The sequence below is a fragment of the Pyrus communis genome, chromosome 12 (assembly GCF_963583255.1).
Source record: "Pyrus communis chromosome 12, drPyrComm1.1, whole genome shotgun sequence".
Classification (NCBI taxonomy): domain Eukaryota; kingdom Viridiplantae; phylum Streptophyta; class Magnoliopsida; order Rosales; family Rosaceae; genus Pyrus; species Pyrus communis.
Genome location: NC_084814.1, coordinates 4,227,076 through 4,299,164, shown reverse-complemented (window position 1 = coordinate 4,299,164; position 72,089 = coordinate 4,227,076). Strand labels below are relative to the sequence as shown.

Sequence of the window (72,089 nt, the reverse complement as noted above, 5' to 3'; positions counted from 1 at the left end):
ATCTATGGAGAGTTCCATTTTTGAGAGGGTGTAATTAGTATTTCTCTGCTAGAGAATGATTGGAATGAACTAGGGGTGGGTTTGGTTTCATTCAATTTGGTTTTTTTGCCAAAACCAAAACTTTGGTTCGGTTTCGATTTTTTTTTATTCTATAAAACTTGATTTTTTTTTTTTTTTAATATGAAATTCAGAAAAGAGGCTTGCATTGATAGACTACTAATAAAAAAATGTGGAAAGTAGAAAGTGGGAAGGTAGTTATACTTATACAAAGATCATATAAACCAATCTTGTTTTATCAACACCCCCAATTGCAAAGAAAAATTATTACCGTATCTATTCAAAAAACAAACAAATTGAGAAGTTTTTCCAAGTTCCAAAGCCTTCCAAAACTTTCTTCTATAACCAATAAAATATCATCCCTAACCGTAGGTTTGCCTTTCAGAGTATGAGAACGGGCAGACTTGCGTGAGGAAACCATGATGAACAGATGTTGGAGACAACGTGCAATGAGCAATTGAAAACACATCAATAAATAGGGGAAAAACAAGTAGGGAGTCCAATTTCAAAGCAATAAAAAAACTAAAAAGACAATCAATGAAAAAAAAATAAAAAAACACATAACATTATCTAGAATGGGAAAGGATAAAGCAAAGATAAGGAAAATAACGATTTTTTTATTTTTATTTTTATTTTTAAATTTTATTTAATGTCCACAGAAACATAATACAAACGAAAGAAAGGCAAAATAGTCAGGACTATAGAGATGCAATATGATTAAACAAGCCAACTCAAGAGCAACCCCTAAACTCACAAGGAATATTCTCAAATTTCACTTAAGGTGTTTGGGGTGAAGTGTTTACACTAAAAAAGGATCATTATGTGAATACCCTACCATAGGCTTGCAGAGCAATCTCATCTCCACACATCAACAAATTACCCTCAAGAGATCAAAATAGGTTCTTACGAAGGTTGATAGCAGGGTGTAGGTACGGGATTAAGAAAAAAAAAATAGGGAGGAGATAAGTCCAAGAAGCTATAAAATCCTGTTGTAATAAAACGGAAGAGAGGTGGAGACAGAGAGAACCACTAGAGCAAGAGAGAGTGCTTTGCACATTTAATATATTTGTGGTTTTCAAGTACAAGTATACCATTGGGTGGCTTCAGAGATAAACAATTGCCATGTGTGTTATACACACGAATCTTGATTTTTCCTCTTTTTTTTTTTTTTTTTTTTTTTTTTTTTTTGAGATAGCTTTTCTTGACTTGGAAAGATTCTGTCGGCACAAGTTTTGCTTTGCAATGGGAAACAGTCTTGGACTCTTGCCTAAAAAATTTATTCAACTGGCTTAGATTGTGGGGAGAACCAGGGTATAAGAAGTGAAGCAGGGAACATAAACTGAAGGAGAGGTTCAATAATGCGGAAAAATAATAAAGCACTGGGGTATAAGAAAAAAAAATCGTAATTCTTAATTTCATCTCAAAAGAAGAGTAAAGAGCGATACAAAGCCTCGAGAGATCGCAAAGCAAGTTCTAGAGAGTTAAAAATCACATAAGATAGAGCACACAGAAACGATTAAAAGTGTATGAAAAATGCATACACTAACTGGAGGCTCAAAAGCTCACAGGGTGCAGAGGTGCAAGTAAGAAGTCAAGTTTAATCAGAAAACATACATATAGTATCAACCACCAAGGCAAAAACATATTATGTGTAGCACGAAGTAGAGAATGCAGTGGACAAAAGTTTTGCAGACTAACAAGAATCGGACTTCTTTTGCGTTAAAGTTTAAAAAAAAATTAATAACTAAGGAAGAAAAAGAAAAAAAATGAAAAGATGAAGTTTAAAGAACACGACATGTTCCTAATGCCTTTCAAAGAGTTTCGAAACGATGAGTGTCGAGAGGCTTAGTAAACAAGTCTGCAAGTTGATGTTCAGTGGCAATAAACTCCAATATTAAAACCTTCTCTTCAACCAGAACACGAATAAAATGGTGACGAATGTCAATATGTTTGGTACGAGAATATTGAACTGGATTCTTGGAAATGTTTATAGCACTAGTGTTGTTATAGAAAATAGAGAAGGTGCCTTGATTAATGCCATAATCACGAATCATTTGCTTCGTCCAAAGCAGTTGGGTACAACAGCTACCAGCAGCGATGTATTCAGCTTCGGCAGTGGATAAGGAAACGCAATTTTGTTTCTTACTATGCCAAGCGACAACATTGTTTCCAACATAGAAACATCATCCAGAAGTACTTTTCCGATCATCAGCATTTCCAGCCCAATCGGCGTCTGAAAATCCAACAATTTCATAATTGGTTTCAAAAGAATAATGTAAACCAAAATCAACCGTGCCACGTACATACCAGATGATTTTTTTGACAGCTTCCAAATGTGATTCTTTTGGATCAGCTTGATATCGTGCACATGCACCAACACTATAAGAGATATCAGGCCTACTAGCAGTAAGATACAACAAACTTCCAATCATACTCCTATAGAGGGTTTGATCAACACTTTTTCCATTTGGATCCTTGTGAAGTTTTGTGGTTGTTGCCATGGGATTGGAGACTGGTTTTGCTGAATCCAAACCAAACTTCTTAACCAGCTCACTTGCATATTTTGTCTGAAAGACAAGAATACCGTTTTCAACTTGTTTGACCTGTAATCCTAAGAAAAAAATTCAATTCCCCACACATACTCATTTCGAATTCGCTCTGCATAACTTCAGTGAATTCTTTAACAAGTATGTCAGATGTTGAGCCAAATACTATGTCATCCACATACACTTGAGCTATCATCACATCCTTGTTTATTCTTTTAACGAACAAGGTTTTGTCAACATCTCCTCGTGTATATCCTTTCTTTAACAAATGGGTTGAGAGTTTTTCATACCATGCTCTAGGAGCTTGTTTCAAACCGTACAAAGCTTTCTTCAACCGATACACATGATCAGGATGTTTTGGATCAACAAACCCCTTTGGTTGCTCCACGTATACTTCTTCTTGAAGTACTCCATTTAAAAAAGCACTCTTGACATCCATTTGATATAATTTAAAACACAGATGACATGCAAAAGCAAGTAACAACCTAATGGACTCCAATCTCGCAACAGGAGCAAATGTCTCGTCAAAATCCAAACCTTCTACCTGAGTGTATCCTTGAGCAACTAGACGAGCTTTATTTCTCGTTATGATACCATGTTCATCAGTTTTGTTCCGAAAAACCCATTTTGTTCCTCTAACACTTGTTTCTTTGGGTCTGGAAACAAGACACCATACATCATTTCTAACAAATTGATTGAGTTCCTCCTGCATGGCCATATTCCAATCATCATCTAAAAGAGCTTCCTTGGCATTTTTTGGCTCAATCTTTGATATGTAGCACGTGAAGTTTACTACAGCAGTAGTTTTGCTTCTTGTTAGTATGGTATCTTCCACGTTGCCAATAATGTCGGACTTGGAGTGATCTTTTTACACTTGCTTGTGTCCTTTTCTCAAAGCTTTTGTTGAGTCAACATTTTGGTGCACTTCAACCTGAGTAGTGGATGACTCATCGATTAATTTACTTTGAAGGAATTCTTCATCTGAAGCAGGTTGTTCAATACTTAAGGAGGAGTCATTCACAACAACATTAATGGACTCCATGACATTTTTAGTTCTCTTGTTGAACACTCTATATGCTCTACTAGTGAGAGAGTATCCTAGAAAAATTCCAATATCACTTCGTGAATCGAATTTTGCTAACATTTCCCTATCTCTATAAATGTAGCATATACTTCCAAACACTCTCAAATGTTTCACGTTTGGTTTATTTCCTTTCCAAATCTCATATGGTGTGCACTTTGTACCAGGTTGAAGATAGACTCTATTTGCAGTATAGCAAGCGGTGCTGACTGCTTCAGCCCAAAAATGACTTGTCAAACGAGCGCTAGTCAGCATGACACAACTCATGTCAAGCAACACACGATTTTTCCATTCAACAACTCCGTTTTGTTGAGGAGTGATTGGAGCAGAAAAATTATGAGCAATTCCTTTTTCATCACAAAACTCAGAAAATGATGTGTTTTCAAATTCAGTTCCGTGATCGGTTCTGAGTTTTATCACACGATCATTTGAAGCAACTCTATCATTTTGAATTCTATTCAACAAGCCACAAAATGCTTTGAACGCATCAGATTTCTCACGCAAGAATGCAACCCAAGTAAAACGTGAGAAATCATCCACCAAGACAAGAATATATTTCTTTCCCCCAATACTTTCGGTATGTACTGGTCCAACCAAGTCCATGTGCATCAGCTCCAAAGGTCGTGAGGTTGAGATGTAGTTTGTTGACTTGTGTGAACTCTTTGTTTGCTTTCCCACTTGACATTCTCCACAAATTCCAAGTTCTCCAGCCAACATTGGTAAACCTCTCACATATTCCTTCTTGGAAAGCTTGATCATATCCTTACAATTCATATGGCCTAATCTTTTATGCCATAAATCCAAAACATCATCAGTTGCTTTGTTGCATATATTTGGCACATGTGATTCATTTGCATTCACACAATAACAATTGTCTTTAGACCTTTTTCCTTCAAAAATGTCTATCCCACTAGCAACTTTCACACAACATTTCAACTTATTGAACAATACTTCAGCATCATCATCATCACAAATTTGACTGATGCTAATTAAGTTAGCTTTAAGTCCATCAACTAACATGACATCTTTTAAGCATGGAATTCCTAGAGTTTTGATTTCTCCTTTTCCAATAATCCTTGCTCTTTTTCCATCTCCGAAAGTGACTGCTCCATTTTTACAATCCTCGGTGAAGGTTGTGAACCATCTTTTGTCTCTAGTCATATGCCTCGAGCAACCACTGTCGAGATACCAAGTATCAGATTGACAAGTTGAGAGGGTAGTAAAAGCCACCAAACATGTAAGATTGTCTTCATCAAATGATGATGACATCTTATCCAATAAGCAAACTTGAGTCTCCTTTCTTCTCCATACTTGTTTTAAGTTTGGAGTGATGGAATTGAGCATTATTTTTGAAATTCTATTCATTCGCTTCGGATGAGCAACAAATCTCATTTTGAGATTTGATTTTCTAGACATCCAATGGGTGGTGTGCTTAGTTCGATCTTCCTTTCGAAGTTTGTTACATCTAGGTCTGATATGTCCTATTTTTCCACAGAAGTGGCAAGTAGGAATAAAGGTTTTTGACCTAATGAAATTTCTTGGATCAACAAAAGTGCTCACAGAATTTGGCTTATTTGTAGTGGTACACGAATTTCCAAAGGGTTCATCACTACTTTCTTTCCTGCTTGGTTCTTGTAAAGCTTTGACAAATTTAGTAACAGAAGAGGAAGAACTTCCAATCACATTAAAATCAAAACCTAAACCACTTCTATCACCTGAATTTTTTCCATAGCTTAACATTTTGTCAATTTTTCTTGATCCAATACTAAACTCTTCAACCTTCTTTTTCATGCCTCTTAATTCATTTTCAAGGATTTCGTTGTCTGATGCTAGCATATGTAGTTTTTCCAACATTGACTCTCGTAGCTTCTCTGCATGTTCCATTTGAGATTGATGCTCAATCTCTACTTCCTTCTTCTCGCTTTCAAGCTGCACAAGTTTATTTTTCAGTTCATCATTTTCTTTCGTCACTTTCATGGTGATATCATAAAGTGCAGTATACTTTTGTAGGACTTCTACGGAATCAGGTTCTTCAACTACCGAGTCATCAGTCTCATATCCATCCAAGATTCCAACAAACGCAACCACTTCATCATCATCTTCAGATGTCGTGTCCTTCTCTGAATCACTGTCACTCCAAGTGGAGGTTAACGCCTTGTTCTTTTCATCCTTCAGCTTTTTAAGAGTATTGGCACATTCATGAGCATGATGTCCATACCCTTGACATTCAAAACACTTGTCTCTGTCATTTGAACTTTTCTTTTCACCAAGTTTGACAAACTTAGAAGAATTTCCATGAGAGACATCTCGAGAACGAGGAACTTTGGAGTTTGAATCAAAGTTGTTTCGATTTTCACGTCCCCTGGAACTTCTGAGTTTCAAAAATTTCCTAGCATGTTTGGTGAGAAGAGCAAATTCATCTTGAGTCAGGTTTTCAAATGAATCCTAATTCACTTTTTCATTATTGACTTTGAAGGCAACATTTTTTCCTTTCTTGACTTCGGTAAAGTCAGACTCATATGTTTGTAATGATCCAATCAATTGTTCCAACTTGTAAGTCCTTAAATCTTTCGATTCTTCTATAGCTGTCCTTTTCGCATGAAACCTTGAAGGGAGAGATCTTAGAATTTTCTTAACAACTCTATGTTCAGGAATGCTGTCACCAAGATTATGACAACCATTTACAATTACACTAAGCTTAGCATAAAAGTCAGAAAAACTCTCATCATCTAGCATTTTGATATTTTCAAATTGCGTGATGAGATTTTGAAGCTTGGATTCTTTGACAGTGGAGTTACCTTCATGAGTAACTTCAAGAATATCCCAAGCTTCTTTCGCCGTTGTGCATTTACTAATGTAGTTAAATTGCTCAGGCGAAACGGCAGTGAATAACGCATTCAATGCTCTTTGATTGAATGTGCTAATGCTGCGTTCATCTTCACTCCATTGTCTTCTAGGCTTAAGCATAGAAATAGTTCCAGAAGATTGTCCTTCGCCTTTTGTTTCACTAACTGTTGGAGGTTCCCAGCCTTCTTCAACCGCAAGCCACACTTTGTCGTCAAGCGCCTAGAGAAATGATTTCATCTTTGCCTTCCATGCAGCATAGTTGTCTCCATCAAAATATAGTGGATGAGAAACTGAACCCATAGCCCGATTCATCCTAGACTACCCACGAATCTCACTAGGTATTTTTAGTGACCTGCTCTGGTGCCAATTGAAAGTCCTAGGATGGGTACTAATTTAACCTAGAAATGTAACTAAATTTCAACTTAAAACTAAAGCAATTTAAGGTTTAAGTTAATCAGTTATGTAAACTAATCCCTACACAAATAGTCAAAATAAATATAAAGAGTACGCACATGATGTAGGATTTAACGAGGCAAAACCCACCACTGGGAAAATCCTCGAGCTACCAAGCCAGGAAGCACTAAGAAAGAAAGAATACATAGACTTACAAGAACTCATCAACTAGACAACCATACTAGTTGGCAGCTTTGTCTTCGCGCTTTGCTACTCGATCTTTCATCAGTCTTCGAGTTGAAGTGGCACAATACTAACACGATCGTTAATCACCTTTTCCTCGAACTTTGCAAGACACTAACTCGATCATGCAAAGTGTTTATATGATGAAGTGTTTGTTTGGAAAACAATCAAGTACGAAAATCACACGGCACATTTTCATAATTGACATTCAATAAAACAAATGAAACTAGCATGAAAATAATATTTTCTCTTTCAAAAACAATTGCTATAGAAACCACAATATGGCAGCCACTTAAAAGTTAATTTTTTTTCTTTTAAAAACGCAAAGCTGCTGCCAATCTATAATCAAAGAAAAACATGCATATGCGGCTTCACTTTTTCCAAGAGTTTAACAACTCTTATAAAAGCTTAATGCACTAACCGACTCAAACCGATAAGAATGCAATCCATGTAATCAGATGACTCCTACCAACATCCAAACAGATAAGTCCCAATGTAAACCGATAAGTCCCAATGCAAACCGATAAGTTCCAATGCAATCAGATTAGTCTCAATGCAATCAGATTAGTCTCAATTCAATCAAATTGTTTCTTTGAAAGTGTGTTTTAATAATTAATATAGAAAGGATAAGTCATTTAAAAGAGATAAAACACACAATGGTCAAGAGTCCTATTCTAACTACAATAACATGAGATAACAAATGAATGTAGTTGAATGCATGCGTGCAAACGTACCTGAATAAGTATCTTGTTTACGTAACATCTTTGCATTGAAGTGTGAGAGACATCCTTAGACTTAAACAATTACAATTGAAAATATGTAACAAGTCTAAGCTATTACAGACTCAGACATTTTGTCAAGAATTGCCAATTTTGCACTAACAGAAAGTATAAAAAAATAGAAATCCAATTCAATAATCATAAGGCTTGTCATACGAAATGCCTGATGCAAGATATGTGTTTTGAAGCTGCAAATACGAAGAAGCTACAAGATGTGTGTTGCAGGCTTGTCAGTCAAATTCGAAGAAGCTGCAATGCGTGTTGAAGCTGCAATTCGATACATCTGCAAGGTCATTGGCCATTTAAACTAATATAAATTCCCAGTCTAAATAAAAGCAGACATAACACTATTCCCCTTCCCATTAATTAATCAATAAATGCATTTAATGATTAGTTAAAACAGTTTCAAGTTGCTGTTAATTTTGGTAGCAAGGGTGAGATATATTAATCTATATCATGTCATATCAGATTTGGCTTATCAGATGAAAAATATTATTGTTGCTTTTTTTTAACTGTTAATGTTGATTTGAACATTTCCTTTAAAAATAATCTTAGAATGTTACCTTTCAAAATCCACTCAAGTTCGGAACTGTTTGTCAATATTCAATCATCATATCATCAAATTTTAATCAATATATCAAATATGCTTAAATGATACGTCAACGTGATTTATTTTTATTAATTTTATATTCAAATATAAAAGAAGAACAAAATCGTCTTTTCAGGTCTGACAAACTTGAAAGTGTTTTTATTTTTTATTTTTAACATTTGATATTATATACATTAAGAAGTATGAGAGTGAGCTAAGTTTCATAATGAGTTAGCAATAATATGGTTCAAATTCGATTTTCGCGAGAATCGACTCTAAAACTCACTTACAAGTGAAGAAGAACGCTAATCGACGGTTAATACTAAGTCGCACAAACTTGAAAGTTTTAGTTTTGTAGGGATACAAATTAGGTATAAAAGAAAAACACATTTCAAGATTTCTAATATTGTGCATTTCCTAATTTATTGGGCAACGTAGTTTTAGGATTATCTTTTGTTGTTTGAGATAAGTAGGGTCGCGCTTTCGAAGAAAAAAGAAGGAGAAAACAAAGCCGTCGCGGTTTCGAAGAAATAAAAAATCAGAGCGAGCGAGCGCACCAGAATCTTCCAACCAAACAAAGTAAAAAGCTGAATAAAACCAAACCCACACACATTGCATTCACCACCTTCCCTTCTTCTTCTACCTCCTCTGACTCTCCTTTCTTCTTCTTCTCCTTCTTCCTCTCTCTCTCTCTCTCTCTCTCTCTCTCTCTCTCTCTGTGCAAATTGCAAAGATGGCGGAATCGGTGGAGCTTCCCACTCGCCTCGGCATCCTTCCTTTCCGAAACAAGGTCCTCTTACCCGGCGCCATCATTCGAATTCGCTGCACTTCCCCCAGCAGGTGCCTTTGAGCCTAACTCTTTTGATCGATTTGTTTTTTCTGTTTGATTCCTGCTGTATGCACTTGAATTGTAGCTGTTTGAGCTCAGCTCTAACTTTATAGCTCTCCAATTACTCTGCTTGCTTGGAAATTATGCTCCTTTTCATGCTCTTTGGTTGCCGAAACCGCGTCGTTTACTCTTTGCTGCCAAAAGTGTTGCGTATTTTGTTCTTCAATTTTGCCAGTATTAATCTCAAATTCCAACTTTCCCTTTTCCTTTTTCTATGTAATGGATCATTATATGGGTGTGGAATTGTGAATTTCTAACTGCTGGATTATGGAATTGATAAAATTGGGGAATTTGATTAATGTAGTGTCAAATTGGTGGAGCAAGAGTTATGGCAGCGCGAAGAGAAGGGGTTAATTGGTATTCTTCCCGTTCGAGATGCTGCCGAGGCTGCAACAGTGGCCCCTGTGTTGTCTCAAGGTGATTTCTGCTTATTTCTCTATTCGATACAGATGAGTGGATGCCTATGGTTATTGGAAAATCAAATCTAAGAGGTTTTCTTTTGCTGTTGTTGTTGTTGCCTTGTTGGGAATTTGCCTAATTTTAGGTGTGGGAAGTGATTCTGGTGAACGAAGCTCTAGAGTTCAAGTTGGTACTTCCGATTCTCACAGGCCAGATGGAAAAAATCAGCAGGAAGTTATTCACTGGCATACAAGGTATACTTGAATCAAAATCTACTTTGTTATTCATTGGAAAGTGTTTCTATTTTGTGGGGCCACAACTTAACATTACAGATAACGGCGGTGGTCCATCTAATCATGTCATGTGCTGTGACTGTCTTTATTTCAGTCAGTTTAATTGCCCTTTAGCACTTGAATGGGCCATTACCCGTTTTTCTGGATCATTCTACATTTAACTGATTTTCTGTTTTGGTGCTTAATTCTGTTCGTTTATTCATAAGTTTTCCATTCGGTGATTTTGCAGATTGTGTTTGTAAAGTAATTATGTTGATAATAAGTTTTGTTTATACTCTTAGGGGAGTTGCTGCACGGGCTTTACATCTCTCAAGAGGAGTTGAGAAGCCAAGTGGGAGGGTTACATATGTAGTTGTCCTTGAAGGCTTGTGTAGATTCAACGTCCAGGAACTTAGCACAAGGGGAACATATTATACTGCACGAATATCTCCACTTGAAATGACAAAGTCTGGTATGTTATCAATTTAGTACGTGGGCTTGTTTTTGGTAGAAGATATTAGGGTTTATTGGTCAGCTTGCTACATATGGTCTCAAGCTCTTGTTTCCTTGGTTTGAATTTTCTTTTCTGTTTCAGTAACAAGTAATTGTCTTCGGACTTCCGATCTTAAGTGTTTGTTTAATGTAACCTCTGCCACTTATATCACATTTCTTTATGTATTTGGTCCCGGTTCATTAGTTCATTAGCAGTGTGTTTTCCATGACTAGGGGTGTTTCTGAAAGTTTTTTAGAGCTGGTTAGATATCATTGCTTACTATGTTTTTCCTCTTTAAACAATCGACAATTTTTTCAATGTTTTATCCTTAACATATGTAGATTCCTCGTTTCTTCTAATGTGTTGACCTGAGTGTATCTTGTGGTTTATTTGAGGTGTTGTCCCTAAGATTTATGATTGTGATTAGTTTATCATTATCACATTTTATTTAGAATCTTAGGTGATGAGTTTTGTGCCCTTATCTACCAATATGTTGAGTTGTTTTATCTTTCTTATCTTCATGAGAAATGGAGCAAGTGGAGCAAGATCCAGAGTTCATATCATTATCTCGCCAATTCAAAGCAACTGCTACGGAGCTGATTTCTGTTCTTGAGCAGGTAATACTTATGATGTTTGCATATTTCAGTGAATAAAATTACATGGATACCAAGAGTCTTGCCTTTTTTTTTTCTTTTTTTCTTTTTCCTTTTTTTACTTCGGTGTAATTTTGATTATATAGTTTTGAGTTGTGCAGGCTTATCATACCAAATTTCTTCAAAATAATAAGTCATATAGGTATCAGACTATCAATAGGAAACTACAAAAGCTTGACACACAAATACCTATTATGGTGCATACCCTAATACCTATTATGATATTACCCTCTCTAAAAGAATTTAACCTCCTTTTCAAGCTGTGAGGCTGCGTGCCTTTAGTTGAACAATCCTTTGTGTTCAAAATGGTTTTTTCGGTTTTTGTTGTGGTTCATGCTTAAGGTTTGTAGGGAATATCGTTTGCCTGAAATTCCTTGATTTGGTTGAGCATTAACTGGGCTTCTTTATGTTTTGGATTCTTGCGAAATATTGATATTGTTAGAGATAAGATATCTATATACATATTTACATATTGCTGATAAAACACTGTTTAACCTTGTATTACTTGAATCAGTAACTCTCATTTTCATTTTGTGCTTGTAGAAACAAAAGACCGGAGGAAGAACAAAAGTTCTTCTGGAGACAGTTCCGGTTCACAAGTTGGCAGATATATTTGTTGCTAGCTTTGAGATAAGTTTTGAGGAGCAACTGTGTATGTTGGATTCAGTTGATCTGAAAGTAAGACTTTCCAAAGCTACTGAGCTAGTTGACAGGCATTTGCAGGTAATTGTTTATTCACTGGTGCTGATGCTTAGCACGTTCACATGTTATCATCTTTACACTTCCTCGAGTTTTTAAGCAGTCATGTTGGTGTTACCTTGTGACAGTCTATTCATGTAGCAGAGAAGATTACGCAAAAAGTTGAGGGTCAATTATCAAAATCGCAGAAAGAGTTTCTTTTGCGCCAGCAGGTTTGCACTCTCACATCAGCTTTGATTTTCTGAGTGAGTAAAATATTGGTGCTCATTATTTAGTGATAAAAGTATTGTGCTCATTATTTATATTCTTTTTAAAATTTACTTTTGGTAGCATTCAGTCGTTTTGTTCTGTTTGAAGTGCCATAGAAAATTTTGGGTGGAACAAATAAGAAATTCAGTTAGAATTTTACTGTGAAAATTTTGATCTTTATGGGAACTATTAAACCTTTTTTTTATTTTTTTGGTAAATTAGTCATTTATGAATGAAGGTGAATGTGCTAATTTTGTGGTGATGCTGGGGCCTAATAGTTATAATTTCCTCAGCCAACCTAATAAGCTTATCTGTCAAAATAGTCGCCTTCACATTTTTATGATGTTTAAATTTAACAAGGGATCTTTTAAATAAAATCAAAGAATTGTGAGAATGAAGGAATGATTTTCTAATTTACTGTGTGTTTCTTCTCAAGGTTTAACAGATTCTAAATGTAATTATTTTTCACTTGATAGGTTAGCTTTAATTATGCACATGTAAAAGTTTCTAGGATTGGCAAAATTTGTTGTATTGCTGGAGGACTCTTATCAAATAGGTTTTATTTTTTATTTTTTAAAAAGAAAAATATATTCAGAGTTATTTCTGATTTCTCATGTGTATACCCCTGGAAAGGTTGTAAAGGATACAAGTCATCTTTTGCAGTTCATGGAAAGTCAGGGGCTGCTTGAGTTGATGAAATTTACCTTTTACTTTTTACTTAGTTATAGGTAGTGCCTTTTTTTCTCTTAGGTTTGCAATGTATTAATTTTGTATTTATATCTGTTTATATCATGGACCTTGATGGATATGGATATTGAAAATACTTACCCTAGGTGGATTTGCATGTTGAATGTTTTAGGAAATATCTAAAGAAACCTTCCTCTGAATTGGAGACACATACTGTTCTCTTCTATCATTTAGTTGGCTGATGGTTCCAATTCCTTTCTACTTTTTGAAATGTATTGCAGATGAGAGCTATAAAAGAGGAGCTTGGCGACAATGATGATGATGAAGACGATGTTGTTGCTCTGGAAAGAAAGATGCAAAGTTCAGGAATGCCTTCAAACATCTGGAAGCACGCACAGAGAGAGCTGAGGTATGATTTGGTTAGAAGAAAGGAACAAGGGTTACTGTGTTCTTGTGTGCAAGTAGTTTTGTCCTTTTGTTTTTCCAACAAAATTTTCCGTACTACAGATACTGGTATTACTACTAGAACTTCAATGTAATCTTAACTTCGGCATTTTTTTTTTTCCATGTCGATTAAGATATGATTACCATCCTCTTACAGAGAGTGTCTGACATAAAGGGTTTTGGAGAAAAGGGAATGATGACAATGTAATTGGTGCCCAGTATTATATAATCCTGACATCATTGCCAACGTTGGTGTGTTAAAGTGGTTTTGAATATATTGTTCTTGAGGTATTCAGTAAAGAAGAGGATATCGGCCAGTGTATATTATTGCATTTTAAAATCTGAAGCCACTTTGAAATATGCAGCTTTACGCAAAATGTCTGGGGCCACTAATTCTTGGGTGTCAGTGGTAATATAATTAAAAAAAAAATTGGGACTTTGTTAAGTTGGTCCAAAAGTGGTTGCTTTCATTGTTGTTTTCTAGTACACAGCCTTGTACTTCAAGTTTTAGAGTTTTGAGGGATCTCATTCATTTATTTATTTTATTTTCCCCTCATGTTTCAGGAGGCTGAAAAAGATGCAACCCCAACAACCTGGATATAATAGTTCACGTGTTTACCTAGAGCTTCTCGCTGATCTTCCCTGGCAGAAGGCCAGTGAAGAATATGAATTGGATTTAAGGGCTGCAAAAGAACGTCTTGACAGTGATCACTATGGTTTAACTAAGGTCAAACAGCGGATTATTGAATATCTGGCTGTTCGCAAGGTGGCTAATTGTTTAGTTTTTGTCTGATTATTTTTTTGTTAAAAATATTTGATGTTAATATGTTGGTTATGTGTGTGTTGCAGCTCAAACCAGATGCCAGAGGCCCAGTGTTGTGTTTTGTTGGCCCGCCTGGTGTTGGAAAAACATCTTTGGCGTCATCTATTGCTGCTGCTTTGGGCAGAAAATTTATACGCATATCCCTTGGTGGTGTAAAGGATGAAGCTGATATCCGAGGACACAGGAGGACATACATTGGAAGCATGCCGGGTAGGCTCATTGATGGACTAAAGGTATAATTTCGTCCAAGTAAACATTTTCATGGACTTGTGGTGTGATATTCATATGCTTGGTAAGGGATGGTGATGGTTTTGATGGTCAGTCACGACTTATAATCAAAATGCTATCTTCTAAGGGTATCGAACCAGCCAAGAAAAAGAAGACAAAATACAGTATTTTGTAATTGATAAGTGATAATATTTGTCTATCAGATCACCATCACTGCCTTTAGGCAAACAAATTTCAGAATTGAAGAAGCCTCCTTTGTGCTCTCTCCTTTTTGTATGTGGCTTAGTCATTACTGGACACAACAAAAACCACTTATCCATATCCACACCCAGCCAAGTATAGGATTGATGTACTAGGACTTGCACTAATTTTTTCTCAATTATGATGTATATCAGAAAGTAGCTGTTTCCAACCCGGTCATGCTGCTAGATGAAATTGACAAGACAGGTTCAGATGTGCGCGGTGATCCAGCTTCAGCTCTACTGGAGGTTCTTGATCCTGAGCAAAATAAAACATTCAATGATCAGTATCCTGTTCTTTATACCTTATTTAGGTCTGATTATTTATTTAGTTAATCTGAAAACGTCCTCGTGCTGTATGGATTTTGGGTTTGACCTATGCATATCTTACACTTGACTCTTGCAGAAAACACAGATATAGTTGCTATCAAAATGGCCTGCTACATGGCTGCTTACTTTTAAATGGCATAATTTTTTATATTTCTTTTTGAAAAAGAAGGATGCTGCCTTCCCTAAATCCCTACCAATAACATTGCAAACAGGGTTTCTATATTGACACAATTCCTTAATTCAAGTCCTATAGCTATTTGAATGTTCCCTTCGACCTTTCAAAGGTGATTTTTGTGGCAACTGCAAATAGGGTGCAGCCGATTCCCCCACCACTCTTGGACAGGATGGAAGTTATTGAGCTGCCTGGATATACACCCGAAGAAAAGCTGAAGATAGCCATGCACCATTTAATTCCCCGAGTTCTTGATCAGCATGGGTTGAATTCTGAGTTTCTTAGAATCCCAGAGGTATGTTTAGTCCGATTTGTATCAAGTATTAATGGTGTTGAACTTGTGGTTTCCAATAGTTTCTTTCTTTAGATCTGAAAATAGGCACCCTCTTTCTAGTTTCCAATCAAGTTTTATGTCACAACTCACAAAACAACGGTTACATTTGTAATCAATGTTGGTTTATGAAAATATCATATTGAAACCTGTCTGTCTACTGTGGTAGGCCATGGTGAAACTTATCATTCAAGGGTACACTAGGGAGGCTGGTGTTCGGAATCTGGAGAGAAACTTAGCTGCCTTGGCTCGTGCAGCTGCAGTAAAAGTTGCAGAGCAAGAACAAGCTGTCCCTCTGAGGAAAGATGTGCACTCGCTTGCTTCACCACTACTCGAAAACAGACTTGCTGATGGAGCTGAAGTGGAAATGGAGGTTATTCCGATGGGTGTGAATAAGCATGAGATATCAAGCACTTTCAAGATTGATTCGCCATTGGTTGTGGATGAGGATATGCTGGAGAAAGTATTAGGGGTAATTATTCTCTTTTTAAAATCATTAAGAAAGGTTACTTCATAATTGGACTTAGCATAGTGTTTGCTTGTAATTTAGAAACTCGATTAGTTTGACTTGTCAATGGATTTGATACAATCAGGGTACTATGCCATTTTGACAAGTCTTACAATGTCAAAATTTATACGTAAATGAATATGTAGGATACTTTTGGAGCGAGTTTTGGGCTAAAGGAATACTTCTTATAAAAAAGATATCTTGGTTTTACCATGTATTAATTTTTCAGCTTGACATACGCATATCCCCCAAGAGATTCCAGCTGGATTTGTCATTATTGCTTAAGAGTTTCTGAGGTTGTCTGTTTGTGTTGTAATGCAGCCTCCAAGGTTTGATGACAAAGAAGCTGCAGAACGAGTTGCAACACCAGGTGTTTCTGTTGGGCTTGTTTGGACTGCTTTTGGTGGAGAGGTTCAATTTGTGGAGGCCACAGCAATGGGGGGAAAGGGTGAACTGCATCTCACTGGTCAACTTGGAGATGTTATCAAAGAATCAGCACAAATAGCATTGACATGGGTAAAATGTTTCTTCTAAATTAATTTTATTTATCTGAAATATTGATACTCCTCTTCATGATGAGTCAAACATTTATGGTGGTGACTCGATGGTCATAATTTTGATTTGTTCATGCACCATTTTAAGACAACAAGAGATGATAACGGCACTCAACTTACTGTTATTATCCATTTTGTTTCAGTCACATGACTTGCACTTATTCTTGCCATTTGGGTTTAATCTTTCAAATAGGTATTGTGTAAGGTAATCATAGTTGTACTTTAATGAAAAAGAAGAGGAACATAGAAGCAAGTTAGATTGGAAATTCTGATTCTGACCAACTCAATCGGAAAGCTTCCCATTTGGGCACAACGAAATCAAATCCGGGATCTTAAATCCGAAAATTCCAAAAAAAATAAAATCGGAATGCTTCATTACTGACAGACATTTATGTTGAGATCCCAATCATCCCGTCAGATTTACTTTGGTTTTTGGGACTGGTTAGTATAGAAAAATGTTGTAATCTGTATTCCTTGAACTTGGTATATCCCTATGTGCACAGAGTATATAGTGTTTTTTAATTTATATAAAACAGTATGCATCAACCATGATGCTACAATATCTGCTCTGTAAATGTTGGCTTATAATGATTGATACTGAGGATTTTACTTATGTCTCAGGTGAGAGGCAGGGCAAAAGATCTTAAGTTCGCAACAGCTGAGGCAGCCAATCTTTTGGAGGGTCGGGATGTTCATATACACTTTCCTGCTGGGGCCGTACCGAAGGATGGACCCTCAGCAGGTGTGACTCTGGTAACAGCACTGGTTTCATTGTTCTGTCAGAGAAGAGTAAGAGCAGATACAGCAATGACTGGAGAAATGACATTGAGGGGTCTCGTACTACCTGTTGGTGGTGTCAAGGACAAGGTATACTCACCTCATGCACCAATCTAATTATGATAATCCGTGACTCTCTACATAAGTCTGTCTGCATGTATAACACATGCTGTATGAACTGAATGGTTTTTAGATCTAGTCATATTCATGCTTTTATACGATTACTGCCGTCAAGTGTTTTGAATTGTTTGCTAGTTGGGCATTTAACATTATCCTTATATGTGACCTTGTTTTTCATATACAAGTATTATACTGTACATCAAACTTGTTTGGCACAGAGATTTTCACTTTTCTTAGTACTGTCATTTTTATAATCTCCAGGCTATATACTACTATAGTCATTCCATTTTAATATCTTTTTCTATAACCGTCGTCTAGGTAAGTGGATGTTTGATGGAAAATTGATTGGGATTTTAGCTAAGTGGAATAACGCAGGTTTCTTGAAATGTGCTTGTTTCTCATTTGTTCTGTCATTGGTTTTCTTGATCATCAACGTTTTACACCATTTTCAGAATTGTTTTGAGAAACTTTTTAAGCTTATTTCGAGAAACTTGTGTCAATCCCAAAACACTTTTAGCACGATTTTCTTGTATAATATTTAAAGGAACCTTCAAGCCACAGGTGAGAAAATTGAAGCAAAATTCTCTGCTAATGCATATAATATTCTGGTACATCAATAATGAGCCAGAGGCTTTGTTTGATCATTTGAATCTATATTGCTACAGGTATTGGCAGCCCACCGTTGTGGTATTACAAGAGTCATTCTTCCAGAGAGGAATCTGAAGGATTTAACTGATGTACCGTCGGCTGTTCTTTCTGGTCTTGAGGTAATTTTGGTTTTATTTGCAGCAAGGTGTTTCTCAATTATGTGTGTGATGTAAAATTCATCGAGGCCAGCTTATTAAGTTTTGTTTATCTCCATAGCTTGTTAGCTTGCTTTTATTGCATACTCAGCTGTTGCCTGTACATACCGTGTTTGGTTTCTGGACACGTATTATGTGATTATGATCAACGACATAATCTGTGAATTTTCCCGTAACAGATAATACTAGCAAAGCGAATGGAAGATGTATTAGAGCAGGCTTTTGAAGGCGGATGTCCCTGGAGACAGCACTCAAAGTTATGACAGGCTTTGCTGTGGGTGATCTTCTTATGCATTTTCGTGTGATTGAAATGCCTTAGCTGGTTGCCGTTTACACATGACATGCAGCTCCCAGTTTGTCCCGCAGCGCTGCCTTTGGCTGCAAAGACCGAAGAAATTGTGAATCGCTATAAAAATTCTTGGCCCTGGGATTAATAGGAATTCAGCTGCTCGTAAACTGCCAAATTTTTCTTGCGCCCATCTGTTCCTCTGTTCCTCCTCTCCATGCTATTTATCTGTCAATTGTTTTTATTTCCTGAGTAAGCCTTTGTAATTATAAATTAATTCTCTGTTCTTGGTATAATATTATTTGTTTAATGGAGCAAAGAAAATCAACCCGACCCCGATATCCAGATACACATCGAAACAAGGTCGTATTGGCTGATACTTGAAAGGTGACAAATCCATTTCATGCATACGACATAATAAACATAAATTTACGCCTTCAACTTATTGTGTTTCTTTGTATTTTCATGGTTGCATCGTTCCCGAAAAAAGGGGAGCATATATTATTAGATTAATCTTGTTAAGAGTCTTCAACGGAAGTGTCATGGATCATAGCACTAGATCATGTATGATCAGTGGCTCCCACCAAGTTCGACGATGGGACAGTACATGAACTACTTTTATAGTCACGAAATATTGGCAAGGGCATTGGATTCATTGAAAAATTGTGAAATCATCGGACTCAACGAATGGCTTCCCTTGTCAGTAAGGTCGTTGGAAGATCCTGTCCCATAATCCTTAGGGTTTAGTTTACGTGTGTTGAAGTAGAGCAAAAATCCCAGGATCTGTTAAAATATGGAACTAGGGTTTTTGGAATAATACGAGTTTACGGTTTATGGAATAATTCAGATGTATTATTCTTCTCAACTGTGGGGAGGAATCTCAAACTCGTATTACTCCATGAATCCTAGTTTCATATAATAGGAAAATACAGTCAACATATCAAATCTCCCCTCAAATAAGATACTCACGCCAACATCAACTACTTGTAATATGGTGAAACTATCGCAAATTTCTCGGAACATCATTACATAAAACATCATAATTTAAGTACTAAATCTTTTAGAGCATAGTCGATGCATATTGTAGTGCAAAAAAATTCATAACGCAACTAGTTAAGAGTTAGGAGGATCACCAAAAAACTAATGTTCCACAAGTGAAAATACTCAAAACGGTTGATGTACCTGCTCGAAAGTTACAAATACAAGGCAATGGTAAGATAAAAAACAAATAAAAAATGAGAACACATACTGATTAACGTAAGTAGAATAACAAACGGAAACATCGTCTTATCTTGATACTCTTTGTATAATGTGTCACTTTTTAAGTCTGGCTGATAAGAATCCTGGTCACCGAAACACGGATGAGGGCTTTCTTTCCGAGCCTTAATCTACCGTCGTCCAAACTATTAATTCATCGCTTGAAGATAATGATGCAAATTTGTACATAGTTTGGACAACCAAAACTAACGGAATTGACAATTCGAAGTTACTGAACTAGTCTTAAGCAGGGTAACAAATTGCGCATCAGCTTCATCCATTACCGGTAGCTTCTTTAACTCTAAGGTAACGCTCTCGCTAACGAAATGTCTTTTCAAGAGCAGTGCAACAGAAAAACAGAGAAAATATACCAAGCTGAAACCAAATTAGGAGCTGAAGCCATACCTGCATCCATGAGTTTGCTCGACTCGGTCAGTGATGCTGCCTAGGTTGGGGTCACTCTGAAAAGGCAGAGAACTGTAACCAGTAACTTCACTAAATTGTTAAAGACTCCAGAAACCATATAGCAACTGTATTTTCATTCATACTTTCCATTTTCAGGGAAAACGATGAATTGAAAACAAGCAAAGGAAACAGGTAAAACGATGAATTGAAAACACTTGGTCAAGTAAAAACAGCCTGCAATGAAAAGCTAAACCACAAAAACTAGTACTGCGGAAAATCGATTAAAATTACACATATGAGATACGAAAATTCCAGTGTCAGTTACGGAAACTCTCATTGTAGATGGAATAAAAGAAAGGCATACATTCAAAAGTTCTGCCACTTAAAGATTCTAATCCCAAGTCCTCTAAACTTCTTCTGCATCTGCTTTACCCTTTTTCTTTTTCTTCTTTTTCTCACTCTTATCAGCCTCGCCATCAGCAGCGCCGGCAGTAGCCACAGTACCATTGTCCTCAGCGTCTTTGTTTTTCTTCTTCTTCTTCTTCTTCTCAGACTTTTCTGCTTCAGGTGAACCAGCTTCAACATTATCCACGGTGCCATTCTCTTTGTCCTTTTTCTTCTTCTTTTTCTTTTCTGACTTCTCAACTTCAGGCTCAACTTCTTCGCCTTTGCTTTTCTTCGCAGGAACTGGAACAGGGCTCTCTGCGGCATCCTCTAGTTTGCGCTTACGCCCCTCCTTAGCTTCCTCTTCATCCTTATGTTTGTCCTTCTTTTTCTTATCCTTCTTCTCCTTGTCTGTGAGAGTGGTCTCCTCTGCCACAGCAGTGCTTGCAACAATAGAATCCCCACCAATAGGCAAAACCACATTCCTCATCCATTCTTGCGGAGTATTCTCAGTGGGCTTCCCATGCTTATCCAATTTTCCTTCGGCAATCAATTTCTTCTTCATGGATGCCCTCGGTCCCAATCCCCACTTTCTTGGGTAAGTATCCCGATCCATCACCACCCTCTTAATCTTTGCCACCACACCATGATCACAAGTTGCCATCACAGCAGTGGTCATCTCAGCAATTCCCAATGCAATGGCTTCTCCTTTGGTAGTCATCAGCACAACTTCCTCTCCAACCTCGATATCATTCTCAAACCTGAGCAGCCCTGGAATCATTAACTTGGCACCGTAGCAAATGGCATTCACTGCTGAGTCCTTGACAACCAATCTCTTATAACTAGTCAAGAGAATCTCAAGAGGCATGATGACCCTCCTCAAATAACTCTCATCCCTATTAGTGTCATAAGCCCACTGAGCATCCATGACATCATGCATTGTGACCATGTTGTCTTTCTCACCCATGATCCCAGACCTGACCCTCCTAAGCTCCTGCATATGACCTCCCACACCAAGAAGCAGACCCAAATGCACACAGAGCGTACGCACATAGGTTCCTGCTTCGCAAGAAATCCAGAAAACAACCAAATGTTTATCTGCATCATACTCAAGAAGCTTGCTTTCATAGATGGTCCTAATCCTAAGCTGCCTTTTGACTGCTGATATCAAAGGTGGCCTCTGAAAGACAGCCCCAGTCAGGGATTCAAGGGCCCGAGCCACCTTGGCAACATCAGGCACAGCTGAATGCAAGCGGGCAACACAAACATACTCTTTCCCTGCACCCTGCTGGGACTTGACAAGTCGTGTGGCTCGGTCAATGCAGACAATGAGATTACCTGTAACCTTAGGATCCAGGGTACCGCTGTGGCCAGTTTTCTCAACACGAAGGATGCGCTTAATCCAAGCAACAACCTCGTGCGACGAGGGGTTTGCAGGCTTGTCAAGATTGAGAACACCATATCGGATGTACTCAGCAAGAGGCCTCTTAAGGGGGGAAAACCCTGAGGGTAGAGGAGTGTAGTGTCCAGTTCGAACATTGAGGCGGTCATAGTTTTTAAGAAGGATAGGCCACTGAGAGGTGTCCAAGGAGGGAGTTGAGCTCTGGGGCTTGATCATGAAATCTTTGTCCAAATCGCTGTCCTTGTCCCTATGTTTCTTCTTCTTCTTCTTCTCTAAATCTGTCACTTTCTCCACAGCCTCAGTGGCCAATCGGTCATCATCAGATGAAACCATTTCCTGCACATTAGACAGAACAAAATATCGCTCAATTTTTTCTCGGAAAAAAAAGACCCAACAAACCACAAACAGCAGGTACCCCAACAGATGTACAAAACATGCTCAGTGATAATACCTTTCCTATACACATAATATATAAAATATACAATAGTTATCCGTGCAGCAGCATGTTTGGCTAGCACATGAACAATATCTCCTACCCCATAACTTCTAAAACACAAAATAAGAAATTTATGCTTAAAATTTACATGAAATCAGAGCATCCCTCAATCATAACAGTAAACCCACAACAGTGATTAGGTTTCCAACTTGTTTATGCAAACAGATTACTCTTAGCATCTATCAAACCCTTTGATATTTTCAGCAATGTAAAAGCTACTGAAATACGAAACTCAGAAAAGCTTCGGAATTTGTCGTACGAACACATGAAACAAGCGCAGAAATACGAAAAATTTGAAAAATGATTATGAAGCTCTGGAAGAAGTCGAGGAGATAATGAGTACCTTTGAATTTTGATTCCGGCTGCGAGCAAACCCTAGGGACTGAGACGGTTGAGAGAGATAGAGCGCGGCCACCCTGTGCGTCTGCGGTTCTCACTCACTCTTCGCTTGGCTTCTAAAACCCTAATCGGGGGTTTAAAAGCACCTTTTGATGAGGAAAAGGACAATCATGTCAACACGGCCTAAGTGCTCTACACTATGCATATGAGGGTAAAGTGGACTTTTCGGCTTCTGATTTCATAATTCATTGGGTGAAATAATTTTTTAGCATGAAGTGGCTGTTTACTACAATGATGAAAATGTGTTGAGCTTTTGAATGATAATATGGGTTCGAACCTCTTTGGTAATTAATCTAACATTTAATCTAATAAAATCTATCGTTTGACAAAAAAACAATTATTAAGAGAAACTCCATCCCACTAGCCTCTTATCATGCGGTCTAATAATATGTCTTTTCATTTGTAAGTAAGAGGTTTTAGATTCGATTCTCGTCAAAAAAAAATTTGAATCACATTATTGCTAGTCCATAATAAAACATGAGCTCACTTCTCCATCCATTATTGTATATAATTTCGTTTGTTCAAAAAAAAAAAAATTTACCCCACTAAGGCAATAATTATACCATCAATTAGACAAAGGCAATTACTGTCTTAATGAACAATAATTGACAATAACAATTAGACCTGGTAATTTTTTATACGATCTGTTAACACGATACATAAACGACACGAAAATAATAGGTTTCGGATCAACACGATAACTTATTGGGTCGTTATCGAGTCACACGATAAAACGAGAGTGACACGCGGGTAACCTGTTTCGACACAATAAGAAAAATGTTATTTTGATGATTTTAATTGCATCCAAATCCTCTTTGTGAGAATTCCAGGAATCCGTGAATCATATATGTTCATCGTACATCGTATGTTCAGAAATCATTTAAATATTTTTATTTAAAATTAAATATAAACAGTACCTGATAAAAACTGACCGCATGATTTACGGAACACAATTTACGAATCCACAAGATGCTCACCAAAAAGATCTGAAGAGAATCCTGTTGGATTTTAAATTTTTAAACTTACTATAAAATACAATAGATAAGTGGATGTGTATATATTGTTTATTAATTATAAATTTTAAAAATTTAAGTTTTATTTATTTTTATAGAATACTATAGGCAAATAGTGAGATTAAAAAAAGAAAAAGAAATTAGGTTTCTATCCCTTCTTTTGTTACTCCATTGATTAAAACCTTATTCATTTTTAATTTTTGATCAAGGTCTTTGGGTATTAATAACATCATTAATTGTTTCAATAATAAAATATATTCAGTTAGTGTTAAAAATGTTAGAATTAGTATATTTATATTTATGGCTAAATTTTTTATCATATATTTTTATTTTTAGTTTGTACCCATTTTTAATTTGCAAATTTTTTTTTTTTTAATTTGTACCAATTTTCTTTCCGTTTTAATTTGTACCCATATTTTTAAAGTTTTATTTGTATTTGTGCCCATATGTTTACTGACACACCCCGACCGAGATCGGAGCGTGCTGGCCGTCACACAAAGGTGACGTAACCATGTGCACGTGCGGAAGCTAATAAAGTAGTAATATAAAAGTACGAATAATTCAAAACTAGCATACAAGGTACTAATATAAGTGCTAGTAAGTGATATACAAAATCAGAGCAGGTCTAAAGCAGTCCAAACAAAAACGATACAGTAGTACGCCCGAAGGCGACCCTACAAAGTGGAGTGTCTGTCAGAACGCCGAAAAGCTCTCAAGGGAAACCACCGCAACGGCTAAGCAACTAGAACCTGGAGGGGCGCAAAACAAAAGCGTGAGTGGGCAAAAACAAAGCTCTTTGAAAACCATTTAGCAAAATACAATCTAACCCCTCGCCGTAAAACCTGTATACTTCCCAGAAAATAAACATATGTACGTATGTATAAACATGCACAACATGCTCAAGGATATGCCAATCATGCTAAAGATATGCCATGCCAAAGCCTCAATATGAATGTAAGTGAAGGAAAAATTTTGTCCTAGCTAAGAACATGCATGAACATTTGAATACATAGGCATACTAATAACACTTTAAAGTAGGCATGCATTCAAAAACAATTCATAAAACCCATGACTTTCAAAGCCTAGTATATGGTGAACCATAAGACTCTTTAACAATATTAAAGAGAATAAGAATTTAGAGATTCTTTACCCTTGAAGCTCATCCTTGATTGCACAAGGGATTCACCCAAGTGGAGGGCCTTCAAGTCACCTCCTTGCTCCTTGGATCTCCCTTGTGTTTTCCTCCCTTTTAGTGCTCCTTTTTCTTCTTTGAGGATTTGAGGATTTGTTCTCCAAAACACCAAAAGTTTGGTGTCTCTAAGTCTTCACACCAAAGATGTTGTGTGAAGATGAAATGGATGACTTAGGGAAGAAAGATTGCTAGATGTTCTTCCCCTAAGGTGGCCGGCCTCTATGTAGAAAATGAGAGAATAGGTTTCACCCAAATTCTATTAGAAAACCCCTAATGTGAAAACCAAGCTATAATGTTGATTTTACACTTCATTTCATGTGAGTGGCAAACTTGTAATTAATACAAGTTTGCTACCCCTCACCCTTATGGCCATATGTTGTTATTGGGCTTAATTGCCCATTTTGTTTTAGTTGTCATACAACTTAAACATAATGGGCCTTGTGGACCAAAACATTTTTGTGCCCCGAAGCCCAAAACTAACTTAAACGCCCAATACGAACGTTTCGTATAATTAATTAACTATTTAATTAATCTTGACCATTCTTCAATTAAACCATTTAATTGCTTATCCATTTCATATAATTTCTTCACTTATATCCTTACTCGGTGTACGATCCATTAGGTTCCAATTAGCGAGGTAGTGGGCGATGTTACTCTTAACGATCGATTGTGAATTGAAACCACATTTCAATTCTCCCTTAAAATTAGTATTTGCTAATCTTTAGGGCTTCCACAAACCATGGGTGACGCCTAGCAGCATGTCATGGTTACCCAAGCTAAGTAGAAGTGGTTGGAGAACCTATCCAGTTACAACTACAATGCAATACGGTCCTTCTCTAATACAATACTCTTAATCACATTGTTTAAGTGATAGTTTGTTTCATGTCTACTATCCAATGTGATATTTCTCTATATGATTCAATTGAATAAGATTTGGAACAACCTTCCTTAGTCATATTCATATGCTTTGGCCAAAGACTCTCGAATCATATCTTAGAGTATTCTCCTTCCACCATGGAAGGTTAGAGATCCCTTGTTGTGCATTCATATGCCTACATGACTAGATAGCTTGACCCCAACAATGCCGTGGACACTCCAATGGAATGCCGTTGACATAATCAAAGATCAAGGACCTAACCATTAGACATCAATGATGCCTCAGGTCAAAGGACTACTTTGCATATTGCAACTATTGAGTTCTCACATGACATGTATGTTCGAACTCTCGTTTGATCGTTGTTCAGTGTACTCGATTACTCTTTCGAGCACCTATGTGTTTGCCTTAGTGTCCAACACCAAATGACTTGAGACTAGTTCATACTCACGCTTGAGTCGACATAACACATACTAACCTTAGCGGATTGTCAATGCCCAATTGGCAATCCTATGGCTAGGAACGTTTTAGGAATGAACATAAGAGAAAGGTCTCGTTAATTTAACTAACTTAAATCACTTGTCTCTTAGATCAAATACATTCCTTGGATTCCCTTATTGCTTAAACACAAGATACTATAAATAGTGATTAACAATAAGCTTTTGCCCTCTATTAAACATATAAAAGTTTAACACAATAAGTATTCCAAAAAGCTATTACATCAAATGAGTGGCTTTGTGGGCATACTTCCAACAATCTCCCACTTGCACTCAAAGCCATCTTCCCATGTATCTAATACCCATCTTTTCCATATGACGGTCAAGTTGGATTTGAGACATTGGCTTCGTTAGTGGATCTGCTACGTTATCGGCTGAAGCAACTTTGAGGATGTTAACTTTCCCCTCGGCAGCATATCTTCTAATGATATTAAAGCGCCTATCAAAATGCTTGTTCTTTTGATGTGCCCTGGGTTCCTTGGCTTGAGCTATCGCCCCACTATTATCACAGTACAAAGTTACTGGTGATGTAATGGTTGGAACCACTCCAAGTTCATTGATGAACTTCTTCATCCAGAACGCTTCTTTGCCGGCTTCAGCTGCAGCGACATATTCAGCCTCTGTCGTGGAATCAGCAATTACACTTTGTTTCTTACTTTTCCAGCTGACAGCCCCACCATTCAGAGTGAATACATATCCGGAGTTGGAACTTTTATCATCGACGTCAGATTGGAAATCTGCGTCTGTATAGCCTTCCACTCGCAACTCTGTCGCTCCTCCATAAACGAGGAACATGTCCTTAGTTCTTCTTAAGTACTTAAGGACCGTCTTGACAGCTGCCCAGTGTTCTGATCCTGGGTTAGATTGATATCGACTAGTAATGCTCACAGCATATGCGATATCAGGCCTTGTGCATATCATGGCATACATAAGACTTCCTATGGCGGAAGCATAAGGAATCATATTCATATGCCATATCTCTTCAGGAGTCTTAGGTCCCATGGACTTAGAAAGATGAATTCCATGTCCTACAGGAAGAATACCTTTCTTAGATTGCTCCATCTGGAACCTACTTAGCACCTTATCAATGTACATAGATTGGGATAATCCAATTAATTTTCTGGATCTATCACGATAGAGCTTTATCCCAAGTACATAAGATGCATCTCCTAAATCTTTCATGTGGAAGGTTTTGGACAACCACACTTTTACAGAAGAAAGTACTGCAGTGTCATTCCCGAATAGTAATATGTCGTCTACATATAACACTAGGAATACAACTGCTTCCCCAACGACTTTTTGATAAACACAATTGTCGTCTTCGTTTTGAGTAAAACCAAACGATTTGATTTCAGTATCAAAACGAATGTTCCAGCTCCTGGAGGCTTGCTTAAGTCCATAAATGGACCTTTAAAGCTTGCATACCTTAGTCTTTTCAGACTTGGACACGAAACCTTCGGGTTGAGCCATATAAAGCTCTTCCTCTAGGTAGCCGTTCAAAAAGGCTGTCTTCACATCCATTTGCCAGATTTCATAATCATGGTACGCAGCTATAGCAAGCAAAATCCGAATGGACTTAATCATGGCTACAGGAGAGAAAGTTTCTTCATAGTCAATCCCTTCTCGTTGCCTGTAACCTTTGGCTACTAGTCTAGCCTTATAAGTCTCCACGTTCCCATCAACGCCTATTTTCCTCTTGAAGATCCATTTGTTTCCAACAGGTACTATACCTTCTGGAGGGTCTACAAGAGTCCAGACTTGATTTTGATACATGGAATCCATCTCGGATTTCATGGCCTCTTGCCATCTCTTTGAGTCAATGTCGGACATTGCCTCAATGTAGTCTCTAGGGTCTTCCTTTGTGTCATTGTCACCTAGAAGGTACAATTCCCCAAAGTCTTTGTCTAAGCCATACCTCCTAGGTGGCTTATTAACCCGTTCAGATCTACGTGGAGCTAGGGGTTCAGGAACAGGGTTGTCAACTTGTCGAGTGCTTGTTTGTGGTTCATCATTAATCTCATTAATGTCCTTCAATTCTATCTTGCTAGTTCCTTTAAGAACTAATTCATCCTCCATGAATATAGCAGTTCTGGCGACAAAGACTTTCTGGTCGTCAGGGTGATAGAATTCGTATCCATAGGTTTGTTTAGGATACCCCACAAAATAGCATTTAACGGATCTCGCTTCAAGCTTTCCAGCATCTTGTTTCTTAACGTATGCTGGACAACCCCAAATCTTAAGATGTTTAAGACTTGGCTTCTTTCCATACCATATCTCATATGGTGTTTGTGGAACAGATTTAGAAGGCACTGCATTCAGCAAATAAGCTGCTGTGTGTAGTGCATATCCCCAGAATGATATTGGTAGATCAGCGGAACTCATCATAGAACGAACCATGTTCATCAAGGTTCGGTTTCTCCTCTCAGAAACTCCGTTATGTTGAGGAGTTCCTGGTGGAGTCCACTGTGATACAATTCCACACTCTTTGAGATAATCTAGGAACTCATTACTCAGATATTCACCCCCTCGATCCGATCTTAGGGTCTTTATCTGTTTCCCAGTTTGCTTCTCAACTTCATTCTTGAATTCTTTGAACCTTTCAAAGGATTCTGACTTGTACTTCATAAGATACAAATAGCCAAACCGAGAGTGATCGTCGGTGAATGTGATATAGTAGGAGAAGTCTCCTCTCGACGTAGTAGACATAGGTCCACATACGTCAGTGTGGATTAACCCTAGAATTTCAGTGGCACGCTCTCCTTTCCCAGTGAATGGAGATTTGGTCATCTTCCCCAGTAGACAAGGTTCACAAGTTCCCATGAGGTCATTACCTAATGGGCCAAGATATCCATCTTTCGACATCTTGCGAATCTTATCCTGGTTTACATGTCCAAGTTTAAGATGCCAAAGTCTAACTTGGTTAACTTCTTCTCTAGCCCTTTTGGGTTTTGAGGTATTCCCGCTTTCAATACAGTGCATCCCACTATTCGTCTCTAGGTGAAAAAGTCCCTCTATCATATTACCATGAGAGATAATACGACCGTTCAAGTATAAAGTGCAACTCATTTTGTCAAACAATACTGAGTGCCCATCTCGTAAAAGCTTAGAGATAGAAATCAAATTCTTTATACATGAAGGAAAATATAAACAATTTTTAAGTTCCAGGACTTCCCCAGAGGGTAGGTTAAGCATATAGGTGCCTATTGCTTTTGCAGAGATTTTAGCGCCGTTCCCAACTCGCACAACCATCTCCCCATTGCGTAGTGTCTTGCTCCCTACTAGTCCCTGCATCGTATTACAGATATGTTGACTAGCGCCTGAATCAAATATCCAGGAATTGGAGCTCACTGTAAAAGCACTTTCTATGACCGAAATAGTCTCTTCAAAAGTTCGTGTCATAAGGCTCGCAATGCGCACCCTGTATTTCTTCTTCCAACGTTCATCCTTTCCACAATGAAAGCATGTTCCTTTGGATTTCTTTGCCTTCTTCTTATGTAACCTTTTCCTTGTTTTTGCATTCTCACTCCCACTGTCCTTTTTGAAACATTTTTCAAATTTACAGCACATGTCAATCATCTCGTTAAAAGTATGATCGAATCTATTCACTTTATAGTTTACAATAAACTTAGTGAAATCATCCGAGAGATATGCAAGGAAAAAGTCTTGGGCCATTTTGTCAAGTATAATGGTGGGTAGTATTTTAGGCATGTCGTTAACTACATAACATAACAGAAATCGTATTAGATTGTTGATTAACTACTTGATTGGGTCTTGAATCAAATAGTACCACCCACTATTTTTGGCAAATTCCATATCCCTCAATAGAATCCGAGAGTTATGTTGAACTCTTAGCGGGGTATGGGAGACTCACCATTACCAAGCCCACCTCAGAATTATATCATGTTGGTTAGCAAAAATAATGATGAGAGAATAACACTTTAGTCATTTACAACTCTTGTAATTACCCATCTAGTTTGGCCTCTAGAGAATGAATGCCTCAGAATTATATCATGTTGGCACCATTGCACTTAGTTAAGTTATTCCCACCATGCTTAGTTTATGTAGAGGTTCAAGCACAACCTCAGAATTATATCATGTTGGTCATACTCGTTGTCTACACTCACCTCATCATACGTTTATGGACTCCTCCTGGATGTAAGCCCATACTTTGTACTTCCCCATTATAGGGTGAAGCCGGTGCATGAGTCACAAACGATTGGAGCCCACCACGGTGGAAGGCCTACGAAGAAATGTTCAAAACATCTCTCGTTTATCAACTTAATATTCGTTTGTTGAGGGAGTAGTTTTGGGCTACATCAAAAACATTTTAATCATATTAAAAGAACATGGCCCTATCATAACTATTGGTCCAAGTTAATATGATTTAGTAGCATATAATACTCCCACTGTTTCGTTGAAACAAGCGAGACTATATGGAACTACTAACGAACGCATTGCATCCTCATATGGACTATATAGTCATATTAGGTTTTAGGATGATTATGAACCGTTTGATTTGATCCAACACGAGCCTTGTGTTGGACCTTGGGTTTAAGGTAGATAGTTGTTGATTTTAGTTACGCGTTTAATCCAATTAAACCGTTATTTCCTATTGGGCGTTGGACCCAACTATTCCAATTTGCATACATATAAACAAAGAGGAATACATGAAATAATAAGAAGGGCTTATGCCCTTTTACAAAACAAATAATGGGCTTATGCCCTTTACAACAACTTGAATTAATCAAATTACATTCAAATCTACATTACTTAAAACCCAATCATTCATAATGTAAATCGGCCAATCACATAGCTCAATTATCGAGGCCTTTGGTTCATAATCACCCTTTTCTTAATTAACTAAATTAACTAAGAAAGCAACTTTAAACAATTGGTTTTTGGATCCATAGAATTGATTTAAATGGAACTAAATATAATGAAAATCCAATTCTCATTAAAGAGACAAAACAATTTTTGTTCTCATTTTATTTGGGCCATTTTGCAAAAACACAAACTTTTGGGCCAAAATACAAATACACAAAAGTATCAAAACTTTATTTAATTGCACAAAAGCACCCCACTAGAGGGGTGGCCGGACAAGGATAGTTGTTATAGAGATTTTTGATAAAAAGAATTTTGTAAGTGGATTTTGGTGGGTGAGATTAAAGATGGTGGGGATGGTTTGAAAAGAAAATATATCTTTGATATAATTAAAACCATTTAATCATTTCTTACCAACAATCATCATCCATCAACTAATATTCAAAAATATATCTTTGACATAATTAAAGCCATTTAATCATTTCTCACCAATAATCATCACCCATCAACTAATAATCAAAACTTTATGTAAAACATAAAACTTTTGAATCAAAACTTCAAAACTTTTTGTTCTTGATAAGAACTTCAAGAAATATGAAGAACATACATGAAAACTCATAATAGCTCCATGGATGTTTTCTTTCACCAAAAACTCAAATTTTCACAACTCAAAAGAGGGTTAATATCCTAGGGTACTTAGGGGTTCCAAAAAGCACTTTAAAACCATTTTAACAAGCCTAACATGAACCCAAAAAATCACCCTTTGGATTTGGCCGAAAATCCCAAAACACTTGGCACCAACTTTTAGTTCCATTATTCATGCTTTAATGAAATACATCTACAACATTTGAGATGCTAAATTTTCAAGTAAAATTTATATTCAAAGCAAGAACAAAGCTTGTAACATTTACAACACTTAAATCACAAAATATGAAAAATCACAAAACCCAAAAGGATCCACCATAAACTAGGCCTAGGCTCTTGATACCACTTGAAGGAAAAATTTTGTCCTAGCTAAGAACATGCATGAACATTTGAATACATAGGCATACTAATAACACTTTAAAGTAGGCATGCATTCAAAAACAATTCATAAAACCCATGACTTTCAAAGCCTAGTATATGGTGAACCATAAGACTCTTTAACAATATTAAAGAGAATAAGAATTTAGAGATTCTTTACCCTTGAAGCTCATCCTTGATTGCACAAGGGATTCACCCAAGTGGAGGGCCTTCAAGTCACCTCCTTGCTCCTTGGATCTTCCTTGTGTTTTCCTCACTTTTAGTGCTCCTTTTTCTTCTTTGAGGATTTGAGGATTTGTTCTCCAAAACACCAAAAGTTTGGTGTCTCTAAGTCTCCACACCAAAGATGTTGTGTGAAGATGAAATGGATGACTTAGGGAAGAAAGATTGCTAGATGTTCTTCCCCTAAGGTGGCCGGCCTCTATGTAGAAAATGAGAGAATAGGTTTCACCCAAATTCTATTAGAAAACCCCTAATGTGAAAACCAAGCTATAATGTTGATTTTACACTTCATTTCATGTGAGTGGCAAACTTGTAATTAATACAAGTTTGCTACCCCTCACCCTTATGGCCATATGTTGTTATTGGGCTTAATTGCCCATTTTGTTTTAGTTGTCATACAACTTAAACATAATGGGCCTTGTGGACCAAAACATTTTTGTGCCCCGAAGCCCAAAACTAACTTAAACGCCCAATACGAACGTTTCGTATAATTAATTAACTATTTAATTAATCTTGACCATTCTTCAATTAAACCATTTAATTGCTTATCCATTTCATATAATTTCTTCACTTATATCCTTACTCGGTGTACGATCCATTAGGTTCCAATTAGCGAGGTAGTGGGCGATGTTACTCTTAACGATCGATTGTGAATTGAAACCACATTTCAATTCTCCCTTAAAATTAGTATTTGCTAATCTTTAGGGCTTCCACAAACCATGGGTGACGCCTAGCAGCATGTCATGGTTACCCAAGCTAAGTAGACGTGGTTGGAGAACCTATCCAGTTACAACTACAATGCAATACGGTCCTTCTCTAATACAATACTCTTAATCACATTGTTTAAGTGATAGTTTGTTTCATGTCTACTATCCAATGTGATATTTCTCTATATGATTCAATTGAATAAGATTTGGAACAACCTTCCTTAGTCATATTCATATGCTTTGGCCAAAGACTCTCGAATCATATCTTAGAGTATTCTCCTTCCACCATGGAAGGTTAGAGATCCCTTGTTGTGCATTCATATGCCTACATGACTAGATAGCTTGACCCCAACAATGCCGTGGACACTCCAATGGAATGCCGTTGACATAATCAAAGATCAAGGACCTAACCATTAGACATCAATGATGCCTCAGGTCAAAGGACTACTTTGCATATTGCAACTATTGAGTTCTCACATGACATGTATGTTCGAACTCTCGTTTGATCGTTGTTCAGTGTACTCGATTACTCTTTCGAGCACCTATGTGTTTGCCTTAGTGTCCAACACCAAATGACTTGAGACTAGTTCATACTCACGCTTGAGTCGACATAACACATACTAACCTTAGCGGATTGTCAATGCCCAATTGGCAATCCTATGGCTAGGAACGTTTTAGGAATGAACATAAGAGAAAGGTCTCGTTAATTTAACTAACTTAAATCACTTGTCTCTTAGATCAAATACATTCCTTGGATTCCCTTATTGCTTAAACACAAGATACTATAAATAGTGATTAACAATAAGCTTTTGCCCTCTATTAAACATATAAAAGTTTAACACAATAAGTATTCCAAAAAGCTATTACATCAAATGAGTGGCTTTGTGGGCATACTTCCAACAGTAAGTGCCCAGGTATAAATCATATCAACATCATAACATCTGGCAGCCGGAGTCACCTAACGTGACCTGTACGGCTGCATCTAGAGCTCAAATCTCAACTCTAAAATTGAACCTGCCCACGAGTCGGAACCACTCAAGGTGGTCTGTACGACAGGCCTGGGTGTAACATATATATATACGCTCTAGTGCTACGATCACGTGAAGACTGTGCGACTAATCGCGGGTCACCTACGAGTCGGAACCACCTAATGTGGTCTGTACGACAGGCCTATGCACCTAGCTTGGATCCAAGCTGAGTGTGTGGTGCGGGAGGTGAACATCACGTGAAGAACTGTGCCCTACTCTGGGCGGGAGCACTAACACCGGGGGTGCAGGTTATGAGCTCTCTAGGCATCTCAAACCACTACTGAAACATAAACGTGAATGTCACTTACCTGGCACTTACCTGCGCGTCCACAGCACCCAATATGCATATGTATATGTATGCCACTAATAATGCATGCAATGATGCGTAAACGATAATAATAAAGTGCATGGCATAATGTAAATAATCCTTTTTAAACAATTTCTGGGAATATAAATGTATATAGGTATATACGGAAAACAAAAGCCCACTCACTGGTATGTAGAAGGGTCGTAGCCCCCCTGTCTCGCGTGTGCACGCTCGTCCTCGGGGTACGTGTCACCTAAATGCGAAACAACTATAAAAACGTTAACTTTAAAGCACATAACCCGTTTCTTGTAATAACTTCTCATACATTGCTCAAAATGGACAAATGAATATACCCACGTGCTCTACACAACCTCAGGATCACAACCATATTTTTAAAATAATTTTTGGACCCCACACGCGCCCCCACGCGCCAACACAGGCACGGACCTACGCGCCCCCCACACGCGGCCACGTGCCAGGCACACTGACAGTGTCAACAGACGCCGTCAGGAATATTCCGTTAAACTGACGGAATATTCCGTTAAAACTAACCGGATGCCGTTACTGCCGTTAGGAATATTCCGTTAAACTTAACGGAATATTCCGGTTTCTTCTCCGGTCTACCCTCGCCGGACTCCGGTCGCCGGAAAACTGGGAAAAGTTCAAACTCACTATTCTCCTTCGTTTCTCAACCATTTTCTATGATTCTTGGACCAAAAGAAAGCCCTAAACTAGTAGAATCACTTTGGACCACTTTTAAAGGCTAAAAGTTACGCGATCATACCTGTCTCCAAACTCAAAAACCGGCCAACTTCGAACCAGGCCTTCCCGACGTCCAATTTCGTCCAACGAGCTACTCCGACGCTCCTTAGGACTTCACCAACACACCTACAAGCTTCAAATGTCCAAAAACTAAGTAAATTAATGTTGCATGAACAGTGTTCAAAACGGACATCGCGATATCGACGTGAAAACGTCGAAGTTCTTACCTGAAAGTGGTATATTCGTGCTCCCCTCGACCTCACGATCACAACTGCACTCTTGGTTTCCTCGATCTGCTACGGTTTAATGGTCCTTGGTTTGTGTCCGTACGTTTACAGGGGTAGTGGAAGCTCGGGGGAGAGAAAGAGAGACACGGGAGAGAGAGACAGAGGGAAAGGGAAGGGCAGAGAGTGTGCAGGTGTGTGTGTGGCCCAACACATGCCACAACACACAAAACAACCCCACAAAGTGACGAAAAACACACTAGGGGCAAAATTGTAATTCCACACGTACGTGTTAATAATCCCGGGACGGGATGTCACATTTACCATCACGTGACATTGTATAATTAATCAATGATAGAAAAATTATTATGGCTAAACTTTGTATCATATATTTATATTTTTAGTTTGTACCCACTTTTAATTTGCAACCTTTTTTTTAAAAAAAAAAAATTGTAGTATTTTCTTTTTAGTTTTAATTTGTACCCATGTATTAATTTCTTTTTACACCCATATTTTTTTAAGTTTCATTTGTACTCATAATTTTTTAATCTTTTATTTGTACCCTAATTTATTTATAATGTACCCATTCTTATTTATTAATGTACCACTTTGTTATATGTGAAAAGTACCAATTTTTTAACACTATGGATACATTCTTTTGCCATTTATTATTTCTTATTGTTGCATAGTTTTTATCCATTTATTCAATCAAAATGTTTGAATTTTTTTATTGTAGCCGTTTCTAATAGTATTATAATAAGGGATTTTAAATTTATAGGATTATAAATCTCATAAAATATCAAACAATTAATGTCAAAACTATAAAAATAAAAATATTAATAGTAATATAATGAGGTGTATAAAGTCAATGGACTTTGATCAAACTTTGAATACCATTAAGGTTTTAGTCAAAGAGTGTTAGGGACTAGGGACTGCATCCAAAGTATCCCTTAAAAAAATTATAAAACACATTAAAAATAAAAATATCAAGTAATTTAAAAACCAAACACATTAAAAAAATAATAATAATTAATTTACAAGTGTGAAAAATGTGAAAAACATGCAAATACTCGTAATCACATCCTCTACGCTTTGAGGATGGGTACATTGTCGATTAAATTTTTAAAACCATACAAACCCTCATGAATAGTATTTTTAAAAGAGTTCAAAATGAATAAAATTCATAAGCATTAATGAATAAATCTGAAAAATGTGAAAGCATATATAGACGCTCATGATTGCATCCTCTACGTTTAGGCAATGGTTACATGGTCGTTTAGATTTGTAAAACCCTCCCAATCTCATGAATAGTGTTTTTTATTTGAGTGCAAAAATAATAAAAATTATTGTAGAGGTGTGAAAAATGTAAAAAATACAATCACTCGTAATGACAAGCTTTACAACTTTTGTGAAGGGATCAACTTCGAAATTTGACGCCAAAATCCATAAACCTTTGATTTAAATTTAACCGTCAATTGTCGTTTACACTTTATTCTACTCACCGAATTTCATTTTTGAAAAGTGATCTTTTAGCGGATGTAGAAAAATGAACTATTCGGATCGTTGGTATGACATTCCTATATTTACGGTTAACTAAAACATGAGTTGATGTTATATAGTTTCTAGAGACTTTATAAACTTTGAGCTATATTTTCACTAATGGTAAAACTCTGAATGTAATATCAACAATCTGAACCATTCATCTTTCTGCATCCTCTAAGAGATCATGTTTTCAAAAAAGAAAATCTGAAGAAAAAAAAAATTGGTAAGAAGAATGGAACGTAAATATAAATGACAATTAACGGTTAAATTTAGATCTATAGTTTATGGATTATGGAAAATTTTAGTGAAAACATCGTCAATATAACTCTTGAAGATAATATATCAAGCCAAAGTTGCAATATCATTTCTCTTGGCGATTGATGAAAATTGAAGGGTTTTATTTTAAAAAACGTGCAAGGTTCCTCAACCTTAAAACACAACTTTCTTCATTTTGCATATCTTTGAACATTCGTATTTTGTAATATGCACTAATGTTTTTTCATTAGCCTCTTATTTTGGGGTATATAAACTTGAAAGACAAATGTTTTTTTTTTTTAATGTTTTGAAGTAATATTTATGTAACAATATGGTATGTATATACTAATTTAGTATTATGTTTTACATTTTTTAGGTCAAATTACATTTTTCATTTTCATTTTTTATTGATTTAAGTATATTTTTCTTAAGGGGTAACGGATCGGGTCATATTACTTGTTTATTTTAATGGGTGTTACACGACACGACCCGTTAAACCATAGGGTATGACATAAAAACATCACGAACATGAAAAACACAACACAATTGTCAAATCTAAGTACATTTCCATCCGTAAAATAAATTATCTCAGAGCTATTAAAACATATTATAATTTTTTTTTTTTTTCACTTTCTTCTTCCTTTTTCCTTTTTCCTTTTGCCTTTTTCATTCTTTCTTCTTTCTTTCTTTCCCCCAGCTTCTTGAGACCTCTCCCCCTCTTTATCTTTCCATCCAGCTTCTCGAGACCTCTCCCCCTTCTATTTTTCTTTCTTCATATAGTAAGTGAAAGCTTTGAACATTGGAAGACGAACAACAATGGCTATGCTCTGAAAAAAATAAAATAAATTTAGAGGTAACTTCATTTTGCCCATATATAATTGTAACTTCATATAACATATTTAAAACATTTTAATTTCATACGTCTACAAAATCAGTTTTAATATAATGGAGTTGAGCAAGGACAATTAAATAGTTTAATTGTTTATGGTTAGGATTAATTAATAAGTTAATTAATTGAATGAATAGGTTTGTATTAGACGTTAAGTTAGTATCGAGCTTTAAGGCCCAATGATATTTGAACTGTTAAGCCCATTAACTTAAGTTTTATAACAACTTAAAACTCAAAGGGCACAAAAGCTCAATGGCTTTACACAGTTGGCCATAGAGAGGGTAAATATTTTTCTCTCTTAACTCTCTCCTTTCTCTCTAGGAGGTTGGCCACCATAGGAGAGGATAGTAGCATCTTCCTTTCCCTTGGTCACTCATCTCGCCAACATGGGAGAGGATACCAACATCTTCCTCTTCCTTGGTCACTCATCTCTTCTTCCCATCTCACATCAACATCTCTCTTTGATGTGGAGATATTAGAGGATCCCTATTTTGAGAACTTGGAGATTCTATTCCACCATCCAAATTAAAGAAGCCAAGGATCCAAATGTGCAAAGGAATGAAGACCCTCATTGGGTGAATAGCCCTTGCAAATGCAAAGAGGATCTACAAAGGTTATGGATTCTCAACTCTCTTGTAAATTTGAGTTGAGCCTTGGTTCACCACACCACTAGACTTTGAATTTCTTGATTAATATTTGTTTTTTTAATACATATGAGCATACTTCTGCCTTTTAATTGCTAATATCTCTATGTATATTACTCAAATGATATTTCGTTTTCCTGTAAATTTATACTTCAATAATCTATGGTCCTTAAATCTTTATTTATCTGAAAAGAGAGAAAATTGTACCCCCAAAAAGGAAATTAACGGACAAAATTGTGCTGAGCAGATTACTGCTTAAGGAATGGAGAAAAAAGAAAGAAAGAAAATGCATGGTGGAAAGAAGAAAATGCATGGGAAATGATTGATTAGCCAGTGATGGCAGAGTTGAGAGCACTATGAACATCAACTCCAATCTGAGCCTCAGCTTTCTCCAAATCAGTGGTAGACGAAGAAAGCTTCTGGGTGAACTCCGCAAGCCCCTTTTGTACTAAGCTTGCGTCAATCTGGTCAATCGGCACTGCCTCCACAGCCACTATATCAGCAACAGAATTTGCATGAATGAAAGCAAACCCGCTGCTCACAAAATACTTTGTCACGTCGCTGCCTTCATGCACCGATAGGACCCCGGGCTTGAGCTCTGCGATCGTTGGAACATGGCCCGGCAAAACACCCATTTGCCCAGTTGTTGCTGGTACCATGACCATGTCAACCTGACACACATTCTTCAGCTTGTTAATAAATTGTGGTTGGAGTCCAATAAAACAAGCATCAATGTGGTTAAGCAGCTAGCTATCTGAAAGTTTGATCATTACAAGTTAGCCGATGAATATATCACGAATACTATATGTTCACCAAGGCGAAACCAATAAAGTAGAAACAAATCGAGTGTCAAGCTGCATTTTCAAATGTCAGTTCAGCCCAGACGAGTTTCGAACCCTAGCTATGTAGCTATGCCGGCCGAGTTTCGAACCCTAGCTAGTCACACAGATAGATATGAGAGGAAAGATTGCCATGAAGGAGGACCTGCTACTTCCAAATGAACAGGGTGAAGCATGCATAATGATTGTATATGTTCCTGATGCCTCTCAAACAAAGCTTACTGATTGTATATATTATGTTTTCTTCTTTTGGGTTGTCCCACGATTGCTGTATTCATTTCGACCAAAAAAAAGAATACCGCAATCGTGTGACAACCCAAAAGAAGAAAACATAATACTAATATAATATCTGAACCATTTGACAAACTAAATCACAATAATATCCAGATATGACAATACTGCATGTATATAGTGAACCAATAAAAAAAACCCCACTATGATGAAAATGAATCCATGAGAATTAAGGCAAAATCCCACAACATAAAATAATCAAAATTGGAACGTGAGAAGCCGATGAATAAGTATTTGCTTCTGGAAGAAATTGAAGAATTTCTTGAAATCCTACAAGATTTATTTGTTCTCTTTTCTCTGACAGATGGTCAGAACTTCATTTGGGTTCGAATCGTAGTGACAGATCCACTAGAGATTAGAAATTGTTGAAGAACGAACAAGATGTTTCTTTTGTCCGTTCTAGGCATCGGAAATAAAGAAATAGTTAATATACTCAAGATAATTACGTATTTACAAAATATTGTCTCACTTCATTCTATTTCATCATATTCAGGATGTAATATGGTTTCGAATGCAGATAAAAACAATAAATTTACAAATCATAATAAAAATAAACAATCCAAATATGAGAAGATACAAACAATAAAGCAGCACAAAAAAAAAAAACCAAAACTAAAGTGAGAAATCACGTATTAAAAAAAAACATGAAGGGTTAAGAAAAACAAAGCAAATGTTAAATCCAAAAGAAAAGGCAATGGGGAGCAACGCAGACCGACCTCTTTGCCGGAGAGCTGGGAGGAATAAGGGAGGACGAAGTTGACGGTGAGTTTGGAAGGGAGGGAAGAAGGGGTGGGAGGGCGAGGTTCCATGTACGTTGATGGAGTGTGGGGTGGCTCCATGGTTGAACTCACTTTCTTCCATGCTTCCACGAAGGCTGAGTCCTTGTTGCTATTCGCTGGGACCTCTGTGCACATGGCACGGACCCTCGGCGGCCGACTGGATCGACCCAAGAGACGTGATGCTTGCCGGAACATGGTGCTTGCGTGCTGCCTTTCCGGGTTTCTTGTGTTACCAAGGAATTCAGAACAAATTGAAAATGTTGAAAAAAGGCCTAGTCCCTTTTCCTAATGATTTTCCTTATTTTTATGGGACTCTGATCTGAAAAGTGAGTGGATTTTGGTGAAGCTGTTACAGACTTTTGAGTTTTTGAAAAGAAAAAAAAAAAAAAAATGCTTTTCATGCTTATTGGTTAATTTGAGTTTAAATCTAGTATTCATCTTTACTTGTAATTGAGAGGTTTTAGGTTTAATTATCGTCAAATGTGACTTTCAATCACATTATTACTAGCACAGTGTTAAGCTAAGCTCAGCCATTCCCTTTTAATATAGATGATATCGCTTGTTAAAAAAATAAAATAAAATAACTCACGCATTTTTTTATTACTATTTTTTATACAAATGCATTTTTTTAATAAAAAATTAGGAGTGCACAATAATTTTTATGGAGCGTCAATAATAGCATATAAAAATAGGGAAGTGTTATTGGTACTCTAAAAATCTCATTCTACACTCCTCACAAATGTATTTTTCTTTCTAAATATAGAAAGTTTGGAGTGTAAAATGAGAATTTTGGAGTGCCAATAACAATTTCCTAAAAATAATGCATATCAGTTTAACTCCTCTAAGTGTCAGATTTAAGCCACATAGTACTACAATTTAGTGGTCTACATTTTCGCTTGTAAGTGAGAGGTCTTAGGTTCGATTCTCGCCAAAAGTGAATATGAACCATATTATTACTAGCCCATTGTGAGACTTAGCCTACTCCCCCACCCCCTTAGGTAAATAATATCATTTGTTAAAAAAAAAGTGTCGGATTCAAGAACTTTTCCTTAAATAGGTGATGTAAAAAAAACTTATAATTTAATTCTTAAATAGAAAGTGATGAATTGCCTTAATAGTTAAAACTCTCCCCCACTTTCCCTTGTGTACAGTATCGCTTGTACACAAAAAATGGTGCTTTACCGCATCAATGGTGGAAAGTAATCATGTTTGTGCATCATGACGTAGGTTTGATCCTACTGACTCCCATCCTCTTAATAATTAACTGTCTGACCCACTAACGATATCGTTCTACTAAAAAAAAAACACATATTCATCGTCCACAACCACAAATTCTACTAATACAAAGTTAACATAAAAAGATTTCTTTTATCAATAATATACTAAGATTGTTTTAGCAGTTGTTACTGACACTCTAAAAAAAGTCCTTAAACACTTCTCCTAAGCATATATTTTTTTTTCCATATATTTCTACATGGCTATAGTGCAACATGGCTTTTGTAGAGCACCAATAATATTTTTTTTTATTACAAGCGATATTCTACGTTAATCTATATTACATGAGGGAGGAAGTTTAAATCTAAGATATAGTGGGTTAAAAACAAAAAAAAGGCTAACCACTAACACAATTCACTACTTGCGGAGTGCCAAGGTTAACAATATCTTTTCGAAAATCAAAGTCTGAATCAATTCCAATGTTTTCCTAGATAAAGCAAAGTTAATAGTTGACAATAAGTTTTGGAACATAACGGTGTTATGGTCAGTTCCATATAATCAAATGTCATTCATTTTGTTATTTAGTACTACGGTTTAATGGTATTCCTCTTAACTTGTAAGTAAGAGATCTTAAGTTCGATTTCCGCTATAGGCGAATTTGAACCCCATTATTGCTAGCCTATTGTGAGGCTAAGCACACCCATTCCCCTTAATTTAGATAATATCACTTGTTAAGTCATTCACTTTGAAAAAAAATGTGACTCAAACTTCCAACAACAAAAAAATGACCAAAATAAACAAGAAATTATACGTATACGTCTATGGTAATTAAACTGATGTCGTTCTCCTACAAAACTGGATCACGAATCAATAATAATCAAATGTTGTTTTTCCTTCACTGTGATCTTCAGTTCTGAAGCGCAACTTGAGGTAAATTTCTTGCCGTGAAAATTTTGGTTAGACTTTCTTGTATGTGAAATTCCGTTTCCGAATTTTATTATTTTTGTATTTCGCAGTTACTTATTTAGAATATGTAGACCCTTTGGGAATGACTCCTAGTATTTTTGGGTAGAACACGACCTTATCAACGTGTAGGTAAAAACCATTCACAAAACAGAGTAATAATGAAGGAGAGAAAAGCAAGCAAAGGCAGGGTTAAAATGATCATTCTGGAATCGGACTCCCTTGAAGCGATAAATTGTCTCTCTAGCTCGCTGTCCATGGGTAGTTGGGAGGCTTTCCCCGTGCTGGCTCGGGTAAAACAGTTGGGGGGAAAGTTTCTTGATTGCCGATGGTCTTGGGTGCCTAGAACTGCTAATGGCGTGGCTCACGAGATTGCGTCGTTTGGTTTCATGGAGATGTGTGATGTTGTGTGGGTCGATAGGCCCCCATCTTCGTTGGTCTTTGTGTTGAATAATGACGGACTTCCTTGTCCTCATTAAGTTGGGTGTGGAGGTGCTGGGGGTGACGCCTCTTCTAGGTGGAGGGGTCCTTGTGTTTTATTCCCTTGTCACTTCTTGTTATTGTTTCAGTGTTTGCCTCTTTGTAGGCCTTTTATGAATTGGGTTCTGGGCGTTCAAAAAAAAAAAAAAAAAAATGATCATTTGGACCATCTACTTCTGAAGGGCTGCAGCTAAGCTGGAGTAGCTTTCCCGTTTTAGAAAGCGACATGTGTGGCCCAGATGGGTTTCCCCCCTTGACCCGTGACTGACCCGTTTTCGGGCAATTTTTGCAGGCAAATTTCCTGCTGCTTACAGTGGTTTGTCCCACTGAATTTAAGGAAAATTAATGAAAATAACTTGAAAACTTTTGAGTTTTAATGACAAGGACAAAATAAAAGGTAAAATGAATAATACCAGGATTGACTTTTTAGTGTAAAAATGTAGTTTTTCGTTAAAGTGAACAGTACCGTGAGCTTTTCGTTAAAACTCTCTTGAATTTATCCACAACCAAAGAAAGCTCTCTATATTAGAAACGGTGATTTTTTACATTAGACTATTAATTTCTAGTATAAACTAACTGGTCGTGCTATCTACACATTCAATTTTACCTGTCACGCACTATATTAATTTGTGTCATTGATCTTCAATTCATTCGATACAATGGTCGAAAATCAGAAGACCCAGTGTAGTGCGAGCGGTAAAAAAAGGTGTAGATATAGCGCCACCCTAAACTGACATCCTATGCTCTGTCTTCTTTAATTTGCCCTAAAAATTTTACACTCCATGTGCCTCTGATTCCATCGAGGAAAGCTGCATACCTATAACCAATTCTTTAATACAACTTTCAGCCTATTTACAAAAGAAAGCAGCCACGCCGATGCCGGAGCAGAAAATACCGGAAAAGAAGCCACACCGGTGCTGTGCCAATGCAAAACATAAAGGATCCTTGCTTACAGCAGAATAGCAGAAAACCATAGAACCATTACGATCTCTATTGTCTTTCGTTTGTCTTACGGGCCAGACTCTTGTGCCCAAAAGGCGTCCGGATCTGGGATATATACAGAAGGATCTTCGATTTCCAAATTTGCTATATGCCAGTCCACAAACCGCGCTTGTATTAACTTCAATAGCAGGAGAATCGTTGGCAAAAGCCACCATTTATCATCATCCCTGAGACCACGCACAATTCAGAAGGAAATATACGTCACATTGATATGTATGTAAGATACAATGCACATATGAAGAAGATAAAAAGAATACTATTCACGCCAGAGATTGATCAGTTTTTACATTCTATGCGCTATTCATAGTTCTCAGCATGTTGACCAAAGGCTTCTAGCAGCATAAAACCATCAGTGCAGTGAGAATATTCTTCAACTTCCAAGACTTCGACACAGTTTGTGCAGCTATGTGAGTAATAAAAAGTCCAAAAAGGAGAACCGTGTTGTGTGATTAAATTTGTTTTCTCAAAATTTTCACTCTGTACCATAACCAAGCATGAACAGTCATTTGGATGCCTTTCTATGCAAATACAATGGATGATTAAACTATTTTCTGTTGTTTGGTTTTGGATCTTTCACAAGGTTATCACATTTAAGGAACTAAGGCTAAACATGATTGCACCCAACGGAAATTTAACGTCAGCTCATTTCTAAAATTTTTAGTGGTTCACCAAAGTTGTGCAGAACAAAGAACTCTTCATGCTCTACAAACAGGTGAATATGGTAATGGCCACGAACCACAGATGAATTGGATTCGTCACCTTCTAATATTGAATCGATTATACTAATTTTGTAAACATTCCCCTCACCTTGTCCTGGGCCTCCTGGCTATGCCAGTGCAATCAGAGTTGTTATGGATAGAAATATTGGTCCTAACTACATAGTTTCCTGTCCCCTCAATAATGTTGTATTTGAAAAAGATTTGCAGATGTCCTATGAACTTTAGAGACCCAAATCAATATAGCCCGCTGAAGCACAAGTCTTTCATTTATCACGTAGTTATGGAAGTGATCTTAATCCGCAAGGAGCATGATAAGCAATCAGGGTAAAGCGGAAGTTTTCACAGAGACATTAACATGCGTAACAAGGAATCTGACTATTAGTTTCAAGATAGAATGAAGTTGAGTTGAGGACTCACCTTCTAGTGTTCCATGTATCTGACTTGCCAGGTGGCCGGAAAAAGGAAAATCCATAATAAAAAATGCCACACATTAATGCGACCACCTGCAGAAGTCAAAATTGATTATATGATGATTAGAATAATACTCGACTGCAGAAGAACTGAACGCTAATGCTTAGGCTCGGACTTGCATCACAGTAAATTTTAATGTGTATGTGTACATAAAAGAAGATATGTTATAATTAGATTAAGATAAAAGGAAAGCCAGGAAGCATCTCACGAAACAAAATTTGCACACTCTACAAGGGATGTGACATAGCTCAGTGTCTCATTTATAACCAAAAGTTGGCCTAACTTGCGATAGGGATTTCAAAGGGCAATCCCGCTAAACCATATTTCAAGCTCTGAAACTCACCACATTAGAAAGGGATGTAGCATTCCACAATGCATATACACGAGCAAGTGAAGCTCTTCTAAGTTCCTTGCTGAATAAAGCATTTAATCCAGCGAGGAAGGGAGAAAGCAAGGATAGAGGTAGTATAAGCAATACAGCAAGGAAAGCCCCCAGAGATATCCAGTAGAACTGAAGCAACATAAGAAGAGTGACAGAAAGGTCTGCTAAAAGCATGAAACTTATCAGCAGCAACAGGGTGTCCTGCAACATGAGTTTTATTAGGTCTTGAACAGCGTCAAGATTCAGCCTACATTTAAACACCATAGAAGACCTATTCGAAGTACCTGACGACCAACAGGTCTTGTGTTGTGCAGTAAGAGAGAAAGTGGAAACAGGAAGTCCCTTTTATAATCCAAAGATTTCAAGGTAGTATGATTTATAAGACCTCCATTAATTCCTCCAGTTATCCTTTTAACAGATAATGCATGACCTACCAACGGCCAACTTTGCTGCATCTGCTTAAGACATTTTCTTGTACATGCAACATTAGACCTGAATTTTGATAGACAATGTAGTCAATAATCAACTATACTAAACAATAGATGCAGGGTTCAGAAATTAATCATGTGAGCATTATAAGGGTTCTAGCAGGCTGTTTACTTTATCTCCAAATGACGTCGGTTACTCGGAAGTTTACACCTACAAATGATCAAATAAAAAAGGAAAATAAAAATTCATTGTTCCCTCCATATCATGCCAGTCGTACTAGTTTGATAAAATTTCCAATGAACACTGACATAATTGAATGGTATCATCCTGATCTCACAATTGTACTTTTTGTTACTTCTCAACATGAAGATTATTTCTTTGGTCCCACTATTTTTTCCTTCCCAGTTCTTGGTGGAGGGAGAATTTCTTCCTTTCCAAATCAAAGTCCAGTGTTGGAATATATGATGTCCCACATCCTAGCGGCTTAAGCTTTTGAGAATTTAAACAAACAATTTTATCATGGTATCACAGTGGAGACCCTTGTATCAGACTCAACAACCATCCCCTCACATTTGTCCAGACTCAGCCGTTTTGTGGATCAGTTATATCAGGTCATGCGCAGCATGCCTGGCCAAACAGAACATGTCTCGTGATAACTTGCCCATGCAATACCATGTTACATTTTAAAGCTTTCAACCAAAACTAATCGGCAAGAAGTGGAGAGGTCCAGGCTCTTATATTTATTTTATACACAGCTTATGATTCCAGATGTAGGATCTTATTTATGAACACATTGTACTTTCAGTTCCATTTTGTTTTCGAACTCTCAACTAAAGGAAAACTAATCTATTACTGTGTTCTCAACTTCAAATCAAACAAAATTTTCATATAGGTAGATTAGACAAGGAAAATTAATATCTTCATCAGAAACAATCAGTCTGAAAGGTTCAAGGGTTGCATCTTAAATTGGTTGTGGAAACTCAAAATGGAAAACGGATAATCCCATTATATGTGTTTTGAAACATAAAAAATTGGCGATCCAGTGAGTGTGCTAGCAATCAACAGATGCTCTTGAAAAAACAAAAAAAAAACAAAACAAAAGTGCAATTGCTCAAAGTTACCTTGGTAGCTCGTTACCATTTCTATCCCCCATATCAGACTGGTGCACACTTTGAAGAGGATAATCCCCAACGACTACCAATATGCCCAGCTGATAATAACCAGTAGCTGTTGCTTGAAACCATCCAAGTTCAACTTTAACCCCATGAAATGCAAGTTGAGGGTTTGCATGGCTGTTTATCCAATTAATCACAGGAATCAGGTGAGAACGAATAGATCCTTGCCTCACCATCCTCAACTGGGCATTCAAACCAGCCACCAAATGATTCCAAACAGTTTCTGGAACATGCTGAGAATAGAATGACATAATTTACATCAGATATAGATAACAAAAATAATGATTATATGGTTATTTAAGTATCATGTGAATCCACAGACCTGACCAAGGAGGTTGGTCAACAACGTATCATTGTGAAGATTATAAGGTGACATATAGCTGCCATCACCACCAAAAATTATGCACATGGGAAACCTTTTCTGTATGATTGATACCATATCTAGACGCTTCTCATCACCACCGAGGAAAAAATCAATATATGCTACCATTAAGTCTGGTGTTGCTCCAACCTGCATCATTTTCAATTCTGAATATGAGAGATAAAAAACATAGACCATTGAATAGCTAAGTGCCAAAAATAGAAAAATGAAGAACCAATGAAAACCCTATTACACAAAAAGAACCAAAATGACCAACGAAATTTGACAAAGTAGGAAAGGAAGTGCAACCCGTTTACTCATTCATAATGAGACCTTGACAGAACCAGTTCATACACTCAATGTTTGTTTCAACGCCTTGAGAGGATGTTTTTTTTTTTTTCTACGGTTCCTCTCCTAAACAATCTACATAATCGAAGAGACATTGCTCCACAAACATCTACTTTTGTCTCCCCTAAGCCCCCTTCTAATGCACCTTTTTTTTTTTTTTTTTTTTTTTTTTTTTACTTTAAAGTGAAGTCAGTAGAGGAAAGATCCTATTCTATTAGTGAAAAGGAACAGGTAAATTGTGAATGCAGTTCCATTACAGACTGAGGTATAACTAAGTGAACTTTGGAAACCTAATAGAACCTACAATACTTGCTTTGTTGTTCACTAGCAAGGATTTGCAGTTAAGTAACTTGATGATCAATTCAAAAAATCATCCCACTATGATTTTATGATACGCAAGCAGATTGATAGAAAAAGCGGCAGATCCAGATAACAATGTTCCATGACATGTAAAATGTGTTATAATTGCCTGACAACCTTTTCTATGGTCCAGATAATAACCTGCTAGCTGATGGATTTATTTTATTTTCGTTGGTAAAAATTCTCACATAAAATGACCACTTGGGAGTTGGGATATAATCCTTGTGTGATTTATTTTCATTTCCAGAGATCGTACCATTTTTTTTCGTTTCAGCAGTGAATGATAACTTTCACTAATGCTTGAGCTTGATCGATCCTAAGCTGATAAAGGAATGAATCTTGCTAAGAGTTGAAGACAGAAATCCGAGTTTCACAGTACATTACAGATGGATGCATCAAGAAAGATAAACGAAAGATCCGCACTCAATTAATGATGTTAAAGGGCATCTGTAAGTTGTCTACTTCTGAGAGCTCGAGCAAGTTCCACAGAAGGTGTTGAAATCTTTTTGGATTAAATTTTCTTTTTTTATTTCTAAATCTGGTGAAATGAGCATCCAACTGAGCGGAACAGCCAGCATTAGTCTCTAACGATCACTAGAGGTTCGCCAATGTTGAAAACCTACGGAGTATCTATATGAACTATGAAGCTTGAAAAGAAATGATTCATATAATAAATGTAATTACAAAAATACCGGTAAGGATGTGTAATAGAAAGAGTAAAACCTTCATCCCTTTGTACAAGGCTCGTGATCTGCAAGACCGAAGGCATGAATGGTCATATTCTGACTTCACATATTCCTGAAGGCGGTGAACCTTATTTCTTTGCCGCCACTGTTTCCAGGACCAGGAACAAGGATATGCAAGAACTGAAAGTATACTATGCACAGACCCTTCCCACCAATCATATGCAGCAACAGAATTGATCTCATCAATAAATCTGTTAAATGCATCTTCGTACCTGTACCAAAAGTAAGGGTTGAAAGTTGAAACACAAATAAATAATGTAATTTAGTAGACAGAACAACGGAATGCTAACCTAAGTGGTGCTTTCGATTCAAGACTTACCTTGGACCAACAGTTAACTAGTTATAGTAGTTTTAAGAGAGAAATGTGTTATTTACTAAAGCAAAAAGTCCCGAGAGAAAAAAAAAAATCAAATCAAATGTGATTAGAACATGTTTCAAGTGTACTGATACCTATGGGCAATACCCACCCCAACCATAATCCCAGTATTAGATATACCAACTCAAAAGATCAACACCGCATAAAAATTATGGTGTTGTATGGTCTCAAAGTTCAGTTATTTTCTTACACAATTTCAATGACCGCACTAGGTGGAGAGTATGGAAGATGCCATGGTTCTCTGAAAGTATTTGGACCCATAAAGTACATCCGATGAACATGGCTTTGAGTTTCTTCAACTCTGGTTCCCCGCACCTAAGTTATTATTATTTACGGAAAAAAAACACATAAATAGGTCAAAAATTCTGCAAGTCAATAAAATCGTCTCTGATAAAAAAAAAGGCATAAAAAATGAAGCGATACTTGTGTATACCTCAGATAGGGAAAGAAGATAGGGTAATTGATGATGACTGTGCTGTTCAATTGAACCACCCCTCTGGTAAGAACAGGTTCCAACAAATTTGATTCTCAATGTACTTAACAACAGAGCAAGAATCCCCAAAATGCATGACAGTAAAATTGCAAAAGGCCAGGGACCCCCAAAGGTATACAAAAGCTCCTCAAGAGGTGTATAGCATTTTGGCATCCTATACTTGTCTGATACACATTTATAGGGACATGATGGCTGAGTCACCCCACCTGCAGCAAGTGTGCACGATTCATGAGATGAAAGCCAGCATTTAAAAAGAAAGATCATAAAACAAAAACTCCATTGGTAAATTTGGGAAGAGGAGGAGGGGGGAGGAGGGGGTGGGTTGGACATGGTCATCATAGTACCTCGCACATAGATAAACTCAGAACGACTGGGAAGAAGATCAACAGAACAGGGAGTACAAAGATGTGAATCGGAGCCATCAACATTTTTGAATGAGCCAACAGGACATTCCTGTAAATGAAATCAATGCTCAAAATCCTTCAAACAAACCCAAATTGATCAATAAACCTCTGATTTCTATATATAGAATCTGCAACACTGACACTCAGCCCAATTCTGTCCAAGGGTTTGATCAATTCTTTTATGATGTCTTACCCAGAAAAGGAAGGGAAGGGCAAAGATTGTTGAAAAGGAGTCCAAGAAGAAGTCAAGCTTGAGGCCGAGAAAAGCCCCTGCTGCTTTCCTTTCTGTTATAGTGGTTTCTCTGAATTTATTTGTAGAATAAAGCTAGTCGTGTCAAGGTGGTGTGTTTCTTAGGTCCAAGGTCAAAGACACAACAGATGTGAAATCCAATTTTTTTAAGCATGTCCAATTGGTTTAGGTTGGGTTCATGTGAAAGTGCATGGGGTTTCCATCATTTGTTACGACAAATAAGAAAAGGAAATATCAATTACAAAAAATGCCACATGAATTCCTATTTAAATAGGTTGAGGCACATATCAAGCAGTCCTCTTTTAATTCCTTTTTTTATTTGGAAATCTAAGGTTGCAACCAAGGTTAGGTTTTGGCTTGGTTGTTGGTACACAGGAAGGTTAACACCTGAGATTTTCTCCAGACACAAGCAATAGTTTGGGGGAGAATGCACCGCGTTTTCTTCTCTTGCACTTTTAGCTCGAAGTTACAGCTTTTCATAAATGGGATAAAGTTTGTTCAGAGGTGGCAAAACACTGTTTTTCTTGGTTTGGTGAGAATTTTAAAGTATTGGGTGGTGGATAAAGGCTTAATACATATGGGATCATATGATGATGTAGATTATTAGAGCTATTTGGACAGAAAGGAGTCAGCAAATCTTAGAAAATGTTAGAGAGTGGAAGTGAAGGAGATATGGGAGAAGGTCAAGTATTGGGCAGTGCTTTGGTCTTCTGTCTCTCCTGTCTTTAGGAACACATCTCTATCTGATATTATACTAGGATAAGAAAGCTGTAGTGCCATGATTAATTTTGGTTTCTTAACTTAGAGACAGTTTCTCTTACGAAATAAAATTTCATTTGTTTCGTTTAAAAAGAAAAGAAAAGAGACAATATCAAATAAATTTTACCTTGCAGAAGGTGCCGTATAGGCCCTTAGGGCATTTTTTTCCAGTGATAGTGCCATCATTTCCATGACAACCTCCATCATCCCCAGCACCTCCACTAACAGACACCACCAAGAAAGTAAATGCTGTTATTGGTTTTTTTTTTGTGCTATACCTTACTAAAAAAAAGAACAAAGAAAACCATTCAAGAAACATTGATTCCAAGATGAAAATTCTGAGCTCAAAGATGCTTAAACCAATATGCTGCATGTAGACCTGAATGGAAACTTAAAAGATAACATGTAATATTGAAAACAGAAAAGCATGTTTTAAAACACTTTTAGCATAGCATATAATAACTTCTACATGCAGCGTATTGGTTTTAGCATAGCAAATTATTTTTTGTATACGGAGTTTCTGCATTTTATGAGAGGCCCCACAGAATCTGGCATTAAAATCATGCACAGAATTTGGGTGTGAGGAAGTGATAGTGATGTTTTCCAAGAGTATCAGAACAAAAAGCTGGAAACAACACACAGCGTACTGTGTTAATTAACCATTTGTCATCCAAAAAGGATATTCAAAGAGTTGAAAGCAGCACCAAATGTACCAATGTGCAACTTATGTACAATATAAAGACACTAAATTTTACCTGCTGTTAATGGAGCCACTGATACTAGCAACCGGAACATATTCATCCCCAACATCTATCTTAGACCAATGAAAATGAACTCTTCCACCCCCACCTCCACCTCCACCCAGCGGACCACCTTTGCCCCCAGCAACGGATAAAGATGAACTCTGTGTAAGTAATCTAAGCTCCTGAAGGAAAATAAGGATTGTCCCTCCTGAGCCTCCACCAAGTCCGCCAATCGAAGAACCATTACCCTTTATAGCCGCTTTATCAAAGCTTTGACCATCAGCACTCAAAGTTCCAAAGACATCAAGCCTTAAGAGTGGCCACTGGATGGACCCCATGACTGACAAGCATGAGATTGATTGTAAGTGAGATCCAAGTACAGTGTCAAATATATCTAAACTATTAATCCATAACTTCAGCCTCTTGGATCTTGTATCAACAGAACAACACCACATTGCATGGCGCTACAATACATTAGTCCCACTAAAGAGGGTTCTGGGAAGGCATATCTGGTTATGGTCCCAACATTTGACATTTTTATATTAATTGACTGTTAGAAAAATATTAACAAGGTTATGCTGAACTGTGCAAGATCTTTTACTGTTGCAAAATCTTTGTTACGTCGTGGGTTAACAATAACTTTATATCCTAACACCACACGCATATGCAGGACTCTTTCACCACCTGAGCCTAACACATAAATTTCAGCGTCTGTTGGCAAGTTGCAGTTGCATGGATTTGAACTGAAGATCTCACGAATACTATGAAAAATTGCTGGTTTACCTCCATTCTTAAAAGCTGCTATGATGTGGGCACAATTTAATCTGTACTATAACACTTACCAATCATTCCCCCTCCAACCACATTCCCATACGACGGATTCGGACCCTCAGCTCCACTCCCCAATTCACATGGGAGATCTGCATTGCCATATTCATTACCACCATTGCATACCCTCCCATTAAAATATCCAGAGCCCCCTCTTCCCCCATGTCCAGCACCACTACCAGTTCCATTTGAATAGTTTCCACTTCCAATACCTTTACTGCAACCTGAAAAACATGGTTTTGATTTAGTTAGATGCTTAAAAGATTGCACATCTTAGTTCCCGAATAAACTCCTTTACCTAGTTCTGATGCAGTGATCAGGCCATTATTATTAACAATAATAGTCCTTGCCCTGTGGATGTGAATAACACTTCCCTTCACAATGCCATCTACAAGAAGATCCTCAACACGACATATCTGTAAAATGTTAACAAATATTATTTTAACAATAAAAATGAGCCTACAAGTTGATACTTCAAGGGGGGTAACCAACTGGTAAGAAAAAGTTATTTCATTAAAGAGTTGAAGCCGGATATAGAAGAAAGTAACCAAAAACAAAAGTCTTGGTATTGGAAAAACTCATGGCCAGCACCATAAGACCATAAATGGAAGTCTGTACAAACTTGGACCAGTGTCCTGCTTTTAAACTACAGGGAGAAAATATAGATAGATAGAAAGAAAGAAAGAAAGAAAGAAAGAAGAGACAGGAATTCCTCTTGCAGGTAAAAAATAACATTATGATTTATGATTTAAACTGAGTAACTAATATGGTTCCACCCAGGAAAGATTAGATTCTGTATAGGAATTAATTTCCTGTGACTCCTATCATACTAGAAATCTAAGCATTCAAAAAACAGAGACTTCTAACCTTACAAAATAACAATAAAACATGCATAAGAAAATAAACAACAATTAATATACAGCAGATATCGCTGAAAATGCATTAGAATCTCCATGTATCTCTAATAAAATTCTGCCTCTTACTTGAAGTGAAAAGGAAAGCGTATAATTAACATGGCAATCATCTGGTGGAGTAATCAAATCCAACGGGCATGTTTGACTCTCACACAGGGATTTTGTTACCCTACAAAATTGGATTCAAAACAAATATTCATAGAACTTCTCAGGCCAAATAAATAAGAAAACGTAAGCTGAGAGCAACAATACACTAAACTTCATACTCACACATTTCTGCTAGCATCATCATCCAATGGAGCCTGAAGTAAAGAACCAGCACCAACCTGTTGTAAGAAGCATAAAAAGTTGTAAGGCGGTTTGCCAAATGGAATTCAAGAGTTTCACATCCATACAAAAGAATGTAGCAGAAGAACTGCATACAAAAATATCCACTTTGGTCCGAATAAAGGAAACAAAATGGAGCACTAGGGAGAAAAAACACACATATAAAGTTAGTAATAGCAAAAATGTCACAATCTAAAAGCACTGAAAACAAAAACTTCTCATAGGTTCTAGATAGGGCCAAGTGTCAATACCACATCTTATTTAAAACAAATATCATATAGGATTGATGTGAGGATGATGATGATGTTGATAACGATGACAACAACGAGATAATGTATACTTACAACAGAATCAAAAGGCAAACAGGATTGATTTTGCAAATCTATGAGCTCTTGCTTTTTCAAATTAGAATTGCACTAAAATATTTTTTTTTTTTTGAGAAGAAACGATGACACTAAAATATTAGAAGCGAACTTTTAGAACATGAGAGAAAGAAAGTAGTAAAATAATTTCATGATACAAGTTTATCCACGAATGGCTTACTGTTATGTTATAAAAGAGAGACAAGGAGAGTCGCTGGGCTTTTATTGCATCACCATGGCCAGTCAACTTCAGTAGTCCCTGACCATATACACCCAAGTTTGTATTTGAACTGATGATAGAGTTATGCTGCAAAACACAAAGCACCAACCCAGATTTTCAATTCCAACAAAGGTGAAAGGTATAAGTGCAAGTAATTTAAAACATAAATTAGGATGAGGTTCAGACAATCATACCCTCAGAACAATCAGATTCCTGACTTCAAGAACGGAAGCAGTAACAATGGTATTTCCACCACCATCTATTTGAATTTTGGAGTTCCACATGAGTAACATCTTGACAGAAACTCTAAATGCACCAAAAACCTTCATTTTAATTTAAACAAAGAGAAAGCTTCACCCAATTAGTTCATGAACAACACTCATGAGTCAGCTTATAACATAGGCAGACATGATTATATTACAGCTTATAATACACAAAATTTATAAGTGAAAAAAAAAATTCTAATGAAACTACATATAGAAGTTGGATCCACTTTGGTGTTCCGCCTAAGAAACCAATTCTATTCCTTTTGACTTTCTTGGTCTAAAAAGTTATGTTAGCAAAATTTTTAAGTACCATTAAAAAGTTTGAACTTGAGTTTAGCCTCATCTTTCTAAGGCAGCTTGAGCTTCGGTTCGAGCCCCTTCATAGAGGTAATGGCTCAAGCTTAATTGAGATTAGATCAACCCAAGCTCAAACAAGCCAGATAATGAACCTGTCTTGGCTTTCTTGGCTTGTTTTCATCAAGGATTTAAACTCCAGACAATTGCTTGTAATTCAATAGAACATTCTATTTACGAAAATGAAATGTTCTAATAGTTGCTTGCCTTTATGATGGAATCACTCATCAGAAGTTCTTCTGCAACAAGCTCAAATTCTGAAATTGGATACTCAGACAGTCCAAAGATGATGCTGCCTCCACAGTATAGACTGATTTGGCCTCTCACCTTTCAATCAAAGAGGATGTATTCATATGTTCAGTGCATGTATCTTCTGTGCTGAGTGTATAAAATAAAGGAATCCACTTATACTAAAGTGGAAATAAATACACGACAAAATGATATACTAGACACAAGCTTCTTGAACAAGTCTATGGACATGCCATAGTACCTTTAAGATGAAAAAACAGGTGCCTGAATCAAGTCTATATAACAGGGGAGATTCCACAATGAAATATTATGAAGCCGGATTTTATGCATTATTTAATTGTCACACCACCATGGGAACAGAAATATTTTTATAAAAACAAATAAATTGTCACATGAAAACTAATTAATTACTTGAGAAGACTTAAAATTGGCAACCTGAACTCTGGTCCAAAGAAGTGGAACCAACACTTTTGCATTATTCTCCACAAAAACATGCGACCATAACGGTCTGGTAGGAAAATCGAGCAAAGGGGTTTCAGTTTCTGTTGTGATATTGTCATTTCCAACTCTTAAACTAAGTAAATCTGCATTAAAGTATGTGCCAGCTGCTCCTGCATTCCCAGGACACCCAATACTCAAACCACCTGACATGGAAAAAGCATAATAAATTCAAAAGCTCCATTTTTTTTTAGAAAATAGCTTTACAAATGAAAACGAATAGTTTTTCTAGAAATAATCAATGTTGGAAACTAGACATAAGCTTGTGTTTGTGAGTCTTTATAAACACTAGACGCTTAGAAACTGAAAAGCTTATTACTTGAAAGTACGTATAGCAATTAATAGAATAACACAGATATGCTTTTTATCATTAAAAAAGAAACAATTTTATTAGAAGCAAACTAGTACAGACAGTAAACAAATGTCCACCAAGAACCAGTTATATACAGATTATCAAAAACAATACTATAATGGTAACGTTATCCTACAACGGCCTTCCAATCTAGAAAAATAGACGACAGAGAACAATGAACAACCCATGTACTCTGATGAATAGAAGCCCAAAGTGAAGTCAACAACCTCGCCCTTTCCCACACAGCTATTCCTCCATATGTTTTAAGGACGTATTTTCTGCATCTTGAAATCGGGGGAAACAAGGATACCCTCATAAAGGGCATATTTGTAGTAGTGACACCCCCCTATTTTTGTTAAAATATTTGTATTGTGGTAGGGCTACCCCCTTATTATTTGTTAGAAAATTTCCTATTGTAGTAGTGCCACCCCCTTATATCAACATAAGGCTCTGCCTCTAAAAGTCATACCATTAGGGGCAGGGTGCGTTATACAGTGGTGCCTGGATATATATTGGAGGCAATAAGCTACAAAAGAAAAGTGAGGCCGAAACAACCTTAGTCAGGAAAAGTTTTTACATCTGTCCGATAAACAATACAGATTGAAAGGTCTTATACGTACACTTTCTAAGGTTTCACATAAATTAGGACTTTTGATCTACTTTCTAGTAGATAGAACAAAGTATATGTAAAATAACATTACCACATTATGAACAATTTCTTGTACGCAACCATTCAGATGGATAAATTTACAACTCTAACATAAGAACCAAACATTTAGAAGTTTAAAAATTTTTGCTCTATCTACCAGATAAAGATGTCTGAAAAATGGTACAAACCATGCACAGTGACTGTTACATCTTCTTGTATGCTGTAGCAATCAAGTGAGATTCTTCCACCACCACCTCCACCCAATCCTCTTCCGCCAGCAGCACTTACAGTACCATATCCCTTCCTGTGGACAGGACCAAAATGCAAACAATTGAAAAGAATCAGAGAAGTTAATTTAGTTTGAATGCATTCTTTGAAGTAAATAAATGCATAAGCATATCAACATTCATCTACCAACATTCTCAAGAAAAAACAAAATGAAAGATGGCTAACAATAAGAAGAAAGAATGTTAATCCTATAAAGGTTTTGATGAACTGTTCATCATTATGGAAATTGATATAATTTTAAATTAAAGGTGAAGTGAACAATGAACAAGAGAAACAAATTGTTCAGTGTCCATGTATCTCTATAAAAATGCCAGTGGATAAGCATTTTCAGCCTTGTTGAGTGAAGGGCATGCAAAACTGGAAGGTGCGAACAGAATAACTTTTGAAAAGTATAAGGGCAGAGGTCGAAGATCTGTGATATAGAGTGAATGTTCCGTCATCCTTATGGCCATCTTTCCCTAAACACTTGACTAACATTCACGTTAGTCTAACTCACATTGATTTGGCTGAAATTTTGTAGTGTGTGTGGTTTTCTCTGTTTTGCGCTTCTTAGTTTCTCTTGCCTAGGTCAACTATTGTCCTCTATGAACTTTCTTTTCCAACCCATAAAATAATAACAAATAAAAAATGTATCGACCAGCCCTTAAACAGTTTTGTGCATCATCCACACCAAAAGTAGAAGGAAAATATAAAAAGTATCTACTCACAACTTTACAGCATGTACAAAAATACTTCCACCAGATCCTCCTCCACCAGTAGTCCCTCCGTCCCCTCCTTCTGCAGTTACAGACCCATTTATATATACCATATCCTTGACTAGAAGCTTGACACGTCCTCCACCATTCCCTCCAAATGGAATTTTAGTAGATGTACCACCACCCTTGCTCCCATAACTCCATGGCTCAGACAATGTTGACCAAGTATAAACATCACCACCCCAGTAACTTGTCTGATTATTTTTCAAGCAAGAAGCACCTCTGCCACCATGCCCTCCACCACCTCCATCATAGCCCACTGGAGTCCCACTAGTTTGAGAAGGCGGCAATCCACCCAAAGATGTTGTATTAATATAAGAGTTGTATTCCATAGTCAGATTTGCAGCCGAAAAAACTACAGAACCAGCAACTATTTCTGCAGAGTGACCAATTTTAACATTTCCTGACATATTAAATGTAATCATGCAGCCTTCTATTGGACACACAATTGATACATGAGGGAGAATCTCCAAGTTTCCAGTCCCACGAATGTAAAGGTCAGAACTTAAATACGAGTTTGAGTTTAGCAAGCATGTAGTATTGAATGATCCAACACCCTCCAGGTCCTCACAAGATACTTTATCTTTCAACGGGGATGATGGCATTGGGATCTTGTAAGTTGAGGTGCTTCTTTGAAAACCATCTATTATATCTGAGCTGAGATTATGCAACCAGTCTTTTGAAACAGCTCTTGCACTTCTGTACTGCCCTGAAGTAAGAGAAAGGGCAGATATGCAAACATGCCCCGCCAGAATGCAACACCAAAGGTACCATTTCATTTGTAAAGGAGACATTACCACTCAGAGTGATGGAATAATTTACTCTGTCATATGCACATAGATTTAACATAAATCTAATTTTTCAGGTCAGCTTCAGCAGGCAGTAGTAGTTGCACAGAAAAATATCAGGTTTGTCAAACCCTCTTCATGAACATTGCCACTTCTCCATTAACATTCAATGTTGTCCTGCAACTACTGCCATCAAGTTAAAGATGACTTTGTATCAAGGAATGGAGAAATCAGATAAACATAGGAAAACAAACCAATAATCAGACTACAGGGTACAGGGAAACACAAAACAAAAAGGACGATTTAAAACTCAACAACTAAAACAGCAGCTTCAAGTTACAAAACGTCTAAGTCTTGCAGCAGCCAAATCCTTGACCCACCGAATCAAGAACCAGTAAAACAAGCACCACCTGATGGAGATAACTCAACAACAACTCAATAATATAACTTTTACTCCCTTTTCTATTGTTGAGACTTGAGAGCGAGACTTCAACCTGGGTGGGCACTAAATAAAACCGCACGAAAACCGCTTCAGCTAATAGTGTCTATTTTATCCCCTTTTCTATCTTAAAATAACTTCTTCAGTCTCAAGCCTAGTTGATCAGAATGCATATGATAATATCTAAATATTATGTTGGCATAATCCTTTTTAAACCCACACTTTCAGTTACTGCCGCTTCTAAAAACATTATTATTATTATTATCAGTATTTTGCTTTATCTGTGGAGTAGTTTGATATTTTACTGCTACAAAATAAGCTTCTATGTGTCCAATCTACCTTCCAGGCCGTTTTCCATTTAAAGCTGTTCAGCAGAATCTCATAATAACGCTAGACATCTGTTGCTTAGTCTGTAAGAGTCATCCCTAAACCCGAAAAACTGATGTAAATAGGAAATGGGAAAGTTCTTCCAGAGTAAGTACGATACGGATGAGACACCAATCACTGGAGGGGCCTAGATTCTAAGGAAATTCCTCCAAAACACGAATAACAACAGGGAGTTTCTACGAAACAGTCCTTAATTACCAAACAAACAAAAAAACATTGCATAATTTTCTGATATTTCCAAGTGGCCGTTTAGTATCCCAACTCCCTACAAGTTAAACAATAAAAAGCTAAAAAGAATCCTTGACTATCCGTTAGATTCCACAAGTGATTTGCATCAAAAACACGAGCGCCCAATGCAATGACATGAAACCAAATTGAGTAAATTTCCTAAAAGACAGTTTTAATCACGTACAAATACATTAGTTAGTTTACGTTCAACCCCACTAGATAAACACTTTGTGTGTAGAATACTAGAATGTCATACTATAAGAGAAAAACCTTAGTATGGAACAATTCATTTACATTCAAAGACTCTTTAATGTATTTTCGACACCCCGTCCTTTCGAAAATACCAGCCCCATTTTACAATCCAGATATCATACTAGTCTTTCCAATTTAATCCCGCACCGCAATTACAAGCTTCATTCATTGCCCCGAAGGAAAAAAGCACAATAATGGAAGAGAGCTAAACAATCACTCACATATTCAAGAACACATACACACACAAATGCAATCACTCAAACCAAGTGAACACAGAAAACAGTAGAGATAAACGGATTCGGCGTTCCATGGTGATCTGCCATTTCAGCTTCTGGACTCACATTTATACAATAACTAGCAAAATCAAGCAAACTAAACCACGAACAAAAAATTCCGAACACATCTGTCAATTCAAGAAGGAATCAAACAATTCAAATTCCGAATTCAGTCAGCAGAAATAGCATGAGAATTGTACCGTTCGGGCGGAAGAGAGAAGGCAGCAGACGAAAATTCCCAAAGCGCTGCGAAGGAAGCTTCGCTTTTTCTTTTTTCTGCGCTTTGCTTTTATTTACTGTTTTTAATTGGATTGTTTGTTTTTCCTTCTCTGTTTGTTTGTTCTTGTATTTATTTACAACCGTAGAGAGAGAGAGAGAGAGAGAATGAGAGAGGAGAGAGAGTAGAGTAGAGTGTTGAGTGGGAGAGTGAGCGAGAGAAAAGTCTGTTACGGACGAGTCCGAGGTCTCCACGGCGGCAGAGGTTCTCTTCTCCTCTCCCAAAAGCTACGTTTTGTTAGCTGGACATTTATTATTATTCAATACTTTTTTCCATATATTTTTAATTGTGATGATGTCCCGTCATTAGAATTATCTTAAAAGCATATAAATTTTAAATTTTAAAATTTTGGCTGTCCAAAAAAAAAAAATTGACTGCTCAAAGTCCAATTTTTCTTTTTTAGACCAATCAATTTGGCGGGATATCATGCCCAGTCCCATTTTTGTGCTGACTTTGGGGCATTTGATTTGATTTGATTTTGGAGCATGTTTATTCGTAATAAAGTTACTCACTAAATGATTTGAAATTAGAAATGACGTTGATTTCAATTAACCGTTGACGTTGTTTTCGGGAAAAAGAAAGATTTTATGTGAGAAATTTTTATTTTGGAGTTGGTTACAATACATATATGTAATTACCACATTTGGGGTGTGTTTGTTTCACATTCTTAGGTGGGACTAGACTAAACTAATTATTAGTGTAGTCTCATGTTTGGTATGCACATTAATTAGGTTTAATGAGAGTACACATGACTCGCTTGGATTATCTTGTTCACTAGGAGTTCTTAGCCAAAACTCTCAAATTATAATTGGAGTTTTCAAATTTCAACTTTTTCTGCATTCTCACTATTGTTTCTTCATATGATCAACACCTCCTGATCTCTAGTATTTGTCATGAAGTGGACTTGACATAAATTTCAAAAGACGAGATCCCTTGCCCCCTTAACTTTCCCTAATCTGTTGAGGCGGGGTTGAGTTTCATATTTGACTTTAGCTTTGCTTATAGCCGTGCCCTGTTTTCTCCATTCCCTTGGCTCTAATGGAGCATGTTCTAATTGGTTCTCTATTGTTATTGTCTATGATCTAGCTCGGTTTATTTTCTAAAAGCTTAAGTCTATAGTGTTTCTTTCTATTCTTTTTTTTTTTTTTTTCAAATTGGAAATGTTGATGTTTCTTAATGTGTTTTGGTGTTGTCTTTGATGTATTTTGCAGTTGTCGTACTGTAGGCAGATAATGCTTCAGTTTCGTATTTTTAGTTTTCTTCCTTTAGAGGCATCTAGTCCTTACCATTGTGTCATCGTGTTTTATTAGTCAAGTATTGTTTCCTATTAAAAAATTGAAAAGTGAGAGAAGTTGTTCATTTATGTCTTTCCTACTTTCTTTTCTGGCCATGATACTTGGTGTTATACATTTCTTGATGATTTCTTTCATACGAAATTTATAAAAATAGAGTTGCATGCCACGTGTAAGTTAGCAATTAGGGCCATGACTTTGAGTTCTTTACAAAGGAAGATACTCAACTTTGCTCTGTTTTATTTTCCTTGCTATTGCTTGATGTTTTATTTTTGTTGTTGCTGTTTGATGTTTTGGTTCTCTTTATATCATGAATTCTTTTGATCTAGTTCATTTTATAGCATAATTACTTCTTTTGTCAATGCCTTTAATAATAGAGATATTATATATATCATGTCTTCGTTTTTTCCCTTTTTTTTTTTTAGTTTGAATAGATATGGATCAAAGGAAGCTTTTAGTGATATTTTTGTTAAAGATGTCTCATTTAGAGACAATTACTGCTTGTATGATTCTTGTGTTGATAATGCTAAAGGCCAAACATAGACATGCCAAAAGATGCGCTTTGACTGACCATTCACTTGCTAGACGAGAAATTAGTTTGTGTTATCTGGATGGTATAATAAGGAATAGTTTGTGTTATCTCGTGGTATATTATGTGACGTACTTTGTCAAGATTGGAGGGTTAAAAATGATAGTTTGGTGTCTTTAGAGGAGCAGGTGTGTATGACCTTACAAATACTAGCCCATCATACTAAGAATCATAGTATTGGTGGTAGATTTATTGGTCATGAGAAGCTATAAGTATGTATTTTAATAGTGTGTTGCAAGGAATTTTGAGATTACAAAGTATCCCACTAAAAGCTCATCAGCATATGCCTAGTGATTCTACGGATCATAGGTGGCGATGTTTTAAGATATATGTGTTAATGATAATATTTTATTTTAGTTAATACTTTTTTATGCATATGATTGATATTATGCAAAATGATTGGATTGCAAATTATTGAATGTAATTCATTTTAGCGATTGAATATTATGTAAAACGATTGGATTACAAATCATTGAATGTAATTCGTTTTTTGTTGATTGGATCTTATGCAAATTGATTCGTTTTATTGTGCTTTAGTGCTTTCAAATATTTGTTGTTTAGGTATGGATAGTGACAATAATCTGAATGCTGCTTAAGAGGCGAAAGGAAAGAGGCGTAAATGGGAAGCATTTGAGGAAGAAGCATTGCTATATGTTCTTGGAGATTTTGTTACTAGGAAGCACCGGTGTGACACAAGTGCTTTCAAAGAAGGTACTTTGCTTGTAGTTGCGAAAGCTGTCAAGGTTTTATGTCATAGTTCAAATATAAAGGTAAGTCCACATATTGAGTCAAAGTTGAAGAAATGAAAAAAAAACATATAGTCTAGTCCTTGACATGACGAACATGAGTGGATTTCTATGGGATGCTGTCAAAAAATGCATTGAAGTTGACAGTGATGAAGCATGACAAACTTATGTGCAGGTTCATATCCTATATTATTTACCGATTAGTTTTTTCTTGTAGCTCTATTTTTAACATATGCTAAATATTAATATTGCTATGTTGATATAATCTTAGAAAGATAAAGATGCTGAGGGATGAAGAAGCACACCTTTTCCATTGTATGATAGATTTGCATATATATTTGGAAAGAATCATGCTACGGGTAATGTTGTCAAAACCCTTGCTGAAATGATGGAGGTACAAAGCAACAATGAGGTTGATGCAAGTGATATTGGAAACAAAAATGATGTTTCTCCAATGAACCAGCAAAGCAACCAATCTACAAGTAGTCAAAGAAAGGAAAAGAAGCATGAGAAGTTTAAATCATGGAACCGAGGTAATTATCCATGGACTGACAGAATTTTATGTTGAAAGTGGAAAAATGACGCAAAAGGTAACTGAAGCTATAGTTTGAGGTATCGCAGATCATAGTGACATAGTTAACGAACTTAAAGCAATAGGTCTTTCTCCTATGCATCAAATTGAGAATCGACTCTTATTTTGAAAAAAAAAAAAAAAACCACAAAATGTGGGAGTGTTCAGGTCAATAGATTCCAAACTCAAAAAAGCGTTCGTCCAAAAGCTTTTAAGCGACAAAGCAAGCAAATGATTATATTATATGGTGCCTTTTGATATGATTTTATTTTGCTAATTGTACAACCTTAGGTTCTGGCTTCCAACTTAGTCTTGCACTGTGAAATATTTTGCCTAATGTTTTAATCACGTACAAATACATTAGTTTTAATCACGTACAAATACATTACTTTTGAATGATAATATTGTAGTTAGCTATTGCAAGTATGTTGCAAATTATTGTAACTAGCGTATATTGTAGTTATTATAAGTATGTTATTTGGTTTTTTATTTGCTGGAAAGCTGTTGGCTTTAATGGAAGTTTGAAGCAAATCTAGTTTAAGGTTGTTTGCCAGTTTACAATAAGCAATTAACTTTTTTATTCATTTCTTTTCAAACTTGGTGTCTGGATTTCAAGCTGAACAATTAAAAAAAAAAACAAAACAAAAAAGATAAGTAGGAAGCATCCAAAATTATCTTTTTTATACAAGCATTTGTATTGTTAAGTTGATGACAGTTTATGTAAAAGAGCATTTAAGGTCAATTTCAAGCTGGACAATTAAAACAAAAAGAACATAAATAGAAAAATAAAAAATAAACAAACATTCACATTCCAATATCAAAGGACTTTTGAGTATGTTTAGGGAAATTCCAGTATCAAAGAACAAGAAAGGGTTGAGTCTCACTCTCATCCTATATTGTTAATTTTGATAATTTCTTTAAAATACAACAATAATTTAAGTTCTAGTCCGAGCATGCACCAAAGTTGTGACGACCCGTCCCTAATTTCTGTATAATTTCTCCCCGAGTGTGTAAATGAACTTTTATGCCCTTGTTGGCAAAGTGACGTGGATGTACTTTTCCCGTTATCTTGATTAAATTTTATTCATCGTTACGAGTGTGCGTTAAATTATTCAGTGTTAAAAACACTGTTTTTAATGAGGTACGGTAGATTTCTTTTGATTTCATGTGTACAAACCTTATCACTTCTTTTCTTTAAAAACTGACCCGTGCCTTACTCACTTTCACCAACCAATTAGACTTTCCCTCAAATCCCTCACAACCAATCAAGTCTTTTCCCTCATTTCACTCCCACCAATTAGAAATCACCCTCATTTCTCTCCCCAATCAGAGTTCATTCTCACTCTCTCTCTTCTCCTTCTCTCTCCCTCTAACCTGTACTTTACCCTTCTCTGCAACAAAGAAGAACAACACCAAATCTTCACAAATTGAACCAGTGTCCACCACCACCGTGCTCCACTCGACCTTACGAACATAACCGTACCAACCGATCACAAGTTGGTTGGTTTTGCTCCGACGAGTTTCAGGCCGAGTTGCAAGGTTTTAGGATATGGGGAAGCTTTTACACAACTCTTAGGGTCCCTAGACTAATTTTGGGGTCGAGTTGACATTGAAACCAGCAAGTTCAAAGAGTCAAAGTTTAGGTTGAAAGCTTTCGAGGCTTTTTCAATCCTTTTCCATCCACCTTTCGGACTTTTAAGAGGTACAATTTTGTTCTCCTTGTCACAAACTTCAAATCCATATAAATTGCATGGAAAATGGTTGAGAAATGAGCAAGTTATGAAGGTTTGAAATTTTTCCAAAAATAGGTGAAAATCCCCAGTTTCCGACGAACAAGACGGCGGCGGACAGTAAGGGTCACCAGAGAAGACGACGAATATTTCATCAAAGTTGACGAAATATTCCTAACGTCCGTTAGGATTCTGTTAGGCGCGTGCCTGAACGTGGCCGTGGGTTGGGCGGCGCATGAGGGCACGTCCTGCCTTCAGCTGACGAGTGGTTGACATGTGTGGGTCCATGACTTCGAGTAGAACATTTTTGTATATTCAAACCTTCTATTTGAGCAAGCTATGGGGAGTTTTTCCTAGTTTTTTTTTCGTATATGTGCTAATTAAGTAATTATTATTAGTTGTTTTGCATATAAGGGAGACTTATCCTAAGGACGTACGAGGACAAGCAAGGCTAGAGGGCTACAATCCATCGACATATCAGTGAGTGGGCGCTTTGTTTTTGTATATATGTATATAAACTTTATAGTTTCCATAATGCATTTAAATTGGTTTATGCTTTTATGCCATGATTTATTTAATTTTAAAAATGATGTTATGTGGTTGAGATTTATATGTTGTCATGACATATTCATATGCATTTTTCTTGCTCATAAATGTTGCACTGTGTGAAATGCTAAAATAATCCTACGAGATGCGCATGTAAGTTCAAGTAAGTTTATTATGCTGATTCGACTCATTGAATCATTATGGCATGCATATATTCATGTAGTCCGCTCATCATTGCTGCACCCCGATGTTAGTGCTCGTCCAGGGCCAAGGCCAGTCCTTCATGTGATGTTCACCTCCCGCATCGCACACTCACATTGGATCCAAGTAGGTGTCAGTCATGTAGTACAGGTCACATTAGGCGTCTCTGATTTGGTGACCGCGATTATCGCCAATCTTCACATGATCGTAGCATTAGAGTGTATATCTATTTTACACCCAGTCCTGTCGTACAGGTCACATTTGGTGACTCTGACTCGTGTGCTAGCATAGATTGATGAGCAAATTAGGTCAGTCGTACAGGTCGTATTAGGTGACTGACTGGTATGTTATCATAGATTGTTGATCGTTTGATTTCACTTATGCTACTATTGTGATATCGTGATTTGGCATGCTTTTGGTTTTACTGCTGAGTTGCATTTGATTTCATACTTATATGTAGTATGATTTTCTGGAAACTATACATGTTTTACAGTAAGGGGTTAGTATGTTCGAACAATAACTGTGTTTTACAAACCTTTATAGTATGTTTGGACAATAACTGTGTTTTACAAATCTTTATTTTTGTGCCCACTCACCCTTCTGTTTTTCGGCCCATCAGGTCCTTGATAGCCGACCTACTCTGTGGACATAAGGATCACCCGATGATTCTAACTTAACTTTTTTTAATGTAGGGACTGTTTCCAGTTGTGTATTAAGTACTTTTCTAGTTTCCATTGCACTATTTGTCATCTATACTCTGAACATTTGTATTCTATGGGTTCTACCCATTTTTGCGCACTCATTTTAGTAGCTTAAATAAGTTCTAGTTTCGGTTTTAATTTATCCACATTTTTACATCATTCACACTTTGGTTACGTCATTTTCAGGTGACGGCCAACATGTGTCAAAACTGGTGAGAGTTTTATTTTCATTATCCTACTTCTTAGTTCGACACTGAACCAAATGCTTCACTAAGTCAGTCAAACTTAGTCTATTCTAAGTCAATCTAGCTTAGTCCTTGAAGCTAGTCTAGTCTGAAATAGTTTGATGCAACAAACAAACTAATATAACCTTGATCGTGAGATGCATCCAATGGCCAGTAAAATTTGGATAGAGGAATTGGTTGACCCGCAAAAGGAGGAGATGGTTATGTAGAGGAACTGGTCGACCTGCCAAGTATTTTATTTCTTGCACATATGTACCTGCAAGCTCAAAGACGTGGCATCAACTCTAAAAACTAAAACATTATTCCAAACAACTTTAGAGAAATATTTAGTTCATCTTAAACTTTTATTTGTGAAATTGCATATTTTTGTACTCATTGAGAATTATTGTGTAGAGGTGTGTTTCCTTGATATGGAAATAAGAAAAATTATAACTTATTATAAAGTGGATTTTATTCCTATACATAACTTGTTCCAAGTTGAGGGCGGAATTTTTATGACTTTAAGGAGGTTATTCCTTTATAGAATACTACTCTAAGAGAGATTTTACTATTTTGGGTAGGGTTAGCATGACAAATCATGGGAGGTGAGGTCGGAGGTGTTTCCACATCTATATTTACTAATAAATTAAATGTTGTATTCAAATATTGGAATTTACCATTTTGTTCCTAACTAAATAAATGAATTTTTTTTGAAATCCTAATTAAGGAGGGCAAAATTTGGTACAGTAAAACCTTTATAAAGTCATAAATTTGGGATCAACCCAATTTTACAACTTTAGAAAGGTTATTACTTAATAGAGGTATTGACTTATTTATCCTTAATGGATATTGTATTTCCTAAATAGGATTCATTGGGTGCCAAGTATTTAATTTCTTGCACATATGTACCCGGATGCTTAAAAGCATGACATCAACTCTAAAAACTAAAGCACACACCAAACAAATTTAGAGAAATATTTTAGTTCATCTTAAACTTTCATTTATGATATTGCTTATTAAGTGTTCAAAAAAGCAATCTAGGTGGTACCTAGGCATTAAGCGGAGGACCGCCGCCGCAATTAGTCATAATCATTTACGAAATTAGAAGCCTATTAGGCAGCCACCTGGGCAGGATTAGACGGGGTTAGGCGGGTCTAGGCGAGACAAGGCAAGATGGATGGGGCTGGGCGAGGCCATGTGTAGGACTTTGCTGAAATATGAAAATCTTTTAAATGCAGAAGAGACGGCAAAAACTCGTGGAGAATAAGATGTTTAAGTTATTTGTTAGATTAATATAATGCTATGACGTCGTCGTTTTTCAGCCAAAACTAACCTCTTGTAATGACTTTCTTTTTGGTTTTTATATTCAATTCTTTTCCTCTAAAGACCCCACCATTTCTTAATCTATATGGCTTTTGCTTTTACCGTTTCTTTCTTTTCTCTTGTAAGGCCCCACTTTCCCACCAAAAAAATAAATATTTATAAATATGTTTCAAAATTAGCAACATTGTTGTAATCTTATAAGTCATTCAATGTGTGGATGGCCAACCCACTACAACTCTATATGTTTGTCTACTAATCCACTTGCTACCTCATCCTTCCATATAAAATCACACACAAAAACACAAAGCCTTACGACTGAAAAGAGAGAAAAGAAAGAAGGAAAAAGAGAGGAAGAAGAGAGAAGCCACAAGGCTCATGGCAAAGAAAAGAAAAAGAGAGGAGATAATAAAGAGAGTTATCTTTGTAATCTTATTATTTCAGATTATAAATGAAAGCATCACTGCTGCTCCGATGACGTACTTCAGTCACATTGACTATAGAGGAACCTCATATATTTTGTGTTTTGTTTATTTATTCCACTACACACACCGTCGATTTTACAACAAACATATACTTGTATTTTATTGTGACAGCCCGTCCCGAATTATTCGTACCATATGTGTGAAATGACGATTTTGCCCCTGGTGGTTATGTTGCATTTTGGGGTGTTTGTTTTGTTGGCTTGTTGGCTGCATCTGGACCACACACACACTCTCATCCCTATCTCATTCCCATATACTTTCCCTATCCCCTCTCTCTCTCTCTCTCTCTCCCTCTTCTTCTTCTTCTTCGTACGGACAAGTACCAAAACCCTTGCAAACGTTGTAGATCGAGGTGGAAAACTACATCTTTGTGTTCGTGAGGATCATATGAGTTCAACTATACCATTTCAGGTAGGAAATCCTTCTATTTCACGTTGAACCATGGAACCCCGATTATGGTTATTGTTATGCACACGTGAAATGTTGTTTTTTCAGGGAATTTGAAGCTTGTAGGAAGCTTAGTGAGGTCCTTAGGAAGCTTGGGGTAGTTCGTTGGAAAGATTTGGATGTCGGGATTGTGAGTTACAGGTTTGGCGGGATTTTGTGAAGTTTCTCTGGCGTGATTTCGTGAATTTTAGGGATTGAAAGTGGTAAGATTTTGTTCTACTTGTTGAAAGCTTCATTTTGGTACCAATTTCATGGAATTTGGTTGAAAAACGAGTGAGAAAAGAAGGTTTGAAAATTTTCCGGTTTTCCGGCGACCACGACGGCGACCACATCGGAGGTGTGCCGGAGAAAAAGACGGAATATTCCATCAGTTTGGACAGAATATCCTTAACGGCGTTAGGTTAACTTTAACAGAATCTATTAGTTTTAACGGAATATTCCTGACGGCGTTAACTGACACCGTCAGTGTGCCTGGCACATGGCCGACGCGTCTGGCCATGCCTTTGCCTGCGCGTGGCGGCGCGTGGGAGGTCAGAAAATTATTTTAAAAATATGGGGATATTCGTGAGGTTGAGTAGATCACATTGGTGTATTCACACACCCCATTCGAGCATTGTATGAGAAATGATCTAATTTTGGTTATGTGCTTTAAATTAACGTTTTTATAGTTGTTTCGCATATAGGTGAGAGCTATCCCGAGGACGAGCGCAGTCCCTCGAGACAAGGGGGTTACAACCCTTCCACATACCAGTGAGTGGGCTTTTGGTTTTCTGTATATACCTATATACTTGTGGTTTTCCCAGAAAATGATATGGAATGTTTATATGTTTTAAATGCCATGCATTACGTTTGCCTATTTATTTATGCATTAGTAGTTGCATATATGTATATTTGGTGCTGCGGACGCACATGTAAATGCCAGGTAAGTTATGGTTTATGATTGTAATTATTAGTTATGTGAGTTACGTAGAGAGCTCATAACTTGCACCCCCGGTGTTAGTGCTCCCGCCCAGAGTAGGGCACAGTCCTTCATGTGATGTTCACCTCCCGCACCACACGCTCATCTTGGATCCAAGTTAGGTGCACAGTCTTGTCGTACATACCACTTTAGGTGGTTCTAACTCGTAGGTGACCCGTGATTATTCGCCCAGTCTTCACGTGATCGTAGCACTTGAGCGTATTTATTTACACCCAGTCATGTCGTACATACCATTTTAGGTGGTTCCGACTCGTGTGCAGGTATAGTTAGTGAGTTGGGGATTTAAGCTCTAGATTCAGTCGTACAGGTCATGTTAGGTGACTCCTGCTAACATATTACATTGCATTGATTGACATTACCTGGGCTACTTACAGTTTATGTAGAGGCATTCGACTTAGCATTTTTTGAGCATGTTTTCGATATATATGTATATTCTATTTTCTGGGAAACTATACAGGTTTTACGGCGAGGGGTTAGAACTTTTATTAATGAAATGATTTTGAAAAGCTTTGTTTTTGCCCACTCACACTTTCTGTTTTGTGCCCCTCCAGGTTCTAGTTTGGATTGCTCTTTTGGTGGCTCACGAGGAATTCACGGCATATCTGACATATTATCATCAATGTAGGACCCCCTCTGGGTGTGTTTAGTTAGTATTTGTTCCTCTGGACTGCACTAGGTTTTCTGTGCTCTGAATATTGTTTTTCACACTTACGTTTGCACATGTATGTTAACTACTCTGTGTGTAATTTGATTTTTATTTGTTCGTACTTTTATTATTATTCTTAGGTTCCACACTGTGCATATGGTTACGTCACCCTCACGTGACAGCCAGCATGCCCTGATTTCGGTCGGGGTGTGTCATTTATAATATATCCTACGAGTTTTTATCAATAATAACCAAAATTTAACACCTAATTTCATCAATGTCACTTTTTATAACTTCTTTAAAAAATAACAGAAACCCCACTTAAATAGACTTAAATACCCTCCTTTGGTATTTAAACAACCAAAAGCTTAAATGCCCTCCTTTGGAAGGCAAGAGATAAAAGATTCTTGTGCGATAATCAAAATCTCCCTTAAATAGACACAAATACTTTTAATTCATACAAATAACTAATTGTTGATTAAAAG

At 36.8% G+C, this 72,089-nt stretch overlaps 4 protein-coding genes and 1 pseudogene across 4 annotated transcripts; 2 read left to right on the top strand and 3 right to left on the bottom strand.

The window, feature by feature from the left end:
- Positions 1-9,073: 9,073 nt before the first annotated feature.
- Positions 9,074-18,932, top strand: LOC137710516 (lon protease homolog 2, peroxisomal). Its single transcript, XM_068449560.1, has 17 exons — positions 9,074-9,375; positions 9,729-9,841; positions 9,969-10,077; positions 10,398-10,567; positions 11,114-11,205; positions 11,785-11,964; positions 12,069-12,152; positions 13,158-13,285; positions 13,885-14,086; positions 14,170-14,376; positions 14,767-14,897; positions 15,194-15,407; positions 15,613-15,915; positions 16,273-16,467; positions 17,127-17,372; positions 18,068-18,169; positions 18,385-18,932. Exons 1-17 carry the CDS (start codon positions 9,269-9,271, stop codon positions 18,466-18,468), a joined length of 2,667 nt encoding a protein of 888 aa, XP_068305661.1. The 5' UTR covers positions 9,074-9,268; the 3' UTR covers positions 18,469-18,932.
- A 1,461-nt stretch (positions 18,933-20,393) lies between these two features.
- LOC137710517 (H/ACA ribonucleoprotein complex subunit 4-like) lies at positions 20,394-22,907 on the bottom strand. The gene is made up of 2 exons (XM_068449561.1): positions 22,779-22,907; positions 20,394-22,275 (listed from the first exon to the last, which is right to left on the bottom strand). Exon 2 carries the CDS (start codon positions 22,270-22,272, stop codon positions 20,560-20,562), a length of 1,713 nt encoding a protein of 570 aa, XP_068305662.1. The 5' UTR covers positions 22,273-22,275; positions 22,779-22,907; the 3' UTR covers positions 20,394-20,559.
- Positions 22,908-39,007: 16,100 nt separating this feature from the next.
- LOC137709827 (ATP synthase subunit delta', mitochondrial) lies at positions 39,008-40,980 on the bottom strand. Its single transcript, XM_068448812.1, has 2 exons — positions 40,681-40,980; positions 39,008-39,505 (listed from the first exon to the last, which is right to left on the bottom strand). The coding sequence occupies exons 1-2, from the start codon at positions 40,936-40,938 to the stop codon at positions 39,161-39,163; spliced, it is 603 nt and encodes a 200-aa protein (XP_068304913.1). The 5' UTR covers positions 40,939-40,980; the 3' UTR covers positions 39,008-39,160.
- A 3,047-nt stretch (positions 40,981-44,027) lies between these two features.
- LOC137711288 (uncharacterized) lies at positions 44,028-61,360 on the bottom strand. Its single transcript, XM_068450519.1, has 23 exons — positions 61,051-61,360; positions 58,434-59,452; positions 57,627-57,742; positions 56,375-56,583; positions 55,898-56,017; positions 55,265-55,393; positions 55,032-55,157; positions 54,432-54,487; positions 54,231-54,330; positions 53,546-53,663; positions 53,262-53,471; positions 52,432-52,759; positions 51,804-51,897; positions 50,608-50,716; positions 50,204-50,469; positions 49,961-50,085; positions 49,372-49,606; positions 47,902-48,090; positions 47,526-47,812; positions 46,260-46,467; positions 45,937-46,176; positions 45,540-45,625; positions 44,028-44,570 (listed from the first exon to the last, which is right to left on the bottom strand). Exons 2-23 carry the CDS (start codon positions 59,273-59,275, stop codon positions 44,411-44,413), a joined length of 4,353 nt encoding a protein of 1,450 aa, XP_068306620.1. The 5' UTR covers positions 59,276-59,452; positions 61,051-61,360; the 3' UTR covers positions 44,028-44,410.
- Positions 61,361-63,571: 2,211 nt separating this feature from the next.
- Positions 63,572-64,560, top strand: LOC137711342 (uncharacterized; annotated as a pseudogene).
- The last annotated feature ends 7,529 nt before the right edge of the window (positions 64,561-72,089 follow it).

What these genes read in the sequence shown, in the direction of transcription:
- LOC137711288 (XM_068450519.1), bottom strand. Translation starts at nt 59,275, where the DNA reads ATGTCTCCTTTACAAATGAAATGGTACCTTTGGTGTTGCATTCTGGCG. An exon ending in CAAGACCTGTTGGTCGTCAG is followed by an intron (nt 46,177 to 46,259) that starts GTACTTCGAATA and finishes CTCATGTTGCAG; the next exon opens with GACACCCTGTTGCTGCTGAT. An exon ending in CTACATCCCTTTCTAATGTG is followed by an intron (nt 45,626 to 45,936) that starts GTGAGTTTCAGA and finishes TGACTTCTGCAG; the next exon opens with GTGGTCGCATTAATGTGTGG.
- LOC137710517 (XM_068449561.1), bottom strand. Translation starts at nt 22,272, where the DNA reads ATGGTTTCATCTGATGATGACCGATTGGCCACTGAGGCTGTGGAGAAA.
- LOC137710516 (XM_068449560.1), top strand. Translation starts at nt 9,269, where the DNA reads ATGGCGGAATCGGTGGAGCTTCCCACTCGCCTCGGCATCCTTCCTTTC. An exon ending in AGTTTCTTTTGCGCCAGCAG is followed by an intron (nt 12,153 to 13,157) that starts GTTTGCACTCTC and finishes AATGTATTGCAG; the next exon opens with ATGAGAGCTATAAAAGAGGA. An exon ending in TTGGTGGTGTCAAGGACAAG is followed by an intron (nt 17,373 to 18,067) that starts GTATACTCACCT and finishes ATATTGCTACAG; the next exon opens with GTATTGGCAGCCCACCGTTG.
- LOC137709827 (XM_068448812.1), bottom strand. Translation starts at nt 40,938, where the DNA reads ATGTTCCGGCAAGCATCACGTCTCTTGGGTCGATCCAGTCGGCCGCCG. An exon ending in CCCAGCTCTCCGGCAAAGAG is followed by an intron (nt 39,506 to 40,680) that starts GTCGGTCTGCGT and finishes AATGTGTGTCAG; the next exon opens with GTTGACATGGTCATGGTACC.